This window comes from Macaca mulatta, chromosome 5, assembly GCF_049350105.2.
Source record: "Macaca mulatta isolate MMU2019108-1 chromosome 5, T2T-MMU8v2.0, whole genome shotgun sequence".
Lineage (NCBI taxonomy): Eukaryota > Metazoa > Chordata > Mammalia > Primates > Cercopithecidae > Macaca > Macaca mulatta.
The window spans coordinates 24,132,644-24,204,732 of NC_133410.1; the positions used below are offsets into that span (position 1 = coordinate 24,132,644).

Sequence of the window (72,089 nt, forward strand, 5' to 3'; positions counted from 1 at the left end):
CCTGGCCTCTTCTGCTGACCACCAGAGCCCCACAGACCATGACCTCTGGCCTGGGCTGCATCTTCTGGCTGCTAGGAGTGGAGGATGCGCAAAGTTCACAGTCTCATTAGTCCTCAGGAATAGAAGGTTCTACTTGGCTACTAGATGATTCCTCACCGCCATCACCAACACAAAAGCCAAGATCAAGGGAAGACCGTCACGGGTCTCTTGAGGACCTGAGCATGGAAGCGGGCACCAATGACCTGCAGAACACTGAGTTCTTCATCGGCCTTGGCAGAGTGCTTGTCCCATATGCTATGTGCTTTGCACCTAGCATCCTATTTCGTTTTCCCCTTAACCCTGTGCTGTCGAGACCATTGTTATTATCCCCATTTCACAGATGAGGAAACTGAGGTGTAGAGAGGTAGACTTGCCCAAGGACCTCACCTACAGGGAAGCCTCACTGACCCTGCGGGGAGGTAAAAAAGGACATCTAGAAAACGTGTGATCTCCCCTTGGTGGCAGGGGCCTTGTTAGCAATAGCAAGAGCATTGCAGACATGAATTCTGGATCTAGATATTTTGGTTGTCACCTGGCATGACACAGTGTTAGAGGGGGACTGACCTGGGGGAGGACCGAATCCAAAATTCTCATTTTTTCCTCCTCCACAGAGGAGGAAACTGAGGCCAGAGTAGGGAAGCACCTTGCCCTGGCTTCATGTCAGCAGTTCCAGTGTGCAGCCTGCTCTCATTTAGTCTGGGCATTTCTTGTCCTTGATAAGTTGCTATTTTTAAAAAAGGCTTTTCTTTAGTTTAAAAAAAAAAAAGTATTTCTGTCCTGTTGGCATGGTTGGATTTTCCCTCAACTTCTCACTAGCAATAAGTGCAAAAAAGGCTGAGGTTGTTATACAGTGACAAGCCCCCCATCAGTATATTTCAGGAGGACAAACAACTTGAAGGGACTCAGCATCATCTTATCATGACACCTCCCACTCCCAAGAGCGATCTACGTAAGTATCATGCTAAACACTTCACAGTTATTCCATGGCATCCCCCAGTCCCTGACGGAGGAACTCCTCCTTCCTTTTCCCATCTTGTAGCTGAGGACACTGAGGTTTATGCAGGGAACCTATCCAAGATTACACACTTGATAAACAGCAGAACCAGCTCTAAAGGAGGGTTGGCAAACCACAGCCCACAAGTGAGATCCAACCAGCCGCCTATTTTTGCGTGGCCCGTGAGCTGAGAATAGTTCTTACACTTTTAGGGGATTGGGGGGGAAAAAAAGCAACCAAAGAAGAATATTTCACGACTCATGAAAATTATATGAATTTCAAATGTCAGTGTCCATAAATAAAGTTTTATTGGGACACTGCTATGGCCATTCATTTACAGATTGTGGCTGCTTTCGAGTAGTTGCAACGGAAATGGTATGGCCAGCAAAGCCTAAAATATTTACTGCCTGGCCCTTTACAGAGAAAGTTTGCCGACCACTCCTGCTCTAAAGCAAAGGCTCCTACCCCATGTTTTAATGTTCCAAGAAAGCGCCAAGGCTGGCATCAGAGCTGTGAGCGTCAGGGTTTCCAGACCTTACCCTCGGAATGACGCCAGACAAGACAAGCCATGGAAGTCACCAAACTTCTCTGGGGCTTAAGTGCAAAATAAGGATAATCATCACGCCCTGCCTGGCTCCTAAAACTGTCAGAAGATGAAAACAAAATAATGTACATGAAAGCATTTTGTAATCCAGAAAGCACTCTACAGAAATGGGAAGGATCACTGCATTATTTGATTGAGAGAAAGAGGGCTGGTATGAAGGAAAGAAGCCAACTGGAGGAGGTGGGGGCGGGTTTGCCTTGCTTTTGCAGGATTCATTAATAAAACAGACCAAGCCTGTTGGGAATGGCCTTTGTCATAAACCCTGTGCCCTTGCTCCCCGATGGAGCATATTCTTTGACCCTGAAGCATGGATTCATCTCTTAAACATTTACATTTGGAGCCAGTGTCACTGTCCCAGAGAAATGGCTTGCAGGGCATTCACAGGTTTGGGCTTCTTCCCAAGGTGTGGGCTTCCCCCACAAGGCAATTTTAAGGTACTAAGAAGACTTCCCTGTCCCCAGATTCACTCTGCTCTTTTCTGCTCACTGATTTGCAAAATTTCACAGAGATTCATTTCTCTGATTATTCCAAATCTGTTAAAACAAATATTTCTGGACTAGGCTATCATTAAACCCTGTTGGTTATTTCTAGAGTGTGAACAAATCGGTTGATCATTTGTTCAAGAAATATTTGCTAAGGTCCCACAAAATGTAGGAGACCAATGGGCATTCGAGGGACAGACGGGGAAGCTAGGAGGGTGAAACCGAATCAGGTGTTGTCACCCCTGTGTCCAACCAGCTCCATTTTTCGAGGTGTTTAAGAAAGAGAAGAGAGAAAGAAAAGAAGGTGTAGCAAGAGTTCCCACAGGCATGGTTAGGGCTGGAATCCTACGATGGAGAAGGGTGAGAGGCAGCAGAGCCCCAGAGCTAAGTTTTGTGGAGGCACATTTTGACTGTGTGTGAAGGGATATTTGGAGCTGCTGCCTGGTAACTCCGGGGTGGAGTCCACTGCTGCCATGAACCCCCTCCCATTTACAGCGGAGCCTGCTGTTTTTGACTGTCAGCACAAAAGCCAATCTGAACTCGACAGCAGCCCAGCTCTCCTATCGCTCCCCACCCCCAGCCGCAGCCCCCCTGCTGGCACCATGGATGCCTGACACTCAGCTGATCTTTTAAAAGTGAGAAACAAACAAAACTGTGTGCAGAATTGGATGTTTATTTCCACCATCTGCGTGGCAATACAAGTTCAAGTTATAATGGCATCCGCTCTCCATCAGTATTAGGCAACCATTTAAACATCTACAGCCATTTACTGATTATAAACACACACTAAAAAAAAGGCGGCAAGTGGCATGTGGCCCCGCACCTGCTGCCTCTGTGTGCGTCAGTCAATTTCACGCCTAGGAAGCTCTGTGCTCCATGGGGATGGATCTATAAAGCAGTTTGGTTGGTTGTGGGTTTTACTTTTTTTTTCCCTGGGAACAGCATAAACCAAGTTGGCCCTAAAATACACTTATTGCAAATAGATAGTAATAAATGGAAAACAGACAATGATCATAAATGCAAACCCAAAAAATGCTGAATTTCCTAATGTTAAAAGGTCCATTTGCTTTTCATTAGAAGATAAAAACTGATGAGTGTTTTTACTGGCCTTCAAGAAAAGTCAGCAGGGATTACTGTTCAAAAGCTCCTGCCGGCCACCACCCTCACCTCTCCCACTCCAGGAAGGTCTGAGTCACCAGGCAAGGACAGAACAGCACATCAACTGGATGTGGTGAGAGAGGCACTGGAAACTGAAGAAACCGATGAATTTTCTAAGGAAACAAAAGAAAAGTTGATCCGAAAATGGGGAAAACGTTTTCTGGATCAACTTTTTGTCTTGCAAAAGGTTTCTCTACCTCCTTTAGACCTGCCCTTGGCCGTCATCGGCCTGTGGTTGGCTGCAGCCTGAAACCTGCCTCAGTGCTGTCGTGAAGGGGCTATGCGGCTTTGGGTTGTCTTTCTTAGAATGTTTTATTACCTGGGAAAGCTAAAATGGGGAATTTCATTAGACCAATGGATTCCTAGGGACTCTGGATCTTACATTTCCAGGTTAACGTCTCCAAAGTGAGGTCTGGCTTGGTTTCTAACTAAAAGTATCTTCTGCCACTGTGGTGTAAAGGACCCCCTTATTGCTCATGACCAAGTTTTTTGGAGGGAGGGTGGGAATAGAACTCTCTCAGCTTCGGATCTGGTCAGAAGCTCCAAGTTCTCCCAGAAAGCTCCTTCGTCTCTCTCATGTGATCCATGAAGCGCATCAGATGGACTCTTCCACCAGGAGCACCACAGTCAGCTCCTCTGCTCCACCCCGGGGGTGCCTCTCTGCCCCCGTTTGCTCTGAACGCTGGTTTTGAGATGGCGCTCTGCCTTCTCGGCTCATTGAGCCTAGCTGGTGGGAGCCCAGCATAGCTTGCTTTGTCTTCAGTCCATTTTAGAATAAAAGTTAGCTCTATATAGCTACAACGATTACCACCCCACCACCAGCATATTACAGACCTAATCCTATTTGGGGTTCTAACTTAAAGCCTCACGTTGGGAAAGTTGGCATTAAAAGTGAATTATTACACACCAGTGTGGACTCAAGTCCATTTCTCATGCTAACCAGCGAAACTTGAAGCATGTCAAACTGTAATTTCTCCAGCATCCTGAAAGATCTTTGGGAGCCTGCGTGCAGGTATAAACATCTCCTGTAAATCCAGTATTAACCCAGGGGAAAGCTGTTTAAAAACAAACAAACACTGTCTCAAGTACTTTCAATCTCCCCTCTCTGCACTTCTCTAATTGCCACTGGTTCCTAATGCTTCCTGATTCCCTCCTCTTACCCTTTTTCCACTAAAATCTACCCTTAGGTGATCTTATTTGGATCCTGACTAAAGGGTAAAAGAAAGGTCGTTACAGAAATGAAACTGACAGCGTATTTTATGACATCAAGACATTATTGTTAAATTTTTCAGGTGTGATAATGGTATTGTGACTTAAAAAACAAAAATTAGTCCTTTCCTTTGGTGACATGTATTGAAATGTGAGCTACACCCAGAAATGATGAGACTTGCTTGAAGCGATAGAGGGGAGGACTGGCTGGTGCTGTAGGTGAAACAAAATTGGACTTGGTATGTGCCCAAGCTGATTAATGGCTACTAGGCATCATCACATTTTTTGGCATATGCTTGAAAGTTTCTATAATAAAAAGTGTTTGTTTGTTTTTTAACAAAAAGCCCACTCTTAAGGAAACATCTGATAAATACATCCAAAGTAAGATGTCACCAACTAATAAGGATAAATAGCAGTTATCTATTTCCAGAGGCATCTGCATTTAACAGGAGAAAAAGCCTTAAGACAAAGAAATGAATCCAACAGTGCAAGTCAGGCAGGAGCAAAGAGGAGGGAACCTCCAAAAACGCCACTGAAGCCAAGCGCTCTGAAGAGAGTTCCAGCCTCAATTTTCTTTCTTTATCAGAACAGGATTTAATAAAGATCAGGCCAACAAACACAACTACATTTTCCAAAGACTGTTTCTGGTGCTATTTTATTGAAGATCTTTCCCAGTTTTTTTTTTTTTTTTTAACAACCATTTAATAATTTTAAGTAAGATTCATTTAATAACAGCTACTATCAGACCACTTGCTATATATGAGACTTTTTGCTAAGTACTTTATATACGATAGATTCTTCCATTTGATCTTTATTTCAATCCTGTGAGATATTATCCCCATTTTACTGATGAGTCAAAAGTAACTTATGCAAGATCACTCGGCCACTAAGTGGCAGAGCCAGGGTTGAAGTCTGGCCTCTCACTTTGTGATCACTGTAGTGCCCAGGAGAAACCTCTTCCTGAAGGGTGGTCACTGAACAACGGATTCACCTTCTCACGGCATATGACCACTTACCAAAGGTGTGCTAAATCATTAAGTCATGAACCATTCCTCAAAATAGTAGTGTTTAAAATCATAAAATAGCTAAAAAAAAAAAAAAAAAAAAAAAAGCCAGATGAAAACAATGGCATAATCTGTGATAGCCAACACAGAAAAGATTCATGAGGCTAATGATCCTTACTGAGGATTGGTGTCACTGGAATAGTACCAAGTGGGTGCAATCGGGTTTAGCAGACACGTTTAGAGCAAGGGAGAGAAGAATGAGTAGAAAGATGTGCAGAAGAGTGTAGGTCATTCTGTTGGCCACGGGTATCGAAGGCTGGATTCTCTGGGAGGTACATACTGAGGCGAAGTTAGGACCGCAAAAGGTTTGTTGGGGAGTAACACCTGAAAAAGAAAAGAGGGGAACCAGGCCAGGGCAGGGGGAGCACTCGGACTGTGAAGCAGACCCAACCAAGTGTCTGCCAGTCCAGCAGGGAGTTCCAGAGCTGCACTCGGTGGAAATGGCTCGGTCTTTGTATCTGGGCCTTGCTCAGAAACTGGCTGAAGGCCATGACTTTGGCTCAAACACAGGCTTGAGCTAACCTTGAAGGTGCTGATAGCAGGGAGGCTGTCAGCTAAGCACACTCCTTGCAACTGGGTAGGAGTCTTTCTGTGCAAGATCTGAACAGAACCTCTTTGTGTCTACCACCCAAGTAAAATTTGTAGAGCTCTATTCTAGGAGAGATGGAAAACCACTGAGTAGTTTCAATCAGACACGATGAGATTTCATACATAGTTACATGAATATTTAATAATACCTATTGAATCATTCATGCAATAAATATTTGAGGGTCTGTCACGTTCCAGGTGCTGTTTAGGTGCTTGGGATACATGAGTGAACAAAACAAAGATTCTGCTTCAGTGGCGTTTATGCTATAGCCAGAGAGGGAGACAAACAGTACAACATAGTAAGTACGGAGATGACACGCTATGTCGGACCTCTGCTCCTCAGTGTGCTCATGGGCCAGCAGTGTGGGCAGGCCCTAGGGATTTGCTAGAGATGCTGCCCCACCCTAGACCTAGTGAATTTGAATCTGCATTTTAACAACTCCAGATGATTCTTACGGGCCCCACTCTCAATTTTAAGACCATTTTTACACAATGGTAAGTGGGAGTAGGGGGAGGGGGAGACAGCTACAGTATTAAAAAGGGTAGTCGAAGTAGAGCTCATTGAAAAGGGAGAACTCTGGTAAACAGTATGAAGGAATTGAGTTAGCCAAGCATCTGGGTTAAGAGACGTTTCAGGCAGAGGAACTAGCTTGAGCCAAGGCCCCAAGGCAAAGCATGCCTGGAGTGTCTGAGGAACAGCAAGATGGCCAGTTTGGTTGGAATGGAGTGGGCAAGGATGAAGAGTCGGTTCAGAAAGATAAAGGGGGACTGGTTACTATGGCCAGTGCTGTGGGGCCTTACGGGACACAGCAAGGCCTTGGGCTTATTCTCTGAGTGACATGGGAGCTACTGCAGGAGTTTGAACAGACAAGTGACAGGACCTATGTTTCCAGAGGATCACTCTGGCTGTGAGAACAGATGGTAAAGGGACATGGGAAGAACCAGGGGAACCAACGGTACTGTCATAATCCAGACTGGGAGTTCAGAACTGGTTGGTTACAGAGTAGGTGGGAAATGGCTTGATTCTGGGTAAATCAGTAAATAGATATAACATGATCTCTTGATGGATTTGGCGTAGGATGTGAGAGAGAAAAGTGGAGGATAACTCCAAGGTTTCTGGCCTAATCAACTGAAGAGAAATGTGATCTGAGGTGAGGAAGGCTGTGGGTGAACAGATTTTTAGGGGAGAAGATCAAGGAATAACCTGTGGCATGTGGAGGTTGAGATGTCCATCAGACACGCAAAAGATGTTGACTAGGCAGTTGCATACAAGTGCGGGGTTCAGGAAAGAAGTCTGCTAAAGATATCCATTTGGGAGCCATGATCAGCCATTCTACTATAAAGTCACGTAAGAATAGGGCTATATATACTGAACATTTGCCGTGCCTGTAGATCTGCCTATTATACCATACATTTTGGTCAGATAATATAATCATTATGGAAGGATTGTGATGTGAACTTCTTCGGTATATCTTTCCTGGGTTGTGATCTGAAATTTCAGGTAATTAGTCAATGCACTTTAAATACGGGTTTAAAAAACTTCTCAAAAATGCAAAACAAAAGGAAATCTATAAAAGCCAAAATAGAAAAACCCTGAAAATAAAAAATAACGGTCATCTAAAATCAACTGAATACTTTTAACTTAATTTCCACTGGCAAATGGACAAAATTCATTGATGATTCCCTTCGAAAAAAGTTCTACTGAATAAACTACACAATAATGAATACATTTAAATTTAAATATAGTACAACTTAGGACAGTATAGCTTTTTATGGAGCATAATAGCAGTTATTAACAGTAAGTACTTTATGCATAGATACTGAGTTAATCACGTTGCCATATATTATCTCATTTAATCTTCACTCCTATAAGGTTGTATCTATTTTATATTTGATGAGACTGAGACTCAAAGAGGCTGAATATGTGACCTCACATGGTTAATAAGTGCTAGTGCAGAGATCAAATTCCAAATCAAAGGCCACTATCTGCAAAATTCAAATAGCACAATTTAGATGTGAAATCTAAAGGAGAAAGTGATATTAATCTACTTTCAAATAAAGGACAGTATTTCTTTTAGAAAAGATTAAATGCTTCTAAGTACTTTCTACAGTCAATAGATCCTTTGCAAAATGGTTGCAGGAATATCGTCTCTTTTTTTTTTTTTTTAATTTAACCCCCAGCCATGACTCATGCTTCTCATTAAGGTATGACTTTTCTTGCTGATTTCTAGACAAGCTGATACTGATGACTGAATCAAAAACGGGCAAGTAATTTAGTGTCAGTTATTTGTACTTTCAGATTTTATCTATCGTAATGATTAGGTAAAATAATGTACTGTCAGTGACTTATTAAAAATTTATTTCATGTAACAAATTATATAATTTATTTTTATCTTTAAACAGTCTACACCGAAAACATTTTTGGAAACATCTTTTCCTTTTGGTAAAACAGGTTAGCAGGCTGACATCAGCTTCATATTCTCATGGCTAAAATCCCCCACAATTATACAGTTAAGCATAGCTTTTCTTTGTATTTCTCAAGTTGACACCACTTGATAAAAAACAAAACAATATAAACATTTCTAGATTTTGCCTAAGGCCTTAGCTTTAACTGCAGAGTAGTGAGTAGGAAATTACAAACATATATTCATTAGCCTTAAACTTACCATCTTACATGTGCACATACCAAAAAGGCAAAAGGAAAGTAAAAAGTAAGGCACAAAAGGATGCAGTGAGTGTTAGGTCTGTCTCCCAAGATTGGCCATAAGAGACATTAACCAACATAATATGACAGACAAGGAAAAAACTGACTAATAGAACCTTATTTTTAAAAGCTGTTAATAGCATATTCAATTATTATCAAACTATTCAGGTTATGAGGCTTCTAAAATGACCAAATTTCTGTGTATGCAAAACTGGACTTTTTTTCAGTTACAAAATAAGGTTGGCCTCAAAAATGTAAAACATAACAAAATCATTGAAGGGTTTGGCAGAAGTTAGTACATCTCAGAAAGTGGGAAAAGGAAACCCAACTCTTACATGCACCAAATGTGTATGTATTCCAAAAACTTTCTCCGAGTATGACTCAGACTCACAAGAGTTTTCCTGTTGTTGTTTTCAGCTGTTGGTTATTTTCCTCTGTGAAATATAACTCTCAGGATGAACTACTAATTCAACATTAAAGTAACATCAGCAGTAAACACAAATTATCTTTGTTTAAATTTTACTAAAATCTATGGAAGCCATAGACGTAGTCTAAAAATACAAGCACATTCTGTAGCCCAGTCCTCAATAACAGTTCTTATTATGAGGTGGTTAAAGACACAGAACCACAGTGAAGTGGTGATCATAATAATAGAAAAATTTAATTCATATTTAAATTTACCATTCTGTATATCAAGTGCCTATTGGCTGAACAGAACTGTATTCAATAATTCATATCTGTAACTTTATTCAACTAATACAAAAAGCTAAATAGAAAGATTTACAGTTGAACACCAGGTTCCTAAGGCTGGCGTCACATATCATTCCCTGATAGAGCGAGAATTCATCAACAGAGGACCTAAGAACCAAACTGCGAGTTTGATTTAAAATTCCTTTCCCTGCCATGTATAAGTAACACATTGTGTAGTGACCAAAAGAATATTCTGTTACACAATTTTCTTTTCTAAGCAGGCTGCCACAGCCCAATGACTTTACAAACCTAACTCCAATATTTTACCTGATAGTTTTAATAAGGATTGTTGGGTCGCAAAGATAGAAGAGGTTATCTTCAGCAATGACTGGTAATGTATCATCCACTGCCCTCGTCACAGAACAAAGATAACAAAGGCCAATTATGAGGCTTACCAATCAGTACTAGCAAATTATAATAAACACATCCTTTTTAATACTTATGTGTGGAAATAGGAGTGAGTGAAAATGACACTAGGATGGGGACAAAGGAAAGCCTGAATAGACAGAACTCTTCAAAAACTTGTGAATTTTATGCCCTCAGAGTCAAATTTTAAGCCAGGAGGAATAGAGCTAGAATTCCAAAACCACTGAGAAAGAAAGGGTTAATAATAAAAACCACAGCTGATTTTCTGCATCAGGAATGAAATGTTGTAACATATCTATCATTCACATGTGAGTTCATGTAATTTATCTTCAATTAGAATTATTATCTATTCAGCAGCTGAAGCCCAAGAACTGCTGATACACTGCAGATGAGAAAACATTTGCTACTCTCCCAGCTCCGGCCTTTCTTAAGCTAAGTGATGATCACAATAATATAGATCACTTGTTCTATAAAACAATTTTGGCTTACATGTACAGCAAGCCGTGCTGCCAGAATTTACATTTGCGACAACATTTCATCCCTTTTTTTGGATCTAGAGGTTGCAACTCTTCAGTTTTACGGGTCCTGCAATTTAGTCCTAAATTCTCATTAAAAATTTACACTTTTTAATCCAGCATTTATTCCCTTGAAATGAGTTACTATAGCTATGTAAATTTTTTTTAATGTTTGAACCCCAAAGATAAAATAAATACATTTTAAAATAACCTTTATGATATTCATAGTTAAATACTTCATCTCAAAATAGTCACTGACTTCCAAGGTGATCAAGCCAGTGACCACAGGAGTCTACCTTACACATTAAAGGAAGTGGTGTCTGTCTGAGCTCATGTTTACAGTCCGGAACAATGTACAATGTCACCAAAATACCAGAAAATCTCTTTCTCATACATAGGTTACAATGGCAAATCAATAAGAAAAATGCAGCCCAGAAGGCAACACAGCATTCTCTACCATAGTGTTTTTAAAAGTATGTTCAATGGGCTGTTAACAAATATTTCACTTTAAAAAAATGAGTTTCTCGTTGGATAAGGATATATTGAAACTGGTTATTTAGTGAAGGAATTCTTAGAGCCTTCTATATGCCAACAGGCAGGTTTGCAAAGGCGGCTCCCAGAATTATTTGTAAACACTTTCTCCCCATGAGCATCTTCTAGGAACAGAAGCCACAGAGCTGGTTTTGAGAAACATAGCTTTGGCATGGTGGCATGTTTAGAAGCTTCAGTAAATCTTCAGGCTATGACATATCAGTCTATTTCTTAAATTAACAACAAAATTATTGTTAAAGCCAGTATGTCTGGAATTTCAGACTCAGAAAAATGAGCACATGGGCAAGGAGGGGGGAACACACCTGTTTATTATACTATGTGATTTTTACCTTCCTAGCAAACATATGTTCAAAAATACTCATGTTAGCTAATTTTGATGATGTCTGTGCACAACATCTGAACAAACTAACCAATATATGCAGGCTGCTTAAAGCAAAAACAGTAAGTGGAATAATGTTGTCCCTTACCCAAAAGGAAAAATGCACCAGTGCCATATAAAACAATTTATAATGACATGCTTGGAACCTGTGACCCTGGTTATCACTTAAGATTCTCCATATAGTATAGTTTGATGACATTTATAAAGCTATCTTCTTTGAAGTACTACTGAAAGTTGCTATGGTAACCTTCTCTTTACTCAAGGAGTTTATCTACTTTAGAGGTGTATTTCTCAACCTCAGCACTAATGACATTTTGGGCTGGGTAATTCTTTGTTGTGGAGAGTTGTCCGGTGCATTGTAGAATGTTGAGCAGCACCCTGGCCTCTATCCTCTAGATATTAACAGCATCCCACCAGTTGTGACAACCAAAAATGGCTGCAGATGCTGTTCAGATAAGCGAATCAACCCCAGCTGAGAGCCATTGCTTTTGGGTCAAAATGGAAGTTTATACCTTGACTCTGCTTCCCTGGGGAATGTCCATTTTACAGGCACACTGTGACTTACACATCTCAACAAACAACTAGTAACTAGTGGCATAAGGAATCTTTCTCAATTCTGTGTGATCAGAAAAGGTAAAGAATGGTTAGGAGGAAGCACTCTACATTTCAAAGAGAATTGAAGGTAATTTTACTGTCGTTACACTAGTAAAAATTATCTGAGTCATGATGCTTAATTAACAGATATTTTAACAATTAGAAAAATGCTAGCTGTATATTATAACCTGTTAAGGATCACAAGGATTGATGCAGTCTAAGAATGGGAAACTTAACAATCATCAATGGTTAGTTCAGACCACAGTCTACTCCTTGACTGAATATTCTCCATGAAATTCTCAATTCAAAAATCTCAAGTCTTATCTTTAAACTGCTTGCTTGTACTACAGCCTTTATCATTTCTTTCAAATACACCTTTGCACGTGTATTTGCAAAGATCAAGAAGAAACCCTTCGCATGTCATGAAGAAGCATCCTGGTATGTGTCAAGAAGGACATTATCTGGTTTTAAAGCCATTTCTTCAATATCCACATCTTCAGTTTTGTCATAATTGTCATCACTCTCTTTACTTTGTTCTTTTCTTACTGCCTTTAAACACTTGTCAAGTCTCTTTATGAACAGGTCCACATCCTGCATCTTCATTCCGATGGCTGATGCAGCATTTAGGTAAGCACAAGGGTAATTATTTGTATGTGACATAAAGCCTCTGAAAGTATAGCCACTCACAGTTTGCACAGACCCAAGAGGCACAACCCTGAAAGAAGAAAGATTTACCAATTTAATATGTCTGGTAATGGTAACACAATGTCACCCATAAACAAAAGATATGTGTTACAAAGTCTTACATCCACTTATTAAGAAGTTTAAAACAGGAATAAATCATGGCCTACGAAAATAGACTGTATCAACTTTAAAATGAAATTCTATAACACACTGCTTTTTTACATAGAAAAGTCCTGCCTACCGTTTACTTATCTGATTATCGTTTACTTATCTCCTATTAAAGACCTATAAGCTCTAGGAATCTCTTTTTATTTTACTTTTGCCAGTATATTTTTCTCTTTACCTGAAGCTCTAGGAATCTTAAACACCTCTACATCTTCTTTAAAGAAGTAAAAAGAAAATGATTTGGTTTTGTGTCAAATCTGGAATATGACTTCATATATACACCCTTCACTGAAATATTGAAATTTGCAAGTCAAACCACTGTAATTGTCGTGTTACCTCAAATAATCAACAAACTAAAAGTCTAACTATCTGATCAGTGCTATGCAATGGATAGTTTTAAAGCCAAGATACAGAAGAAGTTATGTAACTGTTTATAGTGGGGTGGTGGTCAGCAAACAGTAATATTCAGCAAAGGCACCTGCATTTTTAAAGCTTGATTTCACTGGCATGTTAGATATAAGCAGATTTCTAATACTCTAATCATTTAGCTATGTTTTAAAGAAGTCAATGAGGCTCAACTTAAACATAAAGACAAATAGTGGCAATACTAAAAGCAATGTCAAGAAATCCATTTTAGAAGTGTCAAAACTATATTGTATATAGGTAAGAGTTCATCAAGGTAAAAAGTAAATTAATCTAAGATTTTACTTTTAAAAAGTTGTACTGTGATATAAAATCTCTATCCTCTGGTAGCTACAGAAAAATTCTTTAATAGAAGCATGTAAAGTATTTACAGCAAGATATTTTCAAGTCATTTTTCTCTGACCTCATCAAATCTAAAATGAAAAACGAGATTCATTTTTCAGGCCATGTATACAGAAGAGGAAAAAGTACAATTTTCTCTTACATAGGCAAGGATTGCACACTCTTTTTTTTTTTTTTAGTTTAGGAAGAAGGCTTTTCCTTAACAACACTTTCACTTCAATTTAGTGATGAAGATGGTTTATTTCTAATACCATAATGTGACACGCCGAAGATCATCTAACAAAGGAAATAAAGACAAAATATCTATATAGAGAGGTAATAAAACTTTGTTTCTGTACATCTATGAAAACAAACAAGATTCATGTCTTTTTGTGACTATTTCAGGCATAAGCAGTCAACAGGTGGGCATACAGTAGCCTTACAGATTCTCTAACTCATCATTCTTTACTCCATGATAAATTCGCAGGTATAGTTCAGCATATACTTGGGGGACTATTGTTGAGGAAAGGTATTTTATTGGAGTTAACTTTGAAAAGCCAAAGAAACCCACATCTATTTTAAACATACTTACCTGGCTCCAGAAACCTGTCTGGTAAAAAGCATCGAGCCGAGCTGAGTGACAGCTTCGTCATGGTGTTCATCTAGTGTTTTAAGTGTCATAGCTGAAAAAGAAAAAAGTACCCTAATAAGCGCTGGTTTACTGGCATAAAAATAATTCAAATAATAACAATAATAATGATGAAGACATTACTTTTGATTCATTGTCAAGTGGCACAATTTCACTGTAACGTACTTAATAAATCATAGGGATTTCTTTATATATCAGACAAAAATATTTTAATGTAAATTAACATCTCAGAATACGAAACAGAATTTCCATATCATCCTTCAGGAGAGTAAATTTTTCCAACTAAAGAGATGGAACAATAACACGATCAGTATGGCTGTTTATTCAAATTCAACCAAGTTTTAAAAACTTGTAAAGTTTTTAAAAAATGTGGGATATATTTCAGTACATATACAAAACTAAGTAAGATCAAATTCTGCATATAGAAATGGAATTGATCGTTCTAAGGCTGTGTGGGTAAACTGGATTGCATACATAGCACCACTCGTAGCTACCATTTACTAAGGACTCACCATACTACATGCTTCACAAACAATCTCAACCAATCATTAAACAGTTTTGCATGTGAGGGAAAAGGAGGTCAGAGGCTAGGACATGGAAGATTCGGAATTCAAGCTACACAATATCACCTTCTATAACATCTACATAGATCATAAATCAGCAAAGGACTAATTGGGGTGGTTTTTATTATATATTGGTGTTCAAATGGTATTCCACAGAAGCCCATTCCTAAAAAAGGCTTCGGCTACAAATGATTCACTTTCCTTTCTTCAGATATCTGTGAAATATGAAACATTATATTACATATATTCACAATTTAAAAGGGGGTAATTATGAAGCTTAAAAGGTAATTAAGTTCATAAAAGTCAATATTCACATTATTGTTTTTAGTAACCCCTATATTACATGACAAAAACATAGTCCTTATATACACAAATGAAAATACCATAAATACAAATTTCTTTAACATCCATAGGCTAAAGAAAACAAGCAATAATGACATTAAAAACAACATAAGATTTAATTTCTGGTATGCTGGGGTTCTGTTAACTGGAGAAAGTTTTGTTTATTTGTTTGGTTTAAATAATAGAGACAAGGTCTCACTATGTCGCCCAGGCTGGTTCTGAGCTCCTGAGCTTAAGTGATCTCCCGCCTCAGCCTCCCAAAGTGCTAAGATTACAGGCACGGGCCACCACACCCGACCTGGAGAAAGCTTTAATTATTTATAAATAGAGTTCTGGTTAGAAACAGGACTTCAAGTATTATTTTCTGCATTTTCATTATAATACTTAATATTGACTCTGATTCTCTCAGTGTATAGGCTTTATCTTAGAAATATATTAAAATATTTCAAAAGCCTAACTAAACTTTTTCAATTTACAAATTAAAATACTGTGATGAATTTAGAAATATCATTATAACTAGAAAGAGTTTTCTCTCTTTCTAGAAGTACCAGCTTCCTCCTAGAGATGGATCATAAGTATTTGTTTTTCTTTAGGAAAAAAGAAATTACCTAAAGATATGGGATTGTGAGGTGTATGCAACAGTCTTTCATTGTAGGCTTCTGACAACTTCTTTATTTGGTTGGACAAATATGAAAACATTTCCTGCAACAATAAAATGTCACATTTAAAACAAATCAAATATCTACTGCCAGATTTAATAAGACAAAAATCTGATTGGTATGAAGTCTACATTGTAAATGAACCCACCCATGTGCCTTAACACCAATTCTCTCCTTTGCCACAACACAGTGAAATTCAAAGCTGCCACAACTATCAGAAGCCACAGGATTTTAGTAAAGGCAAAGAACCAGCACGCTTTCTCCCTTCACTAGTATGTATCTATCACAAATCCATCTTCTTCTCAGAACTTCCAGATCTACCACTCTGGAACTCGTAGCTATCAACCTCTTCCCTGGACACAGCAATAGATCCTAAATGATTTGTCTGCCTGTTCTCCACCGTTCTATAATCAGTTCTACACTCAGAGACTAGAGAGGTCTTTCAAAAGCATACCAGTTCATGCCTCTCCCCTGATGACTTCCTCCAGTAACTATTAGAAAACCACACTCTTCATTTCTAAGGCCCCACATAATGTGACCCAGCCAATATACTCAACCTAGTGACTATCATTTCCCCTAGTCACTACACACCAGTCACATTAGCCTCCTTTCCAATCATTCTAGTGTTCAAATCTTTGTGCTTGCTTTCCCTGAATTTCCTAGATCATTCCCCAAGTGGTCCCTCTTGTCAAATGCTAAAGACACCCGCCTTTGTTAACTTCCCTAATAAAGCAGCTTTCCAACTCTGCCAATCTTCTTCCCAATCCCAATCTCCTTCCAACATATTACCTATTTTGGTTCCTTCACTATACGTGCCACAATCTGAAATTATCTCATGTATTTGCTTAAATCAGTATTGCCTATTACTATATATTACAGGGGAAAAACTCCTTGACCACAAGGACTTTGTCTTCTTCACCACCGTTGCCCCAACACCAAGAAAAATGTGCCAGACTTTAGTACACAAGTTATTTAGGAAAAGGTAGTTTATAAATGTATTTCCTTTAAATCACACAACATTAAAGTGAACAATTCCCTTACTTCAATTAAAAGAATACAGCAACTCCTACAGTCCAAGCTTGAGCCCAGGAGGTCAACACCAGCCTGGGTAACAAAACAAAAACAAAAACAAAAAAAAGGCAACTAAAACTAAAAATTGTCCCACTCTGAAAAATAAAATATATTCAATAGTAGAAAATATAATAAAAATATATTTTACAAGTATCAAATGTCACATGTATATAAGTGGCAGTTTAACAGTTACAAGTAAATATTAAGTTGGCAACTACTTGACCTAAAATTTTACTTTCTTCTCCTCACAAGACCTTTAAAAAGTGTTGAAATCAGTATCTGCCCAACTACAACTGCAGCTAAACCCATTTGCACTGAGCTCCTCTAATCACAGACAAAACATATAAACTCTAAGAATACACCAAACAGCCAGGGGCTAACAGAGTGCCCAAGCAGAGACAGCAAGAAATGACACTTCTCCAACCTCAAAGGCCAAGATACCCTGATCCCACACTGAGTCCCAGAGGAATTTTTTCATGTCTGAAGCACACAGATGATTAACTCCATCTTTTGTTAGGTAAAGATTAAGAGGAAAACTCCTATCAGGTTTATGAATTATTAATGAGACTACTTAAGACCACAAACAGTTTCACTTCTGTCAACCCAGTACATATATTTTATATTCTCACCTAAAATTTTTGAATAATCATTTTTAAATTTTAGGATACTTTGTAATATTAATTCTCAGAATGTTGGAATTACAAAAATCTTAGATCACTAAAATAAATTCATTCCTTTTATATTCAAAAAGTTAACATCTACAGTGGCCATACTTAATGAAGCTATTAATAAATGTTACTGTTACATGAGATAAGCCTTTCTCTTTTGTTATTTAAAGTATAGAGAAATATTTAAGGAGACAAATGGCATTATTTCCAGAAACAAACAAAAAAGCATCTTTCCTTAGACATATAAAAATATCCTGGGCTGAATGTGGTGGCTCACGCCTGTAATCCCAGCATTTTTGGGAGGCTGAGGCCGGTGGAGCACTTGAGGTTAGGAGTTCAAGACCAGCCTGGCCAACATGGTGAAACCCCTTATCTACTGAAAATATAAAATTAGCCAGGCATGGTGGTGTCAGCCTGTAATCCCAGCTACTCAGGAGGCTGAGGCATGAGATTCACTTGAGCCCGGGAGGCGGAGGTTGCAGTGAGCCAAGATTGCGCCAGCTTCCCAATGTTGGTCAGGCTGGTCTCGAACTCCTGACCTCAGGTGATCCACCTGCCTTAGCCTCCCAAAGTGCTAGGATTACATCCGGCCCTCGTCCCTCCTTCTTAACCCAATATTCCCATACTACAAAAGGTGAAACAAGAAGATAATCAAATGGAACCAATCAACAGTTTTTCCAGCAATCAGAACAATTCATAATTTTTTAGTAACACACCAGGGTTAATAAAGAGGAGAATTCCTGGGTTTCATCCATACATTTTCGTCTCCTATAAAGTAATTAGGTTACTAATTTAAATGCTATTTTTTTAAAGCAGTCACATATTTTCATTTAGATATTAAATGCTGATTTTTCTTCACTTATATTATTCACCAAAGTCTTAAATGGCCTCCGTCTTTCCAATTTACTCTGAAATTCATCAAACTCCCAAAGGCACAAACAAACCTCATAGGCAGGAAATGCCTTTTACAGAGCCCTACCCCCTACAAACCACCTAACAACAACATAACCCACACCCATCCTTCATTTATCCTCAAGCATATATTCATGAAGCAAAATTTTTTCCAGTTTACATATTTCAGTGGTGAAAACAATTTAAAATATTATTCTATCTACTTTGGCAGCCACATTAAATACCAATGTGGTCACATCTGTGAATAAGCTGAACCCGATGAGTACTTAATTTATACTCAGGTTAGCTATTTCTGAAAAAAGAGAAAATGTTTCCTAAGCAACACCCCTAGAGGGGGTGCTTTTAAACTTACTGATGCATACATGGCTATTAAAAAGTGAATTTGCCCAATGTTCAACTTCTAATACTTTAACAAATTAGTTTTTACCAGTTCTATCAATCACTTGCTAATGCCACTAGAATTCCGATTGAACCGTAGGTAATATTAGGATACTATTTTTAGACTATGAAGATAACACTAAAGTAATTAAATCTTATATCACTAGTATGGGAGTAATTAGATATAAAAAAATTTGAAGCAAGTTCACATCCATCAACAAATATTTATAATATATTTACTCTGTGTAAAGGGTTATAAGTAAACCAATAAGCAAATGTTTTAAATATCTTAAAGCACAGTATGCTAAATTCTATAATATTCTACATGTTAAGCTCCTAAATGCTCTCCTATTAATATTACTACATTTTAAAAATATCATTTAGGAGACTATTCCACTATTCTACACTAATACTTAGCTAAGCAGTTTTTTACCTGATATATTAAAGCTACTACAGAACCTGTACTATTTTTTGCTACAGTTAAATCTATAACTGACATTTATTATAAAATACTTCTGTAAAGAAAGAAATTTATAAGCAACCCAAGCAAATGTATATAGAAAGATCTTACTTAAAAGAAATGAAATATTATTGATTTTCCGTGTTCTCTGTACTGTATTTAACTTAATTTTAAGAGACTTTTCACTAGAGATAAACTGAACTGTATACCTGAATGCTAATGTCAGCTATATTTCTAGAATAAAAATACAAAACTTTACACCATAGTTCAAGATGTTAATGGAAGAGAAGCTGAATGACATTAAGCATTATCTTTCATATGGCCTTTTGCAAATTGATTTGCAGTCATGAAATTCGACATTTAGCCTGTCTCTCCCAGAATCCAAAGATGTGCATAATTCACTAAATTTTAAGTGAAACGGTCTTATGTAATCATGTCTTTGAAAACATACTGTTTCAAGTTATAGGATAAAATAAAGATGGAACCTCACATATTATTACAATATGTTTCACAAGGCAGGTAACAAACCAAAAGAAACATACCCACTAGTCTACTATTTCAAAGATAACATGAATGAATGGATGGATGGATGACTGACAGTAGGTAAATACTGAAGCAGACAGATGTCCATATTGGAGGAAAACAGTACTAAATACGACATGCTGCTGTCCCTGACTGTGGTCAGCTAAAAGGATCCAGGCACACTTGGCAAATCTTGCTTCAGAGGCTACGCCCATTTGCATTCAAGTTGTTAAGGCCCCATATGTAGGCCTGAAATCAGATGCTTCTGCAGAGATTGAACCACTCCACTTACAGGGCTGCAGATCTAGTAGTGTTTCCAAACTTAGCTCTGCTATAAGGACACTGAAGTGTATAACGTTCTTTTAAAACTTAGTTTGTCCCCCCGTTTTTAGCTCACAAATTCTAGCCACCGAGCAGCCATAGTGCTGTTATTCTTCTTCCACTTATCCAATTTAGCAGATATTTGCAACAATAAACGATTACCTGCCTTCCCTGTTCAGCAAAGCACTCTTCTAAAAGGAAAGCTAAACGGAATAATGATCTTCTCCAGAAGCGAAACAAAAGTGAGGATAAACTTCTAAGACCATAGACTTTCTTTCTGCATAGACAAACTAAAAGATACAGCCTTACGTTTTAACCCCTTTTTTAAAAGGGGTTAAATTCATGGTTATTTCTCCCCTCAATGAAGCAAATGTGTTGATCAGGAAGGGGATAAGGGCAAAGAGGCTCAATTCACACACAGAGCTCCACTCTCTCTGATCCTTTCACCCTTCAAAAAAGAAAGCTTAAGAAGGAATGGCTTCAAGCTGAGTTCTTGTCTGCCACTACTGTGAAAAAGAAAAAGCTTTTTCGGAAGAGATAAAGCTAGATGAAATAACCTCTAAAAATATCATTGTGGTGAATAAGGACATAGAATGAAAAAAATCCTAAGTTTTCTACTAACATTCCTTTTTTTAGTACACAATAACACCAATAATATAAAAAGGAACTCTCAGTGATGGTATATAAATAGCTCTGGCTGGAGCAAAATAGCTTTGCCTCAGCTTCTCCAGAGCTGAACCAATAAACTATCATGATTAAATTTTCACAGTTCAAAAGCAAGTCCATTTAAACAAAAGAGGCCCTTATTTCTGCAACAAATCCAATAAAAAAACAATATTTATGCTACACATATGCAATTATGGTTTATGGAAGACATCCACATTTTTCAACAGAAAAACCTGCCTACTGAATGAAGTTATTAAAAAAGCAAACTTTAACTTACAGTGACAGAGTTCTCAAATGGGCATCTTAATACTTTGAAAATTACTCCTAGAGATATTCTCTCTTATAAATTATATACATAGAATTTTAAATAAAACCAATTAGTACATTACAGAGCCTTTGGGGTTTTACATACCTCCACTAGATAGAGTGGGAGGGTCACAAGATCACCATCTTTATGGCTCAAATGCCTAGCACAGAGCAAGTGATCACTCCCTCAACAATGGATGAGTGACTAGAAGTAGTGAGAAGAGAGTACTAAGACGGAAAGCGCGAGAGACTTTAGCATCACACAGACCTGGCTTTCAATGGCAATTCTGGTACTTATATGTGGTACTTGGGCGAATACTTAGCTCCCCTGGGTCTCAATTTTATCTGCAAAATGGGGATAATTCCTACCTCACACACTTGCTCTGGGTATTACAGGAAATAATAAATACAATGAATCTAGCACAGTTCCTCGCATACAGCAGAGACATTCATAAAAACGTTAGCTCCCCACCCACCTATTTTTCCCCTAGTCTAAAAGAGTTTTCAGGATAAAAAAAACTACAGTTAGCTAGCAGGACTCCTACAGACACATGATAATACACTGTAGCTATAATCCTGTTCTTGTCCTGTTCCTGTTTATTCTACTCTACTCTATATATCTAGATAAAAGGAAAAGAACAAAGTTCTGAATGTTACAAAGAGAATTACCTCCTGACATCTGAGATGAAGGCATCCAATTCATGAATACTACTCCAACATAAAATTTCTCCATAAAGTGTTTACCCAGTGATAATAAAGAACAAAATCCCAATGAAAGTGAGCTGCCTGCTGGATTCATTCACTAGCTGAGCTACAATTCCTGCAGATCATCCTCAAAGGAGGTGGATTTTCACTCACGCTAAGCAAAATGTACACAGGCATGGGCCTTTGGAATCAATCATCTACAAGTTGTCAAAAATCTTAAAGTCAAAAACCTAAATGTCACAAGACAGAACAATGAAGACATAACAGAAATTTCAAAAAGATGACAAAATCCCTAAAATCAACAATTCCAAAATCTTAAGGTTAGAAAAGTGCTTCTGCTAAGCAGGAAGTACAATGCCTGTTATATACAACAGGTAATCACCATTCCTTTTCACAAGTTTTCGACTATATCCATATAGTTGAATATTTAGAGAAATGTTTCTATAAGAACATAGAAATATACAGTAGATTATTCCTTTAAAAAAAAAAAAAAAAAAGGCTGGGTGCAGTAGCTTACGCCTGTATCCCAGCACTCTGGGAGGCTGAGGCAAGAGGATTGCTTGAGCTCAGGAGTTCGAGACCAAACTGGGCAACATGGCAAAATCTTGTGTCTCTACAAAAAGTAAAAAAAAAAAAAAAAAATTTAGATGGGCAAGGTGGTGTGCACCTGTGGAAACCAGTTACTCAGGAGGCTGAGGTGGGAAGATCATCTGACCCCAGGGAGGACAAGGTTGCAGTGAGCCATGATCATGCCAATACACTCCAGCCTGGGTGACAGAATGAGACCCCATCTCAAAAAAAAAAAGAACATATAATTCACAATGGAAATCGGTATCAAAATATTATTTGCAACTGGACACAGAGGTACATACCTATAGTCTTAGCTACTTGGGAGGCTGAGGTGGGAGGACTGCTTGAGCTCAGGAGTTCAAGTCCAGCCTGGGCAGCATAGGAACACCCCATATCTTTAAAAATATGTGTGTGTGTGTGTGTGTGTGTGTGTGTGTAAAATTAATTTTCCAGAAAGATACTTATTCTATATAAAATATGAGATTATACAACATTTGATCCAGGTGTTCTTAAATATCCTGTGTTCATACATTCAACAAACATATGATGAGCATCTACTATATATCGAGTAAGGGATGCTAAGAATAGAGGGATGGATGGCAAATTCCAAGGGGGGCATTAGTCTACCAAAGTACTCATAATTAAGGACCAAGTTTCATTTCAGACACATAATAGTAATTTTTTAGAAGAATACACTCAAACTCTTAGTTTAATTTGCTAATTAAATAAGTTTAACTACAAAATTACTCAAGACTTATATTAGTTTATTGTAGTAAATATTGCATATTATTATTTTTATTTATGGTTTCGAATTCAAGAACAAAAGCAAGAAATACTAAATAACATGCTTATTTGGAATTATAATGACAGCATATAGAAATCTTAAAAGTTTCAACCTTATGCAAATGCAAAAAAACTGAAATCATAACAGTCTCTCAGACCACAGCACAACTAAATTATAACTCAACGTTAAGAAACTCACTCAAAACCATGCTACTGAAACTGAACAACCTGCCTTGAATGACTCCTGGGTAAATAATGAAATTAAGGCAGAAATAAATAAGTTCTTTGAAACTAGTGAGGAAAAAGAGGTAACATACTGGAATCTCTGGGATACAGCTAAAGCAGTGTTAAGAGGGAAATTTATAGCACTAAATGCTCACATCAAAAAGCCAGAAAGACCCCAAACTGACATTCTAACATCAACTAAAAGAAGTAGAGAACCAAGAGGAAACAAATCCCAAAGCTAGCAGAAGACAAGAAACAACCAAGATCACAGTGGAACTGAAGGAGACAGACACGAAAAACCATTAAAAAAAAAAAAAAATCAACAAATCCAGGAGCTGGTTTTTTAAAAACAATTAATAAAAAATAGGTAGATTGTTAGCTAGACTAATAAGAAAAGAAAGAAGAATCAAATAGACACAATAAAAAATGATAAATGGGGTATCACCACTGACCCACAGAAAAACAACCAACCATCAGAGAATACTATAAACACTGCTATGAAAATAAACTAGAAAATGAAGAAGAAATGGATAAATTCCTGCATATATACATCCTCCCAAGACTGACCAGGAAGAAGCTGAGTCCCTGAATAGTCCAACAAGTTCTGAAATTGAGGTGGTAATTAATAGCCTACCAACCAAAGAAAGCCCAGGGCCAGAAGGATTTACAGCTGAATTCCACCAGAGGTACAAAGAGAAGCTGCTACCATTTCTTCTGAAACTATTCCAAACAATTGAAAAGGAGGGACTCCTTAACTCATTTTATGAGGCCAGCATCATCCTGATATCAAAACCTGGCAGAAATTAAAAAAAAAAAAAAAAAAAACAATCTTCATGCCAGTATCCCTGATGAACATCAATGCAAAAATCCTCAATAAATTCCTGGCAAACCGGGAGCACATCCAGCAGCATATCAAAACGCTTATCCACCACAACTCAGTAGGCTTCATCCCCAGGATGCAAGGCTGGTTCAACATACGCAAATCAATAAATGTAATTCATCAAATAGAACTAAAGACAAAAACCACATGATTAACTCAATAGATGCAGAAAATACCTTTGATAAAATTCAACATCTCTTCATGTTAAAAACCCTCAATAAATTAGGTATTGAAGGAACATATCTCAAAATAATAACAACCATTTATGACAAACCCACAGCCAATATCATACTGAACGGGCAAAAGCTGCAAGCATTCCCCTTGAAAACCAGCTCAAGACAAGGATGCCCTCTCTCACCACTCCTATTCAACATAGCATTGGAATATCTGGTCAGGGCAATCAGGCAAGGGAAAGAAATAAATAGTATTTAAATAGGAAGAGAGGAAGTCAACCTGTCTCTGTTTGCAGATGACATGATACTATATCTAGAAAACCCCATTGTCTCAGCCCAAAAGTTTCGTAAGCTGATAAGCAACTTTAGCAAAGTCTCAGGATACAAAATCAATGTGCAAAAATCACAAGCATTTCTATACAACAACAAACAAACAGAGAGCCAAATCATGAATGAACTCCCATTCACAATTACTGCAAAGAAAATAAAATACCTAGGAATACAGCTAACTAGGGAAGTGAAGGAGCTCTTCAAGGGAAACTACAAACCACTGCTCAAGGAAATTAGAGAGGACACAAACAAATGTAAAAACATTCCATACTACGGATAGGAAGAACCATTATCATGAAAACGGCCACACTGTCCAAAGTATTTATAGAGTCAACGTTATTTCCATCAAACTACCATTGGCATTCTTCACAGAATTAGAAAAAAACTATTTAAAAATTCATATGGAACCAAAAAAGAGTCCAAATAGCCAAGACAATCCTAAGCAAAAAGAACAAAGCTGGATATATCATGCTACCCAACTTCAAACTATACTACAAGGCTACAGTAACCAAAACAGCATGGTACTGGTACAAAAACAGACACATAGGCCAATGAAACAGAATAGATAACTCAGAAATAAGACCACGCATCTAAAACCATCTGATCTTTGGCAAACCTGACAAAAACAAGCAATGGGGAAAGGATTCCCTATTTAATAAATGGTGCTGGGAAAACTGGCTAGCCATATGCAGAAACTTGAAACTGAAACCCTTCCTTTCACCTTACACAAAAATTAACTCAAGATGGATTAAAGACTTAAATGTAAACCCCCAAATTATAAAAACCATAGAAGAAAATCTAGGCAATACCATACAGGACATTGGCACAGGCAAAAATTTCAAGACGAAAATGTCAAAAGCAATTGCAACAAAAGCAAACATTGACAAATGTGATTTAATTAAACTAAACAGCTACTGCACAGCAAAAGAAACTATCATCAGAGTGAACTAACAACCCACAGAATGGGAAAAAAATTTTGCAACTTTCCATCTGACAAAGGTCTGATATCCAGAGTCTACAATGAACTTAAACAAATTTACAAGAAAAAAAATCGAACGACCCCATTAAAAAGTGGGTAAAGGACATGAACAGACACTCCTCAAAAGAAGGCATCCATACAACCAACAAACATATGAAAAAAAACTCACCATCACTGATCATGAGAGAAATGCAAATCAAAACCACAAGATACCATCTCATGCCAGACAGAAGGGTGATTATTAAAAAGTCAAGAAACAACAGATGCTGGGAAGGTTGCAGAGAAATAGGAACACTTTTACACTGTTGGTGGAAATGTAAATTAGTTCAACCATTGTGGAAAACAGCGTGGGTATTCCTCAAAGATCTAGAACCAGAAACGCCATTCGATCCAGCAATCCCATTACTGGATATATATCCAAAGGAATATAAATTATTCTATTATAAAGATATATGCACACATATGTTCAATGCAGCACTATTCACAATAGCAAAGACATGGAATCAATCCAAATGCTCATCAATGATAGACTGGATAAAGAAAATGTGGCATATCTACACCATGGAATACTATGCAGCCTTAAAAAGAAATGACATCATGTCCTTTGCAGGGACATGGATGCAGCTGGAAGACTATCCTTAGAAAGCTAAAGCAGGAACAGAAAACCAAATTCTGTGTGGTCTCACCCTAAGTGGGAGCTGAACAATGAGAACACACGAACACAAGGAGTGGAACACTACACACTGGGGCCTGTCAGACGGATGCAGGGAGAGGGAGAGCATCAGAAAAAATAGCTAATGCATGCTGGGCTTAATACTTACGTGACAGGGGCACCAAACCACCATGGCACACGTTTACCTATGTAACAAACCTGCACGTCCTGTACATGTACCCCAGAACCTAAAATAATTTTTTTTTAAATCTTAAAAGTTACCATCTATATAATAAAGTATACTTTTAAAATGACTTATAACTCTGTATAATGGTCTTAGAGTTATAATATATTCCATTTATTTAGTTTAAAAATAAACTTAGGCCTGTAATCCCAACACTTTGGGAGGCCAAGGCAGGAGAATGGCTTGAGTCCAGGAGTTCGTGACCAGCCTAGGCAACATAGCAAGACCCTATCTCTACTTAAAAATTAAATAAATAAATAAATAAATAAATAAATTTATGATTTTAGCCAAATCTGAGGAGTGCTCAATATAAAACAAAAAGCAGCTAAGAAAAAAGAAAAAAAAAATCTAAGAAAAAAAGACTATAAAAGATCAGAAATAAATACAGATAACTAATGCTATATTTCCAAGTTTTGATATTTGGGATATTTATGCATTCCATCTCAAATGCCATGAAATATTATCCACCTATGTATAAGTGTTAAAATGCTATGACACTGTATGTTTCCTCTCCAAGTTTCTGTTATATATACAAGTGACCTATGTGCCCCAAAACAAGGGGTATCAAACATGAATCTGCACCAAAATTCACTAGGAAAATTTTGTTAAAAATACAGTTGTCTAAGCCCTCCTTCTGACCTAATGAATCTGAATCTATCCTAAAGGAAAGCTAATTTTATAAAGTGACTCAAAACATAAACTCTCAAATAACTGCACAGTACTTGGCTTTCTAGACTCAGTTTAAAACACCCTTTCATAGTTCTATAGTTGTATTAGCCATCAGTACTACCATAGGACCACACCACGAATGTCAATGTATAAATGCACTGTCTTTTTTCCAGGGAGATTTTACCTGATCCTTCCAGAGCTGGGGTAGGTGTCCCAGTTGGGTTTGGTAATAGATGCTCTCATACACTCTGCTTTCCTTTCACAATTCTCATCAGATTTGTAACTATTTAATATCTAGATTTCCTCCCCAAACTATAATTTCCATGGAGGTAAAGACTAAGTCAATCTTGTTTGTGGATTTAGCTTTAGGGCCTACACATAAATATTTGTTTGAATGAATAAACGAACGAGCAGGGGCCAATACTGTTTTTAAAAAAGGAATCAGATTATAAAGGATCAGATTATGGTAGGCTAAGGAGTTTGAACTTTGTCTTGTAGGCAACCAGAACCAAAGCAAAAGAACTTGAAGAAAGTTGTGTCTTTTTTTTTTTTTTTTTTTTTTTTGAGATAGAGTCTCCCTCTGTTGTCAGGCTGGAGCGCAGTGGCGCGATCTCGGCTCAATGCAACCTAACCTCGGCTCAATGCAACCTCCGCCTCCCAGGTTCAAGTGATTCTCATGACTCAGCCTCCTGAGAAGCTGGGACTACAGATGTATGCCACCACACCCAGCTAATTTTTGTATTTTTAGTAAAGACGGGGTTTCACCATGTTGGCCAGGATGGTTTTGATCTCTTGACCTTGTGATCTGCCCGCCTCAGCCTCCGAAAGTTGTGTCTTTAGAATATTAACCTGGCATTGCTCTACAATGTGACAGAGTAGACCAAGGTGGGGGAACAGTTGAAATGTGAGTAAATTATTGTAACCATCAGGTGTGATGTGTTAAGGACTTAAATTAGGGAGGGGTAGCAGTGGAAATGGAAAGAAATGAATGTTGGAAACACTGTGAAGGACTTAATGATATAAGGGCTTAAGGTATAAAAGGAATCAAAAGTATCAGCATTAGAAAGTTTATAACAGAGAAGGGAATTTACTGCTTCATCTCAGAGCCCAGTCCACAAGCAGGCATGGCTGGAGAGAGTCTCAAATGACTTAATTCTGTTTTCCTTCTTAGAGTCCCTAGTGTTGAGAAGTCTCTCTTGGCATGGCTAGAAATATGGCAGCTGACAATTGTAAGATTATATCCTTACAGCTTACTATCTGCAAAGCAAGAGGTCCCGTCTCTAAAAGATCAATCAAATCTACTGGAAGGATACTATCTCCACATGCCTGTGAACCAGACTAGCCAGATCATCTGCCCAACCTATGAAAGAAGAAGAAGGGACACTGATTGACAGACTCAACAGGACCACCTGGAGTCAGGGAGGAGCAGTTCTCCAATGACAGCGATTCTGCACAAGCAAACAACATATTATCCTCTCTAAAATATAACTGAGTTTTTTGGCCAGAGTAGCTAGATTTATTCACTGTTTTCGTCTCCTTTAGATATCAGTAGACCCATATCTTGAGCTTTACGGACATATAAACAGCTCCATAGCCACCAGGCTAGATTATCATCTATATTTAAAAAGGCAAGTAGAATTTATAAGTTAAGACAGAGAACAGGAGACCCAATTGCCTAGATTTCAGTCCATATTCCACAATTCACCTCATACAAATCTCCATTTCCTATGAAAATGAGAATAACAACACCTTGTAAGAATATTTTGAGGATTAAATGTATACATAAAAAGGTACTTAGAAGAGTGCCTTCCACATAGTGCTCAGTATTACGTGTAATTATTTCATATGTATATAAATGTATAAGGACGTATATGGTATTTGTATAAACACAAACCTTGCATGGAAAGACTATGTTAAGAACGAATTTTACATGAAACCTTTCTAACCAATGGTCAAATCTTAATGCTCACCCTACTTGACCTATCAGTGCCATTAGCTATGCTAATCGCTCCCTCCTCAATACACAGTTTGAAAATATTTGAAAAAAAAAAAATTACATCTGTGCTGAATATGCAGTTTTTCTCGTCATTATTTCCCAAACAATACAGTATAAAAACTACTTATATAACATTTACATTGTATTCAATATTACAAGCAATCTAGAGTTGATTTAAGGAATACAGGAGGATGTGCATAATTTATATGAAAATACTATGTCATTTTATATATGGGACTTCAGCATCTACAGATTTTGGTATCTGAGTGATACCAAGGGATGACTTAGGATACCATTCTTAGTCTTCCTCGTAACTGAATGTTCCTTCTAAGTCTCCTTTGCTGGTTGCTTTTCTCAGACCTCTTAATGCTGTAGTGCCCAGAGCTCAGTCCTTATACCTCTTTTCTGTTTAGACTTACTCTCTTGCAATCTCATCTAGTCTCTTGGCCAATTAACTCCCAGATTTTTATTTCCAGCCCAGTTCTCTCTCAATCCTAGACTTGTATATCCTACTCTCCACTTTGCAACTCTATCTTAAGATCAATTCAAATTCAATTTTGTCCAAAACTGAACTCCTAGTCTTCCCCCAAAACCTATAGCTTCCCCATCATAGCTAATGGCTGTTCCATCCTTCCAACTGCTCAGGTCAAAAATCTCAGAGTTACTCTTTACTTTTCTCTACCATCCATCAGGAACTCCTATTCGCTCAATCTTCAACACAAACCTAGACTCTAACCACTTCTTACTACCTCCATTGCCACCATCTAGCTCCCAGCCAATATCACTTCTTAACCACTATAAAAGGCTCCTAACAGGTATCCATCCAGCTTCTGCCCTTGCCCCCCAATCTATTATCAAAACAGCAATCAATGTGAGCATTCAAAGCATGTGTCAGATCATTCTACTCAATTCAAACCTCCAATGGTTTCCTATTTCAGTCACGGACCTTACTGTGACCTAAAAGGCCCCACATGATCAGCCCCACCCTCATTACCACCCTGACCTCAACTCCCACAGTTCTCCTCCTTGCTCTTTTTGCTGCAGCCACAATGGCCTCCTTGCTGCTTCTCAGATACACAAGGTCCACATCTGGCCTAGAGTCCTGATACTGGCTTTCTGCCTGAAACGCACTTCACCATCATATGTGTATATTCCCCTCAAACTTCAAGTTCACTGAATGTCAGGGTATTGGGCTAGGCATGGAGGCTCACGTCTGTAATCCCAGCACTCTGTGAGGCCAAGGCAGGTGGATCACGTGAGGTCAGGAGTTCAAGACCAGCCTGGCCAACATGGCAAAACCCTGTCTCTACTAAAAATATAAAAATTAGCCGGGCGTGGTGGCACATGCCTGTAATCCCAGCTACTCAGGAGTCTGAGGTGGGAGGATCTTTTGAACACAGGAGGCAGAGGTTGCAGTGAGCCAAGATCACGCCACTGTACTCCAGCCTGGTGAAGAGAGTGAGACTCTGTCTTAAAAAAAAAAAAAAAAAAAAAGTCACCTTCTCAACGAGGCCTGCCCTAACCACTATATTTAAAAATCAGTTCCCACCACCACCTCATCATCCCAAATTCTCCTTAATCTTGCTTTTTTTCCATAGCATTTATCACCTTCAAGCAAACTTTGTAATTTCTGTATTATGTTGCCTGTTTATTGCTGGTTTCCCCCATAGGCAATGTGTGCTCCCCAAGAGCAAGTATCTTTATCTACTGTATTGACTGCTGTATCTATCTATAGCTATATGCCTGACACATTACGTGTGGTCAATAAATACACAGTAAGTTAAATATTTACTCAATGAATCTTATCCCACATTCAACTTTACCTTTGCATTTCCATACTTTAGACTCCTCTATTTAAAATTGGCTTATTCAGATGCAGGGAGGAAAGCCAAGACAGCTTGATGAGGGTAAAAACGGGTATGAGGTAACATGAAACTGAAGAGACCATTGTGTTAAAAAGAGAAACTCAAATTTCCAAAATGTCCAATTTATATTACCAATATGCCTTATAGTGGATTACTAAATTACAGGCCAGTTCTCATGATTACTATGTCCAAAGTCCAGAAAGTAACTCTTTTAAGAAATATTCCAGAGTCTTTTAAAACTAAAAGTGGCCTGAGATGTCAATTGTGTCTTTCACAAATGAAATGGGGAAATAAAATCTTTAAAACTTTTCCAGGACGAAATGACTAGTTATAGGAGAGCTAAGAACCACTGGCATCTGAAACAACTAAACTCACATATAAGCAGATGACAGATTTTCCTCATCTATAGAGAGTTGTCATCTGACATATGGATCTGGTTCCTTGAAAGATCTGCCACAGTCTTCTCTTGGCTACAACAATCTACGACCATGAATGATTACAATTTGGAGTTCATAAAACCAGAGTTTTATTCTTATTGTATAAAAATTCATTGTCAGACTTCCTGAAGTATAATTCATTCACATATAGTAAAATTCGGAGTGTCTCTTTTTTTGGTGCCCACTTCTATGAATTTTGACAAATGTATACAGTCAGGAAACCACTACCACTATCATGACATAAAACGTTTCATCACCCTAAAAAGTTCCCTCCCCAATCCCTAGCCTTTAGCAACCATTAATCTTTCTTCTTTCCTTATATATTTTACCTTTTCCAGGATAGCATATAAATGAAACTGTACAATACGTAGCCTTTTGAGTCTGGCTTCTTTCACTTAGCATAATGCATTTGAAAGTCATTATCTTATTGCATATTTCGGTACATTAGCCGTTCTAAAAGGTATGTAGTAGTATTTCATTGTGGTTTTAAATTTGCATTTCCCTAATTACTAATAACATTGAGCATCTTTTCCTGTATCACATAGATCTTAAGAAATGTCCTCACAATTAAGCAATTACTTTCCCATGGAATGAATTAGTAGGGGAAGGAGGACCGGGGTAAAACAGAGCACAAGATTTTTAAACTTGTTATGTATTCATCCTAAGGCTGTGAGAAGATCTATGAGATAATACATATGAAAATGCTTTAGAATATATAAAGTACTATTATAAATATAAGGGACTACAATTGTTATTAAGTGCTAGAAAGTTATCAGATTTAAAAACTGCACCAGAGGATTCACTCTCTCCCAGATAGAAGATGAATAAAACACTGCCTGCCCTAGCTATACGATCTCTGTCTTTTGGAGGTGTCCTGAATTAAGCTAGTTGTGTTGGAGATAAAGTTCTGTTTTCAAGCATAAATGTAACTTCTTTTCACAACCAATATAACCAATGAGTTCAGCATTCGATAGTGACAAGAAATAGGCCGGGAGCGGTGCCTCATGCCTGTAATCCCAGCACTCTGGGAGGCTGATGCGGGTGGATCACGAGGTCAGGAGTTGGAGACCAGCCTGGCCAATTTTAATCTCTACTAAAAATACAAAAAATTACACGCCTGTAATCCCAGCTACTCAGGAGACTGAGGCAGGAGAATTGATTGAACCCAGGAGGCGGAAATTGCAGTGAGCCAAGATTGTGCCATTGCACTCCAGCCCAAGACTCCTCTCAAAAAAAAAAAAAAAGACAAAGATAAATTTACTATTTTAGTATAAAAAGATAGAGCTAACTTCTGACCTGTGACTGACATCTCACCCCTAAACAATTTTCACGTTTCCAAAAACTAAAAAGATGAATTGTCCATTTGTCTTTTAAGAGCTTCTACCTTTAAGTGATAAATGAACTGAATTTTACTGAATAGGAGTCCCTAATGCAGGAGTTTCTAAAAAGTAAATAAATAAAAGTAAAATCACCTAACCAAGATTCCTCGTAATATCTGGATAGACAGGCTGACAAAAACTAATAGGAAACTGAATAACAGATCTGAATAAATCGATCTGAATAAATAGTGTCGGACCATACTAGATGTCTCCCTCCCAATGCAAGAAACCAATAAGCAGAAACACCAAAGATTTGGAGCACGGTTCTAGTCGAGAATGTTATTCGATATATAAAGGGAAAGCTTACCTTTCTTTCTTTTAGTAGCTTTTTATAGCCATTTGATCCAAGTGACAATAAAGTAATAAGCACATCTAAAGAAGGTGAAGCTGAAGCTCTTCCTGAAATAAGAAGGATAAGTTACATTAAGAAGATGGGGGGGGCAGCTGTAGAAATTAAGATTTATTACAGTAGCCTATGTACAAATGGATTTTTGTTAGTTACTTTTTCTGAAAAGCAACTTATTTATTTACCTGGATACATCTTGCTGATTTCCTGAATGAAGGAATCATTAAAGCCAGCAATTATAGCGCCACCTACTGGAACCATAAAATTTTTGTCCAAGCTCTGAACAAAAGCATCTATTCTACCAACTCGAGCCCCCTAGAATCAATATTACATATTAGTTGCTGGGAAAACAGACAATTGCTATTAACAAATACATACCACAACGAAAAATTATAACTATTTGAGTTAATTAATATATTAGCCTGATTTAACCATTTCACGATATATACATGCATCAAAACATCAAATTGTACACCATAAAAATACACAATTTTTGTCAACTCTCTTAGAATAAAAATAAACACCATTAAAACAATGCACAGAAAAACCGATTGAAAATGTTTATTTTTATTTTCTTTGTAATAGTGCCAAGAAAACGTTTTTAAGTATTAAAACAAAATTTTTAATGGTGCTGCTTATATGTGGAACTTTAAGCTTACAACGTGCTTTCACACATAAATCATTTAATCTTCATAACAACTCTGTGAGGTAAGCATGGTTTCAGTATCAGCTCAGGTGGGAACTTTAATGAAACAAAATTTTACACCTTAAAATTTGATAAGAAAGAATGGATTTGGCCGGGCGTAGTGGCTCACGCCTGTTATCCCAGCACTTTGGGAGGCCAAGGCGGGCAGATCATGAGGTCAGGAGATCGACACCATCCTGGCTAACACGGTGAAACCCCATCTCTACTAAAAAAACAAAAAATTAGCCAGACGTGGTGGCATGCGCCTGTAGTCCCAGCTACTCGGGAGGCTGAGGCAAGGGAATGGCATGAACCCAGGAGGCAGAGCTTGCACTGAGCCGAGATCTCACCACTGCACTCCAGCCTGGGCGACAGAGCGAGACTCCATCTCAAAAAAAAAAGAGAATGGATTCATCCCATGCGTCTCATCTGTGCTCCTTTTTGACAACAAATGTCTACAATGGGTTCTGTAACTATTAAGTGGTTTTAAACACCCTCTGTAAGTTCGAGGGTGGCCACCATAACCTAAGGGACTATAGCCATCTGAGTTGCCAAACAGTTAATTATACGTGTGCCTCTCTTTAATGCTTGCACAATCTACTACCTGTATGACCATTTTAAGCACTCAGATAACAAAAAAGAAATGCAAAGTTTTACTTTTAACATCACTTAATGGAAATTTTATTTGTATACTCTTGGCAAGTTTAGAAGCAATGTTTCTACATAACTCCTGCTCCCTAATATTGTAAACTTAGATGACTTCATTCCATTGCAAATGAACTTCCAGTGAAAATCTAATATTCTGGTGAAAAATTGAATACTTACCTACTAGAAATGTAAAAGTAAGTTCGGTCCTCGTCCAACACAGTCTATGACCTTCTGTCTAATGTGCTTCAATTTTCTCCTCTTAAAAATACAGATACTATCTAAATTACAACTAAGATAGCCTTTTTCTTTATCTGTAGCCACAGATTTTCAATCTGTATTCACAATCTGCATTCCTATTAATATTATAACCATATTTGACCTTCATTTTCACATCTTGCTATCTGAGGGAGAATAGAAGGAGCAGATAGCTGGCCTAATCTAAGAGTCCAGATCCAGGCAACAGGTGGAAGCAGCTGAAGCAGGGAAGAGGAGCGGCTGCTCTGGAGGCCATTATACAACTGTTCAAATCTTAACCTTCCTTTTCCTCTTCTAATTTCCTAATAAACCATGATCAGAGAAAATCTCACCATATCACAGGAAAACAGAGAGACGCATATAAGACTAACAGAATAAAAAAAAAAAAAAAACTGGAAAACATGGGAAGTAGCAGCACATAAAAATAAGTGGAACAGTGACAGTTGCCTTTGTATGAATATTATAGTACTGTCCAAGGCCTCCTGAGAGAAACAGGAACCTAAATTGGAAGCAGAAATACTAGAGGAATCAGTGCATCAGACTTTGTTAGAACCCTTCCATCACTAAAACACAGAAAGCATTTAAAAAGCAGCACATTCTATGGCAAGAAAACAAACAGGCCAGACCCAATCTCAGAAATGGTACAGAGCCCCCTTTTTTCAGCTACATCTAAGTCACCAGTACATGCTCTAAAATCCACTCTCTAAAATACATCTGAATAAAAGCATTTATTATCACCTTCACAACTACCACCCTGGCCAAAGCCACAAACAAATCTCATATGGGTTGCTGCAACAGCCTTCCACTCTTGTCTCCCTAGTCTATTTCCCACATAGCATGTCACTCTTTCCTGCTTGAAATCCTTCCATGGCCAATGATCATACCAAGAATAAAATCCCAAACCCTTAACACACCTCAAAGCTCTACAACCACTGTTCACCTTGTTCATTATGGTTCAGCCATACTGGCCTCCTTGCTATTTCTCACACATTCCAAGCACACTCCTCCCTCAGAGTCTTGGCTATTAGCTTCTGTCTAGAATCTCTCTAGAGAGCTGCAAAGCCTCCTCCTTCATGTCATTCAGAGCTCCATTCCTAGATCACTCCATCTAATGACATCTGTCCTCCCCAAATACCAGAGCATTTATCCAAGACTTGTCATACTCAAGGTTTACTCTCTGCTTTCCCACAAAAAATAGAATGCTCCATGAGGGTTAAAGACTTTGTTGCATTCACTATTTCATCTCTAGTTCCTACCCTGGTGCCTGGTACACAAGTAGGAACCCAGAAAGTATTTGTTGAATGAAGAGGCAATTAGGTTTGTGAATAAACAGTAGTAACACCTACTTCTCCCAAATTCTTAATAGGCAAAGTTGCCGCTTCCCACACTTTTGGAGCTTTACAATCTATTCTGACTCAAAATAATTAGTCTTATACACATATTTTTGGGACTCTACTATATCCCTCTCCATTAATCTATCCTAACATCCATAATCCATGAATCTCTTAAATTCATTTTAGTAAATATAAACAGAAATATAGGTTATTCAAAACTAATTTCCCTAGGGGGGCTACATGAGCATACAGAATACTCTACAGGCTCAGCATTAAGGCATTCTAGGGTCTCACCTTAAAAATAAAAAAGTTAAAAACATAATGTTAAAACAATAAAAATTTAAAAACATTTATAGTTTTCCTTCATTGATTGATTATTGCAATATTATTTTCTCAAGAAGAGACTTAGAGTATTAGTACTTTAGTATTTTTTTTTTTTTTTTTTTTTTTTGAGATGGAGTCTCGCTCTGTCACCCAGGCTGGAGTGCAGTGACCGGATCTCAGCTCACTGCAAGCTCCGCCTCCCGGGTTTGCGCCATTCTCCTGCCTCAGCCTCCCGAGTAGCTGGGACTACAGGCGCCCGCCACCTCGCCCGGCTAGTTTTTTGTATTTTTTTAGTAGAGACGGGGTTTCACCGTGTTAGCCAGGATGGTCTCGATCTCCTGACCTCGTGATCCGCCCGTCTCGGCCTCCCAAAGTGCTGGGATTACAGGCTTGAGCCACCACGCCCGGCCTAGTATTTTGTTTTTTAACAGAAAAATGGGACTTTGGAGTCACACTGAACTAGATGGGCTATTTTGTAGCTATAGGACCTTGGGTAAGTCACTTAATCTCACTTATTTTATTTCTCCATGTGCAGAATGGGAATAAGAAGTACACTTAAATTGTCAGGATTCAGTTAATAACTTTAAAAGCCTAGTAGGATGGCTGACACATGGAAAGTGTGTAGTAAATGGTATATATCAACAATAAGGACTATTGAGATGAATTAAAGCTAACTTTAATTTTTTAGAATGTCATGAAACAGCAACCTGCACTCAACAAGACTCAAGTATTCATTTGATTTAAATCAATAGTGCCACAACATCTTTTGGTGAAGGCCAATTTGGGAAAAATAGAATCTTTATATATTTGCTTTTTGGTTTTAAAGAAATATCCATTTTAGTAAGTTCTAATGCTCAATAGCACAGTACAGTGACTATAGTTAACAACAATGTATTGTATATTTCAAAATACCTAGAAGAGAGGATGTGAAATGTTCCCAACACAAAAGGATGTAATAAATGCCAGGTAATGGATAGTCTAAATACTCTGACTTAATCATCCCACAATCTGTACATGTATCAAAATATCATATGCACTCCATAAATATATCTAAATATTATGTATCAAAGAAATTTTTTTAAAGAGATGTCAACTTTAGAAGGTAATACATTATCTGCAACAGTATCTGCATTTAAAAGTTTATTCACCCATCTTATAGTTTTATTTTTTGGTTAAAATTTTAGTAAAACCACCTCCCAAATGCAGAGAGGTAATGACAAAGCAGAGTATTAGGGATGTGCAACTCCAAGGGCACCTTTCTTATTGTATTCTGGAGCTCTTTTTTTTTTCAGGCGGAGTCTCGCTCTGTCACACAGGCTGGGTACAGTGGCGCTATCTCGGCTCACTGCAAGCTCCGCCTCCTGGGTTCATCCCATTCGCCTGCCTCAGCCTCCCAAATAGCTGGGACTACAAGTACAAACCACCACATCACCCAATGTTTTTTTTAATTTTAGTTTTGTAGAGATGGAGTCTCGCTTTGTTGCCCAGGGAGGTCTCAAACTTCTGGCTTCAAGTGATCCACAAGCTTCAACCTTCCAAAGTGCTGGAATTACAGAGATGAGCCACCACACCCAGCCTCTTTTAGTTTTAACCTCTTCAAGTGCACCACCAAATTTTCTAGTATTTAAAAATATGTTGTATCATTAAAATGATCATTACGAAAACTTTATAGGCATCTGAAGGGTACAGAAATATAACACTAAAAAAATTAAATGTACACAATGAATATAACTATGTAAAAACAATATGCATACAAAAAGAGAAAAAGTAAATACATAAATTGTTAAGGATATTTGTTAGGGTAATAGCGTTATGAATGATCTTCTACTCCTTCCTCATTTTCCTAAACTTTTAGTAATGCTGATTGTATTTGACTTTTAAAAGAAGAGAAGCTGCTAAAAATTACAGAGAAGAGGAGCAAGGGGGAAAGGGAAAGGAGGAATAAAAATCAATCACTGAAATAAAATGTTTTTCAAGATTTCCAGTGTAGAAAATAGTACACCCTTCCTCTATGACCATACAAATTAGATATAACCTAGTCCAGAATAAGTGAAGAAGCCTTAAAAAGTTAAAGAATAACGAAAAGAAATACCAAGGAAGTGGCAAACAGTCTTTCTCTAAAGGTTTTAAGAAATCCCGACACACCATGCCTACAACCCACTCCACCTCTGGACTTGCTACATAAATTAATCCATTTCCTTATTGGTTTAAGCCAACTTGAGTTGGGTTTCTGTTACTTGCTGCCAATGACATCCTAACTGATACAAAGGTGAGTAAAGAAATTAAGCAAATCTGCGATTACTATTTCATATAAACCACATTTATGTAAAAGATGATACTAGTATATGAAAAATAATATAGAAGACAAAAAAATGTAGTAGATAGTATCTGTTGTGCTTCAGAGCATTTATCATATTGGAGCAGGCCACAGGCAATCTGCAAATAACTTATGCCCACATAACACAAATCACATGTATGTCAAAACTGAATGCATATATTAACATCATTATGCACACAAACTATGTAGTCCATATCATACATGCATAAATACAATAATTCATTTATTCACTGACTTTGTTCAGTAACCAGTTATTGATTGTCCATTATGTACCAGATACTGTCTTAAGTATTGAGGGCACAGCAGTGAACAAAATAAAGTTCTACCCCAACAGAACCTTAATTATAATTACTGTCAATAACAAACATTATATCAAACGGTGATAAGTGTTCTGGAGAAAAACAGCAAGGAGCCATTAATTATAAGAAACATCATTATTTTATATATCACTACATTAAAAAAAAATTGCCTATTAACATTGTAAGACACCACTGATTATAAGACATCACAATTTCAGATGTCAAAATATAGAACACTGCATCTTAAAATCAATGAACATGGTAAAAAAGCAAAAAGAGGGATAGAAAATGCTAGCAAGGGCTGGGCACAGTGGCTCACACCTGTATTCCCAGTACTTTGGGGGGCAGAGGTGGGAGGCTGGCTTGAGCCCAGGAGTTTGAGACCAGCCTGGGCTGCATGACAAAATCCCGTTTCTAGAAAAAAATACAACAAGTTGGCTGAGCGTGATAGCGCACACCTGTGGTCCCAGCTACCCGGGAGGCTAATGTAGGAGGATGACTTGAGCATGGGAGGTTGAGGCTGCAGTGAACTGTGGCTGCACCACTGCACTCTAACCTGGACAAGAGAGTGAACCCCTATCTCAAAAAAATAAAAAAGTAGAAAACGCTAGTGAGGAAGGGGGAGATGTTAGATAGGATTTGACATGTTTGCCAAAACTGAGTATGTATATTAACATAATTATGCACGCAAACTATATAGCCTGTATCATACATGCATAAATAAATACAATATTTCATTTATTCATTCACTTTGTCCAGTAACCAGTTATTGATTGTCAATAATGACAAAAATTGATAGAGTTTCTGAGGAAGTCTCACTGATGAAAAGAAAACTACGCGACTCTCTAGAAGAGCAATCCAGTGAGTGGGATGAGCAAGAGCAAAGGCCTGGAAGTGCAGGCATGTGACAAAATGGAAAAAAAGTAAGGCAGCAAGGGTGGTTGGAGCACAGCAAGCAAAAGGAAAGCAGAAAATGAAATCAGCAAATCAGCAAAGGCCTGAATACACAAAGCCTGTAGGCCATAGTTCTTACAAGTGACATGGGAAACAAAGACATATTTTCAAAAGTAGAACCTCAAACAAATGACCAGGATCTAGCTGATGCTTAAAAAAAAAAAAAAAAAAAAACCTGCCAATTCCACAGGTATATACTAGAATGTTTATAAATGAAGTCACTTCTAGTCTAAGATAATAAGGTACAATAATTCCTTAAATATAGAATAAATCACATATTTTTTAAAATGATATAATCCAGTATATTAGAAAAATGAGAATCCTGGTAATGAAACAGTCTCAGAAAGTTAAAAGCTAAACTACTAAAGTATTTCCATGTTGATTCTAGCCTACCAAAGCTTTCAGTCCAATTACCACCATAGTACCAAAGAATAATTACTTTTATTGAGATTATCAGATGCAAGTTCCTAACACAACCTGAAGCAGATGGTCATAAATAACTGTTTTTACGATATCAGATTGTAAGAAAAAGTAATAATCCTATAATATGTTAAACTGAATTTTTCCTTGACATATATATTTTAAACTCTCTTACCTGCTGAATGAGGTGCATACACTTTGAAGACTGCACTCCATAAGCATTATTGACTATATGTGGAATGCCATAATTAGCACAAATCACAGCCAGTTCTTCTAATCTATAAACGTAAATATTCAATAGAAAGACATACTCACACTGTGCTTTATAAATGCTAGTGCAGAAACTTTTTAAAAAATTTACTAGTTATCCTTAATGTACATCAAGGGAAAAAAACGACAAATACTGAAATTTCTATTGCAGTATTTTGACATGTAATACAGCAGCTTGGAAATACAGAGCAAGCGCTTTTGAATAAACCTTAAAAGACTTTTAAATTAATGTTATCAATAAATGAAAAAAATACAAAAATTTATGTAGATGGTAAATCATTTTAAAATTAAAAATTCCCTAAATAGAAAGCCAGAAGATTTATGTATAATGACCCCTCACAAGGTGGTATGCTCTTTTTTTCACTTTTGTTTGCTTACCATACTGAAGCTAGTATCTGCAAAATAATTAGCATATCTGGAATCTTAAGAAATCTTACATTAAACATCTCATAAAATAAAAAATGCATACTCAAATAGACTTTAATGTATTAAAAAATACAGAACATTAAAATGTGTCATTACCAAAATAACTAACATTTTCCAACAACTTGGATACTGAGGAATCTTTTAAATAGCTCCTGGTTTTAAATCCACCCTTATCTACTCTTACTTTTTCATTTTACACCTCTCATATTAATCTGAGAGTCTAACTTTATGCAAAGTAAGGTAACAAATTTCAGTGGCAGCATAATAAATAGATGTTCTTTCACAAAGCCAAATACTTCTTGTGACTGAGCTCATCTTTAATAGAAATGTCTTCATGCTATGAAACTAAAACTAAATCCTATGTTTTAGTAAAACTATTAAAGTTTTCTTTCTAAAGTATAAAGAATTTGAAAGCATTTTTATACAAGTAAAGTCCTTTTTGACAGGATATATTTCAAATATACAGTTTGAATTACCGATTTATGCATAATACATGTACTATTTCTAGTAGATGTCATTAATATATTTTTAACTGTAAGCAGGAATACCATTATGTTCATCTGTTACAAGTTTTCTTTTTTTTATCCAGTTTGCCTCAGACCAAAAACAAGTTATCAATTTGCTTGCTTGAAGTCTCATGAATTAAAAACTCATTTTATCATTCATTTTCACAAACCCTACAAATTGATATAGAAATTCTTTTTGTTACTTCAAACTAATCAGATGATGTTTTTAACAAAATAGACCTTCCGGGATACACACAAGTATTTTCTTCATAAAATAAAAGGTACTTTCATATGTGTGTGTTCTAATGAAAATATTCCTTAATAAAAAACTTTGAAAATAAAGCTCCATAACATTAAGCTCTATTTTTAAAAGAAAAAAAAAAAAAAACTTGAGAGTACTTTTAAATAATCTGAATTACCTAAATCTGTTAATGGTTAGGGTGTGTTTAAAAAACAAACGTATTAAATGAAAGGAGAAGCAGAAAAAATATTTTTCATATATATCAAATTGTTTTCTAACTTAGAAGCCAATTTAATGTGTTTATCACTTAGAAGAAATAATACCCTTCTTTTTTGCAACATTTCCCTTAAATGAATTTCCTCTACTTTTTGTCTAATTAACTAACAAAAACAAAATGTATACTGTACCCAAAAAATTAAGACTATAAAGGAATGAAGCTTGATGTAAAAAAAATCAAAATGTAGTTTTAAAATTTAATAAAGTCAGAAATTCAAACATTACTGTGCACCACCCTCTTCCTAAACTTCACTCTTATTCAGAAATATTCATTACACAACAGTGACAAACAAGAATTTTTCTGACTGATAAAAAGCTTTATTAAATTTTTTCTAAAGGAGATAATACGGGTAAAACACTTAACACTGTGCCAGGCATACTGTAAACATCCGAAAGACATTAGTCAAAATGAAACAAAAGCAAAGTATCCACAAGGATAAATAATCCAACTAATACAAACATCCATTAGCTGTTTTTCAAAATGTGATTTCTAACACATTAAAAAATATATATATATCAAAACCACCAATAAAGAATGATGTTTATTTAATATTTCAATATAAATTTGAAATCTGGTAAGTAATGAATAAACCACAGCAGCATATGCAAAGTAATCTTAAAATAGAGTTCACAGGCTCATGAATGTAGTAAGGTAAATTTTTAAGAGCATAGTTAAAAAATTGTCTCTTACAATTTGCCTGTAAGATAACAAAAGCCAACATGGCATTCATTACTGCCAAATAATGTACTTCCATGAATTAAAACCAAGGTATAACTCGATGCTACAAGAAAAGCCCAAAGTCAATATTGTTCCTATGAATTATTACCTCTTCCATTCAAAATGTTAAAATGAAACAAAAAAAAAAAAATTGTAGTCAAAAACAGAAATCTATATTACTAGACCTGAGCCTATTACATTTTCAGAAGAAAAATGTGTGGCTATCCTTTAGAAGAGTAAACCTTTGCTTTTTCTTTCCTTTTTGCTTTTATTTTCTTAAATATTTGTATTATTCTCAAAATGCAGACAATGACAACCACTAAGCACACATAAGTATACATCTGAGTTAATCTTCCAACTACAGCAATTTGAAAATAAACAATCCTAAATTTTTAATTTATTAATACGGATAGCAATGAAAAGAAGTAAATTCAACATTTAGCTTAGAAGAGAAACTTCTATTAAATAATAAGAAAAAACATGCTAAGAGATCAGAAACAGGACAAAGAGCAAGAAAACAGAGACAGTCTGTATCTACTCAATCGATAAAGGGAGCTCCCCACCCTGTACTAGTTGTTTTCCCTTGTTCTATTTCAAATGGTTGTTTTCTCAAGCCATTACGCTATTTCTTCACAAGGTCAATCTATTCTCTTAGAACAGATCATTCACTTATTTATTACGAAGTGTTATTTAAGCATATTTGAGAATTAGTATATCATATTTTATTTAAAAGACTGATAACTTAAGGACAATATTCACAAATAATTTACCTATCAGGCACCCTTGGAGCAAAACATGATGTAGTAGAATGAATACACAGAATGTAATCAGGCCCAAGTTCCTGGACTTTAGCCTCCACTGCTTTCAGGTCTGTACGCAGCTCGTCACCTTCCAAAACATTTTCTATCACCACAGGCTCAAAACCTAACCAAACCAATCAGAAAAAAAAATGTTAGTGTGAACTAAAACAAGGGAAGATCCTGAAACTCTAGGAAGCATGCTATTCTACCCAAGAACTCTTAATATTTATTTTGGTAGATTAACCTTCCTCTGGTAATAAATACACAGCTCAGTATTGGTATTAGTCAAAGGCAGGTCAAAATAATGTGAAGGACGACTACACAATTTTAGGACCATAAGTCTATTTAACACTAGGATATGACAAGAATGAAATCTAGAAAGTAAGGAAAACAAATGTTGGATATCTAGAGAAGTAATAACATGGACACTGATGACAAAAAGGATCACTTTAATCCAGTTCAATTTCAATCCACAGAAAAGTAAGTCCACTCATTCTCTGGCAATATTTCTGTTTTATTTTAAAGTTCACTTTATTTCAGAGATGGACATTAATAATAATACAATTCACTTGCTGAAACAAATCACAATCATCTACTCAATGTTTTACCTCTAAAGAAAAACGTAATAAATTTCAGCAGCCTAAGGATCACTGATCCATCGCATAGCCTACAAAAGCCTCCTATGAAAACAAAATGTATACAGTAAATTTTGCATAATTTAAAGATAAAAAGTGTTTTCACATTTTTCTATTAAAACAGCACACTTAACTAGTATATAAACAAAGGCCCGGCAACAAATAATAATTATGGAACCATATATATTTAGGTATCCATAAACTTACAAGTTGTATAAAGCAATACAAACATTAAATTTTGTCACATTTATTTTACCACAATTTTTTCTTTTAAAAAAGCAATAGGGAACAGAGTTAATTTTTCATTTATCTTTATATAAGAAATTTGAATTTTCTAATTGTGATGTTTAAAACATTATACACAACACTTTTCTTCTCTTACCTGCAGTGATCATGGATTTAAAGCAGGACTTCTGGTCTATTCGTGGCCATATAATATACTTTGCCTTTGGTCTTTTGTGTCGTAATGTTAAGAAACACAGAGTTAGACTCATACCAGTTGCCATAGGAACTACAAAGCAGTTGGCTACTGTATGGACACCTACAAATAAGCAGCAAAACAGAAATCTGTTATCCCGCTAAGCACCCAGCATCCTTCTTGAGGAAATAATATATTTCATCTAAAAAATAATAAGAGTCGTAGCCCTAGTGCTTCTGTTTCTGTACTCACTCTTGGGAAGCTCAATGCCAAATTCAACTTCTGAGCTTATGGCTCTGATTTTCTATCTTGTTCTAAAGACTTTTTATTTTTAGAAAAAGTCTTTTCAAAAGCCACTCATACTCTTTCTGGAAAGGGGCAATAATAAAGGAAATAGTCAATGGGGTGGGTGTGTGTGTGTCCAGTCAGCCAAAAGTATTATGATTAAGACCGTACATACCAGCCAGCTTTATAATGTCCAGGACCAAAGAATTGGTAATTTTGTTCAAAAGGCTAGAGCCTGCAGCTTTTGGTTGCACAGCAGAAATATCACCCGATCGTCCAATGCCATGAATGAACCTAAGCAAAAAATGGGCCAAAAACTGGACAAATACATTCAGCATTCTAAGTAATACAATGTACAAATATGCAAATATAATAACCCAAAAAACACAGGAGCAATATTTGGCTGTTACAGATATACGTCACAAACTATTAATGATGTGGAACTCTCCTACTTAAACTGAAACAACTTCATCAATTATGCTGTGATAGCTAGTTTTCAATGACGGCCCCCATCAATTATTTTTCTCCCTGTGCCCACATCCTACTCCCACACCAAGACATGGAGTCTACTTCCTCTCCACTTGCATCTGGGCTGAACTTAGTGACTTGCTTGGCCAGGAAGAATCTAGCAGAAGTGACTGTGTGAAATTTTCATGCTAGGCAAACCTTCAGATGACTAAACTCTCAGCTAGTATCTCACTGCAACTACATGAGAGACCCAAAGCAATACTCACCCTGCTAAGCCCAGTTAATCCAAAAAACTATGAGAGGTAATAATAAGTAATTGTTTTTAGCCACTTAATTTTAGGGTGGTTTGTTCTGTAGCAATAGAAAACTGAAATATATGAAACAATAAATTATCTTTTTTTTTTCTTTTTGAGACGGAGTCTTGCTCTGTCGCCCAGGCTGGAGTGCATTGGCCCGACCTCAGCTCACTGCAAGCTCTGCCTCCCAGGTTCCCGCCACTCTCCTGCCTCAGCCTCCAGAGTAGCTGGGAATACAGGCGCCCGCCACCACGCTGGACTAATTTTTTTGTATTTTTAGTAGAGACGGGTCTCACCTTGTTAGCTAGGATGCTCTGGATCTCCTGACCTCGTGATGCGCCCGCCTTGGCCTCCCAAAATTCTGGGATTACAGGCGTGAGCCAAAGCGCCCAGCCAAATTATCTTTTTTCTTTCCTTTTCCCCTAATCACACAGTGGGCTAAGTTCCAATGATGGTTCAAATATTGCCTTAATTTTAAAAGAACTATGTGCTCCTAGAAAATCAGTGTGCAAATCTTACTCATTTTAAATTAGACGATATTATACATTGTTTAAAGATATTTCTCAATACTCTTTAAAATAAAAAACCCTTTTGTAACCTGAGTAATTTCTAATTGACAGTCAAATATATCAGAAATTCTGTATAGGCAGATTATTGAAGAATACTAATGTTGTACTTCCTCACCACTGAAATCTCATTTACAAAACATTTCTTACATATATTATCAACCATGTTATCAGCAAACTGTTAACTGAAATTTTCATCCAAGTTAGGCATTATCATCAGTTTTGACTGCAGTGATTTTTACTGAAATACAAATTCTACTATGCCCAGGAAATTTTCATTATAATGTAAAAGCATGGAAGAGAGGAGTTTTATTTAAAAGAGTTTACACTTCACAGAAAGGTTGGTGGACAGAGCAATGAGTGATCATATTTGGAACTACCAATTAAATCATTATCAGAATTGATGAAAAGCTTTCTCCAATAATGCAAAAGAAAAAAATCACTCAATAATCTAATACACCTTTCCCTGTATCTATTGCAACAGAGAGGTATTTATAAAATGGGATTCAGTTTAAAACAAAGTTTAAAGTTCTAACTGCAAACCATTCTCAAAAAACAGAACAAAACAAAATACTGCCAATGTTAGAAAACAAACATGGAAAACTATAAACAACCTTAACGAATTTTTAAACTCTTACAACCAGATATGTTTATTAGGGTTACCATTCCTCAGAAAATGTATAGCCTGTGTTAGTCACCCAGAACCTGACGGGGTAACCCCCACATATTTTTACTCTATTGTCTTTGAAAAGCACCTGCTGAGATAAAATTGTTTCCATCTCCCTGTTGCATTTGGTTTACATATCCATTTGAGCAGGGAAAAAGTGGTTTACAGACATTTGATAATCTAACAATGAAAACTGCTGCCATTATTTTGAACCAAAAATAAATAAACGATGTCTCCCATACTACTTAGAAAAAGATACCTGTAATGACGACGAGCAACTAATGCAGATGCCACTCTCCCTTCCCTTTCTCCCACACCACAATTGCCTAAGAAATTGTTGCTGTCCATGATTGCAAGTTCATGTAAAAAGAGTTCAAGTGTACTTTCATCCCAGCCATTCTCTGGACACTTGCCCTTAAAAAAAAAAAAAAAAAAAAAAAAAACAAAACTTATGATTATATTTAATAAAACTATCGTTCTCTAGAACACTACAGGAATACATTTTCACTTTTTAATGTGTATTTTGCCATGCTCCTTGTTTTCTAAAATTCAGGCATAAATTGAGCACTATATAGAGACAGCAAGGAGACAAAAAGTTTATACATTTGATTACAACTATTTATAGATTTCGAGAAGTGATGATAAATGTATACAATGAGATCTACTCAGATACTTAAATTTCCGTAAGCTAAACTAATTGAACACCAATACACCACATCCCCAATGAAGATGCTTCAAACCAGGGCTTTACGATTGGGGCGGGGGGACGTGGAGAAGGGCGGTAGTTGTCAAACTTCAATGAAATATTGGCCAGGCTCGGTAGCTCACGCCTGTAAGCACTTTGGAAGGCCGAGAAGGGCGGATCACTTGAAGTCAGGACTTTGAGACCAGCCTGGCCAAAATGGCGAAACTCCGTCTCTACTAAAAATGCAAACATTAGCCAGGCGTGGTGGCGGGCGCCTGTAGTCCCAGCTACTCGGGAGGCTGAGACAGGAGAATGGCGTGAACCCGGGAGGCGGAGGTTGCAGTGAGCCGAGATCGCGCCACTGCACTCCAGCCTGGGCGAAAGAGCGAGACTCAAAAAACAAAACACAACAAAACTTTTAATGAAATTAAAATTCAGGAACGCTGGCAGGAGGCAGACCTGTGAGGTTCGGCAGAAACCTCGTGGTTCGAGTTAGCATACAGTGGTCTACAAACACCACATATGCTCTGAGTCATTGAGCGTGGTGAAAGATGGAGATGCGAACTTTGCCCTTTCCGCGAATAAAAAAGTACACTGGGACTTTCCCTCACTTCCGCATCCCGAAGTTAGAAAGAGGGACTCAAAACCCCGACCCCAACGCCCCCTCCTAAGAACACCCTTTGGCTTTCACTGGCTTTGGCAAGGCTGAGACGGCACAGACCGCAGTCGGTCAGCTAGGGCAAGCCAAGCTAAGACAGACTTGGGACTAGTCTCAAGCAGCAAAGAGCTGCCGGTGGGGCAGCACCAGCGGGAACGGCGGGCGGAGCCAGAGCCCCGGGGTCGCGGCGGCTGGGGAGGGGACCGACAGCTCGGTACCTTCTCCAGAAGCAGCCGTATGAGGTGCTCATGCGAGCGGCGGGCCTCACAGCCCTGCCGCACGTAAGCCGGTGACACCAGCCGCTCGCCCGCCGCGAAGCTCTCGCGGTTCATGACAGCGGTGGCGACAGTGGCGAATAAGCGGGAGCACCAGCTCCACACGCCAGACTCACGATGGAACCAGAATGCAACTCGCCTCCTGCACTGTACGGCAACGCCTTGGGACAAAAAAAAAAAAAAAAGAACACTTATCGATTCTGCACATGCGCAGACCGTCTCGGCGCTCCAGGAGGAAGTTGGCGTGTTTGAGCATGCGCGAGGGAGTCCGCGCTTTTAGGTGACTTCAGGCAAAGGAGGTACTGAAATGAGCCCCGCCCTGCTGCAGCTGATTGGTCTGGTTAAACCCTGGTGTTCCTAATAGGAACTTCAGGAAAGGATTTTGCACTTGTGCAGACCGGGCGAGCAGAGTGAAAACTAGGTACGTGGGGTTTTCTAAGTTCTGTGTTCCAGTCCTGTTGGATGGTTGAGATCTGTGCAGGGTCTGTGCTTCCGCCTTATTCAAACTGTTTGTCAGATGCCAGAACCTTCAATCTTTACTTTGATACATTTCCACACTTATTACTGCCACACAACCCCATAGGAAATAGCAGTGCCCTACTCCTTTTCCCCTTTGTACTACTGAATGTTTAGCCATAGCACTTACCACTCACCACGTGACATGCCAGACGTTTGTTTATACTCACACACACACACACACACACACGCACCCATGAATGTAAACTCTCTAACCTAACGGCAGGGCCTCGGTTTTTGCTGCGGTGCCCCCCTCCCCCGGGCACCTAAAACAGTGCCCAGCATAAAGTAGGGCCTAAAAAAAGAAATTGATATTGAATTAATGAATTAGTTTGACCATTCGGAAACTATCCCCAAGAACATTTTGTAAAATTGATTAAGGGAGGAAAAAAATCCAACTAGGCTTACAGCTGCTGTTATTAAGCCAGTTTGCAGTATGGCCGACTTAATTGTATCTGGTTGCTACTTACTACCCCCAGGAGAATGTGGCGCCTATCACAAGACATTTCATTCTTTTTCTGCTCTATAGATAAAATCTAAGACACTGTGAGAAGAGAAGCTTTCGTTTGCATTGCTTCTTTAGGTCCTGCATACCAACAAAACTAAGGATGCCAGCTTGTCTGGAAGGCCCAATAAAAAACTGATTCATGGAGGAATGCAATTGTCACATCCTGATGATTTCATCTCCCTTACCCCAACAAATCGATAACCCCAAATTTTCCAGCCCCTCACCCTCCACAAATCCCCTTAAACACCTTAGCCTAGAACCCCTCGATGAAACGAATTGAAGCTTGAGAACTCTTCCTGTTTCCTGGCTTGTAACTTGTGATTATTAAAACTCTTTCTCTGCTGCAAGCCTGCTGTCGGAGTATTGGTCTGTTCCTGCACGACTGACATAGGAACCTGGCAGTCCTGTAACAATTCAACAACCTAGAGGTTCACTGCTGGAGATCCCTGCCTTCAGTTTCTTTACAATCTTCATCTTATGTGAGCCTACAGTAACTCCTGACATTGCTTTCACCTGGTGGTATGCCCACTTGCACTGATTCACACCCACCTGCAAGAGCTGCTTGTTAAATGTTCAGGAATTTTGTGAGCCAGTTTTTAAATACAGCCACTCAAATATTGTATTAAAAGCCAAAGTAAAAATACTCAAAATTCATCACTTCCTAATTATTTTACATTTTACTATTATCTATGCTCTTCAGGTTATTTACATGCATTTTATCTATATGGTAGAAATTCAATATAATGTTATACTACTGCACATCTTCCAACTCCCCTTTTGATGATGTCACGTTGGCCAAGGTGGAAGCATTTACGCCATGGAAATCAGTAAACACTGCAAATCAGGCCCTTACCCTCCAACCCACTCCCCTAGAAGTCAGTCGTTCAACATACACGAGCTCATCACTGTTTCTACTGCATGTTCCCAGGGCATCCAGCTATTAATATATATCAGTGTATTTATGGTATTTGTTGAATTGCATTTCAATTGTTAATTTTCTGTCTCAACTAGACTGTGAGCCCCTGGTTGACAAGGGCTATATTGATATCTGTGTTCAAAGCACAGCACTAAATACATAATAGGTGTTTGATAAATATTTGTTGAATGACATAGACTATTTAACTACTTAAAACTAAACAGACAGGTAAACCACAAAACAACAAGAATTTAGCTTTCTTTCTAAAATGAGTATTATCTTTCAAACTTTTGGAAACTTGAGTTCTTATTCTCAAAATGCAACTATTTTTGCAACTTTGTCTTTGGAAAAGCCTTCAAAGCTGCTTTGTCAATCACATGCAAAATGTGCAAAAATCCCAAAATTAATCCCATTACTGAATGGACACACGAGGTTTTTGAGCCAGCTTGTTCTCTCACCTTATTCACCATCTTCAGGAAAATGTTTGTCTGTTTCCAAAAGTTAATCATTGTCAAGATATGCATTCATTAAAGGTATTCAAAAGATACCAGCTTTGGAAGCAATTTCAAGAGAAGTATTCTAAAATTACTTTCATCCATTCACTCATCCAACAAGTATTTATCCATATCCCCATTTTACAGATGAGGAAAGCAAAGCTCAGGAAGTTTGAGTAATGTATTTAAGGTTATACAACTAGTGACACTAGCAGAATTTAAATCTGTGTGTTCTCGACCTATTTTAAATGATGCTTCATCTTGTAAAGACCATGTTATTCTGATGTTGCCTATCTATTAAAAATAGTATGTAATTACTATTTTAAAATAGTAAATAGTTTGTAACTACTATTTAAAATAGTATGTAATCACTATTTTTAATAATAGTATATAATTACTATTTTAAAATAGTAAATAGTTTGTAACTACTATTTCAAATAGTATGTAATTACTATTTTTAATAATAGTATGTAATTACTATTTTTAATAGGGCAACATCAAAATAACCTCATGGTCTTTACAAGATGAAGCATCATTTAAAATAGGTCCAGAACACACAGGTTTAAATTCTGCTAGTGTCACTAATTGTATAACCTTAAATACATTACTCAAACTTCCTGAGCTTTGCTTTCCTCATCTGTAAAACAGGGATATGGAAGAGACAGTTACGATGATTAAATGAGAGGTAATTGCTCAATGACATCTTCCTCTTGATAGACTGACTATACAAATGGACAATGGCCAGATCATATATGATAACAGAACTCTCACCCACAACCTCTGTAGCAACTAACCTTCCAAACCACCACCTCTGCAGCAATCAGGCAAGAATGGTTAAGACTTGGACAATGACTGCCAGCTTCTCTTTTATTACTCGTTTCTAACTTAAGACCAACCAAAGAAAGCCAAATATCCTCCTTAAACAAATTACATAAGATGCCCTGTTTCTACTTAGCCAACCTCTAGCTTCTCCTTGCCAACAACCTCCAATCGGCACACCTGAATTCTTCCCTGTACCTGAATCTTTCACTATAAAGCTTTCCCACTCTCCTGCCTGCCTTTGCGACTGACACATGCAAATGATGGTGACTGACTCCTTTCTCTAGCAAGCTCTGAATTTCCAGTTTTCCCGGAGACTTCACTGAAACATGGTCTGTGCTGTCCCTGGCGGTGGACCTCAGCCTTAGGCCACTTGTGATGCCCACAGGGGCTCCTTGTGCCTTGTTGCCTATGGCTTGGCAAGTCCATGCCAACTTGGTAAGTCAGTGCTGGCCTGGAACTCCTCCCTGTTTGCCTTGAGTTCCTAAGCTATTCATTTGAAGTCTGGTACTCAGATTTTGTTACTGGTTCCTATTTGCATCCTTAGTGGAATCAGGCAATTCCTTTTCATCCTTGGCGCTGTCCTTTGTACTTCTATTTTGTATTGTGCTATCTAAAAGTGTTGTTTTCCATAAGAAGGAGAATCATATGGTAGAACATGGCCATGGGCCCTACAACCCTATTGTTTAAGCCAGTTTCACAGACCGATGAGTTTGCAGTTCTCACCAGACTACATCCGTTTGGACAAATTTTGTTGTGGGTCACCAATAAAACTGGAGGAAGTTCTCCCTTCATCTTGATTTTTTGTTCTGAGGGCTTGCTTTTGATCCAAAGAAAGAGGTCATTCTGATATTCTGCCTGCCAGGGGGCACAGATTATCCGGTCTGTGTTCAAAAGGGGCAAAAATCAGACCGGGGGCTGAGACAGGATAAGCACGAGCATAACTTTCAACACCATAGCCAGCATGCATGGGGTGCTCCAAATCTAAATCCTCTCTACCAGGAAAAACTGCTGCTGCTTATACATACTCTCATTACAATCCTAATGCCTGTGCCTATCTCTCTAAGTGGGATAACTTTGTCAATGCGGAGTTGGGCCTTCAATGGCCACTCTGGGAAACACTTGACTTGACAAAATTTTTTATTTGATGGGCAACTTAGAAAAGAAAGGAAATTAAGATTTCTTAGGTCTGATGGGCAACAGGTTTTGAGTGGTACACAGAGGCCTCCAAAGGAAATTCTGATTCAAGAATTATTCCACTAAAAGATGCTTTGGCTAAAGCAAACAAGCAATTTGACAACTTAAGCAACAACAAACTAGACTCATTTCCTAGTAAATCTTCCCCTTTGGGTTGGCTCCCTATATCCAGATGTCCCTTTTATCCCTTAGCCTTCTGATATCTCTCTTTCGTCACTTCCATCAACAAACCCCTTCTCTTCCTCTTGTCCAGGCCTCCTGCCTTTTCCCAACAACTCTCCTAAAACTCGAAAATGTTAATTGCTTCTAAAGATCCATTTCCCCTCAAAAGCCAGGTATGCAGGCAACTGCAGAATTTAAACTTTGCACCCAAGATGAATTAAGAGCAATAATCAAGGATTTCCCTACTTCCAAACAAGATCAGCAACTTTTTTTTTTTTTTTTTTTTTTTTTTTGAGACAGAGTCTCGCTCTGTCGCCCAGGCTGGAGTGCAGTGGCCGGATCTCAGCTCACTGCAAGCTCTGCCTCCCGAGTTTACGCCATTCTCCTGCCTTAGCCTCCCGAGTAGCTGGGACTACAGGAGCCCGCCACCTCGCCCGGCTAGTTTTTTGTATTTTTTAGTAGAGACGGGGTTTCACCGTGTTAGCCAGGATGGTCTCGATCTCCTGACCTCGTGATCCGCCCGTCTCGGCCTCCCAGAGTGCTGGGATAAGACCAGCAACTATTTATAAAAGAATTTAGGATTCATTTGAATGCATATGATTCAGGGTTACCTAACCTAAATATATCAATGTATACATATATGGGCCAGATCCTCAGGTGTTAAATCTTGGATTTAAAGAAAAGCTGATTGGACTGACATGAGAAGGGATCTACAAGGATCGCTCTTTCCCCAATAAACTTAGAGTATGAAAAAAAACAAAAAACAGAAAACAAAACAATGCCCTGAAAAGTAGAACAAAGCCTCCTAAAAGCAATATCCCAAACGTTTTCTATAAAAATCTTTTGTATCATAATTCAGTAATGCAAACAGAGACAAGATGAAACTATAGGAGATTTTCAGGATAGACTATAACATACCTCCTGACAATATTCAGGAGTTAACAACAGTGCCAGTGTAACAGCAGCCCTTTCGTCTTATTTTGTCAATGGAGTTAAATCCAAAACTAGAAGGCTAATTCAAAAGTAGAAATTAGAATGGAAAATAGCTCTTTACCTGAACTAAACACCTCTTAGAACATTTTGAAAGGGCTTTAGAATAAAAACGACACAAGGCCCAAAATAAACTATGGTCTTACAGATCAAACAGGTAAGTGGCCCTCTTCTCATCAGCCATTTTGACAAGGACACTTACAGATATTGTAAACCAGAAAAAAATATTGTCCTATCTTGTAAAAGAAAAACCAAGACAAAAAAAAATCCCTCAATTCCAATCAATGAGAGTGCTCTCAGAAGAAGAAAAATGCTCCCAGTATCCTGCTTTGCTCTTAAACACTCAAGTGAATTAACTGTATAGATGATGGTATAGTCTGAATGTGTTCCCCAGAATCTATATGTTAGAAACTTAATCCCCAAGGCAAATGTGTTGGGGGATGGGGACTAATGGGAGATATTTAGGTCATGAGGGTTCTACTTCAGGAATGAATGAATGCAACTATAAAAAGAACTCACAGAGTAAGTTCATTCTTTTTTCTCTTCTGCCATGTGAGGACACATTTGCCCCCACTTGCCCTTCCACCTTCTGCCATGTGAGTACCATAGGAAGAAGGCCCCCAACAAACTACCAGATACCAGCGCCTTGATCTTGGACTTCCCAGCCTCCAGAACCATGAGAAATACATTTCTGTTCTATATAAATTACCCAGTATTCTGTCACAGTAGCATAAATGAACGAAGACAGATGGTCAATCTCATCAATTTCTGGTAGGTACGTGCGCTGCTCTTTCTGCATTAAACTTCACCACCTTTGCTGAGCTTCCTCCTCAGAGTAAACATACACACAAGTGGTAGGTCTCTCAAATAACCCACAGATTTTTTCTATCTCCCAGCCCTTAATTGTAACCCCTGGGCCCTTGAGTGAAAATATCCCTTCCTGGTCTGTGAAACTACCCCTGCAAATTTAATAGCCTCCTCTTTGCAAATGGAATCATAATATTAAATGTGCAAGAGAGGAATTGTTTCTTAAAGTTCCAGAAGACTCCTCTATTCATAATCAAGTTGTGCCTACTGTGGATATACCTTTGCCTCCTGCATTATCTTTGATGCATACCCCCGCATGAAGGTCTTGACACTGTACCTGACATTCTGTGGCCTTAAAAGTCTACGGACATAGAAAAAAATAACTGTAGTAGAAACCGAAGAGAAGATAGGTTGTACCAAACTGTTACCCAATCATCCCCAATATCCCTTGAAGACAGAGCAAAGGAAGATTTCAAAGCTGTATTTGAAGGCCTTATATCTAATGGTCTTTTCATACCCTGCACTAGCGATTGTAACACTCTAGTCTTGCCAGTAAAGAAACCAAATAAGTGAGAATATCCATTTTTCAAGACCTCAGGATAATCAACAAAATTTTTGTTCCTTGCTTCCCAGTAGTACCTAATTCAGATACCATCTTGGCATCAATTCTACCTGAAGCCACTTGTTTCACTGTAGTGTATTTTTGCTCTACCTTTTTATTTATTTATTTATTTATTTATTGGATGTGCCTCTAGACCACTTCTAGGGCAGTCAATACCTTTTAGCTTTCACCTGGAGAAGATAACAATATACCTGAACAATTATGTCCTAGGGTTTTATTGAAGCCCCCTCCTGTTTTTCCCAATTCCTCAAACAATTCTTAAAAGATCTGAATTTCTCTTGTGATTTAGTTCTGATATCATATGTAGATGATCTACTTTATTCATAGAACAAGAAAACTTGTAAAAGGGTTCCATTTACTTGCTCTCAGCATTAACAGAGAAGGAACAAAGTTTCAACAGATACATTTCAACTTTTCCAAAGTACAATCCATTATTTAGAACATGGTGTGTCTAAAGAGGGAAAAACATTCTCTCATTAGGCAAAAGATTATCCAAACTTATTTTAGACCTCTCACTAAATGACAGTTGATAGGACTTCTAGGTTTAACTAGATATTGCATATTTTCTGAGATCGTAATATCCCTTTATGACTTGATTCAGACCTCAGGAAGAGACTTTTTCTTCTGGAAACCCAAACTTGGAATAGGCTTTCTGCAGCCTGAAGAAAGTTCTTCAACAGCTTCTTTCACTGGGTATCTTTAACTACAAAAATCCCTTTGGTCTATTTATGCATAAGCTATATGGATAAGCCCTTGGAGTTTTAACTCAACTTGATGGGAACCATCAAAACTCATGACTTACTATATATAGCCTTACCTTTGATCTGGTTGTAAAGGCTTTCCTCTCATCTGTGTTGAAAGCTGCAATTAAGAAAAAAACAAAAATTACTTATCCATACTTCTGCTGAAATAGTTCTAGTTTCCCCACTTGATCTCATGGTCCCTCATATAGTACTGACATTACTACTGACTGAAAACACACAACACTTTTCAGCCAGCTGATTAACTTCCTAGGATATTGCTACTCTCCCTCTCACATTACCATTCACTACTGCAGCACCCTGAATCCTGCCACTCTTTCTGCCCCTAACCAGAAAGGGAGCCTCACAATAGTCTCACCTTAGCTAGGAAATTTTCTGTATTCATATTTATCAGGGACTCCCACTGAGAACCCTGACCTAATACTATTTGTTAATGGATCATACCTCAAAACTGAAACTGGCCGAGGTGGGAGGATTGCTTGAGCCCAGAAGTTCAAGACCAGCCTGAGCAACAGAGTGAAATCTTGTCTCTACAAAAAGAAAAAATTAGCCATGTAAGGTGGTACATGTTTGTAGTTTCAACTACTCACAAGGCTGAGGCAGGAGGATCTCTTGACTCTAGGAGGTCAAGGCTGCAGTGAGCCATGATCATGCCACTACACTCCAGCCTGAGTGACAGGGCAAGATCCCATCTCAAAAACAAAAACTGATACTGGAGGTTATCAAGCAGGTTATGGTATGACTAATTTCTCTTTAGAATATAGTGTTCTCTACCTGGGTAAAAGTCAGCACAAATGCCAGAACATAATGCATGTATTACACTTTGTCAATTAGTTGAAGACCAAAGTAAACAAATGTACAGAAAGCAAATATGCTTTTGGAATAGTACATGACTTTGAGATTCTTTGAGAAAAAAAAAGTGGGGAGTTTCTCATCTCTATCAAAACTCCCAGAAAAATAGACAACAAGGTAATGTACTTTTCGATGCACTCCTGTTCCTTTGAGTGGTGGTCATTATAATGTAAATGCTCATGCAAAAAGAGAAAATATGAAACTTAAAGGAAATGCTCTAGCAGCTCATTGTGACAAACAAGCAGATTTAACCAGTATATGATCCTATCTCAGCCCTCAGAGGATAAATTTCTGGAGGTATCCAAAGAGACAATTATAAAATATCAATGTTGGCAGGTGCAGTGACTCATGCCTATAATCCTAGCACTTTGGGAGTGGGTGGATCACCTGAGGTCAGGAGTTCCAGACCAGCCTGGCGAAACCCTGTCTCTACTGAAAATACAAAAATTAGCCAGGTGTGGTGGCAGGCACCTGTAATCCCAGCTACTCAGGAGACTGGGGCAGGAGAATCACTTGAACCAGGGAGGCGGAGGTTGCAGTGAGCTGAGATCACGCCGCTGCACTCCAGCCTGGGCGAAAGAGTAAAACTCCATCTCAAAATAAAATAAAATAAAATATCAATGTTTAGGCCAAATCTTTGAAAAGGAAGAATGAAAAATATCTGTTTGCGTCATTGCTGGAATTCCCAAGACAGTGGTTTGGTGACATCAGATGACTTCAAATGGAAGTTAGCTTAATTTCGCCATGAAAACTGCTCATCATGGCACAGACAAATTGCCTACTCCCTTATATGGACATTAGTTGGGAAACTTGAAAAAGACAGCTGAGGTTATTTTGGAGTCATGTGTCACCTGTCAACACATAATCCTGAATAATCTGTAAAGGTGAGACATGGCCAAGAACCAAGGCCTCAACACCCTTTTGCACACCTTCAAATGGATTTTTAAAATGTTTTTATTGTATGTCTATTTTCAGAGTAGACTGCAGCATTTTTCTGCCAAAAAGCTACGGTCCTTACAGTCTCTAAAAAAGCTGCATGGTTTTATGTTTCCAACCTGGGGCATGACAACTTTTATATCAAATGACTAAAGCAAACACTTTATGGGAACTATTATAAAATAACTACGCCTTACTCCAAACTACACTATCCTTGCCACCCACAATCTTCTGGACAGGTTAAAAAAAACCAATCGCATTCTTAAATTTAAATTAGCAGAACTTTCAGAAATCTTCGAGCTCCCTTCACCAAAGCTACTCCCGCTTTCACTAGCCTTTATGGTTACATGGTTCATTATTCCCTTGGGAATATATTCCCCTGAGAACTGGTAACTAGAAGACCCATGCATTGAGATATTTCACTGTAGATAATAGACTCTGTCCTACTGCACACAAAAATGACAAAATATTTCAAGGAACTCATGTACCATACCCAGTTCTATCACCAAGATCATTATGCCAGTATCCCCACAACATCTTCCTAAACAGCCTCTTCATGATCTTCAACAGGAAATTTTATGTATTTGGAAGTGATAACAGAAAGAAACTGTTCTTGAACCTCATCGAAAGTAGCCTTATCTAGCAGAGTTAATAGCAAACACAACAATTAAACTCCAGGAAGTCAATCCCTGGGTTCACATTTCACAACTAAAGAAGCAATTTAGAATTCTATACAATCGAAATGTTAATCTAAAAAGATGCTTCAACCTGAGGCCCTTTGCATTCTATCCAGAGTCTTAAATTCTTCTGTACAGGCACCCTCTTACCAGATTATCACCATAATGGTAAAACACAAAAAAGTCCAAAAGATCTCACAATAAGATTGATTGTGGAGGCGACTAAACAATCCCCAAGATCTGGAGATCTGGATCACTAGCCTTCCTTCAACTGGTCACACTCTTCCAAGTAAGACAGTGGCCAAAACGGAGACTGAGGGACTGAATATACAGGTGAACAATAGCCAGGAGATATGACAATAAAACTCCGACCCATAACCTCTGCAGCAACCAGCAGGAAGCCAAACCATACTCTGCAGTGATCATCCCCAAACAATTAGGACTTGGCCTGTAACCACCAGCTTTCTTTATTTCGCCTCCACTTCCAACTCAGCACCAACCAAAGAAAGCCAAATGTGCTCCCCAAACCAATTGCATAGGATGCCCCATTTCTAGTTAACCTGCCTCCAGCTTCTTGGTGCCGACAGCCTCCATATGGCACATACCTAACCCTTTCCTTTTTTCTATCATAAAGTTTCTCCACTCCCCTTGTCCTCATTATCTTTGAGCTTCTGCCAAATATAAATGAAAATGACTGATCCCCTGCTATAGCAAGTTCTGAATAAATAGCCTCTAGCTGCTCTCATTTGCATGGTCTTCATTTATTTCTGCACCTTCCATAAAATTAAAAGTAACCAAGGGTGGCCACAGTGGCTCACACCTGTAAATTCCAGCACTTTGGGAGGCTGAGGTAGGCAGATCGCTTGAGCTTAGGAGTTCAAGACCAGCCTAGGCAACATGGTGAAAGCCCATCTCTCCCAAAAATACAAAAATTAGCTGGGCATGATGGCCTGTATTTGTGGTCCCAGCTACTTGGGAGGCTGGGGCAGGAGGATCACTTAAACCTGGGAGGCGGAGGTTGCAGTGAGCCAAAATCTTGCCACCACACTCCAGCCTGGGCAAAAGAAAAAAAAGTGACCGAAAGCTAAAATGCATTGTGTATGTAGCTAGAGGATCTCTCTCTAGTACATTGAGAGTGACAAAGGAAAACAAAATCAATCAATATAAATTTATTAACATAATATGCGCCAAACACGGGTTTAAGTACTGAGGCTAAGGTGTTAGGTGCTGAAAGGTACAAGACATACCTTTCCTTCAAGTATTATTATTTATTTGAAAAACAAGGCATAAACATTACAAGATAACTAACACTATAAGCTAACATACATTAAGTAGCCTGCAGGAGTCCCTGTGCCACTGGTCTAAAATGATCAAAAGTGGTTTCATTGAATAAGGGGCACGTAAGCCAAAACTTTGAGGATTAGCTCAGTAGAGACAAGGGGAAATCAGCACTTCAAAGGAGGAAATGACTTCAGTTTGGAATCAGAAATAAAGATGTATTTCACAAAGATATGAGTCTAACTGGTTGGCCTTAAATCATAGGGGGGAAAGCTACAAAGTAAAACTAGAGCCTTATGTCAAAAGGCTTCCCTTGCCAGTCTGAAGAATCTAGATTTTTTCTGTAAGCCCTGAATTTTCACCTGAGCTTATCCTCCCAACCCCCCGTGGATGTCCTCCGGTCACTCAGGCTACTTAGTCTCAACAAATACTCTACTGTACCCTCAAATCTGAATCGAAAGATAGCCAGAAGAAACTATCCAGAATAAAGCATAGCAGTTAAAAATGAAGATGGAAATATAGAAGAGAGTGTAAGAGAATAAAAACATATGGAACACAGATGAAACAATGGAAGCCAGAAGGCAATGAACTAAGAAAAGTGCTGAAATAAATGACTGCCAATTTAGAATTCACTATGCTGGGACATATCTTGCACAAATGGAAAAAAAAAAAGCATGCTTTCAAAGCATGGAAAGGTGTATGATATGGTCTGAATGTTGGTGTCACCCCAAAATTTATATGTTGAACTCTTAACCATCGGTACCTTAGAATGTGACTGTATATAGAGATACAGCCTTTAAAGAGGTAATTACGGTAAAACGAGGTCCTAAGCGTGGGTTCCTAATCCAATATAACTGGTATCTTTATAAGAGGAGATTAGACACAGACACACACAAAGGAAAGACCACGAAGACAGAAAGAGAAGACAGCCATATACAAGCCAAGGAAAGAGGCCTCAGAAGAAGTCAAACCTGCTGATACCTTGATTTCAGACTAATCTCTAGAACTATGAAGAAATGAATTTCTATTGTTTAAGCCATCCAGTCTTGTTAGGCAGCCCTAGCAAATTAATACACAGACAAACTCCAATTGAAAAATGTTATAGGGTGTTACAGCTCTTTCAGAATTTGTCTAGTAGGCTTTCCAGTTTATGCCGAAGAGCCCCTTTAAAAAAAAAATGCTCTAGAAAATACCTGGCTATTTATACCTGACTAGTATGTCTCAAAACTGTCATAGTCATGGAAAACAAGAAAAGACTGAGAAGTTATTACAGACCAAAGGAAACTAATGAGACATAATAACTAAATGTAATGCAGTATCCTGGATTGGATCCTGAAGCAGAAAGAAAATATGAGTGGAGAAATACAAATAAAATCTGAAGTATGTTCAAGAGTGTGTAACTATGTTGAGTTCTTAGTTTTCACAAATGTATTACAGTAAATACGATGTTAACATTAGAAAATAAATGAGTAAAGGATATATAGGAATCCTCTGCTCTGTCTCTGTAAATCAAAAAATATTTCAAAATTAAAAGTTTAGAGACATTTTCAGGCAAAAACAGAATTTTCACCAGCAGAACTCCACTAAAGAAATACTAAAAGGTATTCTTAAGCCAAAAGAAAAATGGTTCCATGTGAAATACCAAAATATCAAAGGCTGGCCACTGTGGCCCATGCCTGTAATCCCAGCACTTTGGGAGGCCAAGGTGGGTGGATCATTTGAGCCCAGGAGTTCAAGACCAGCCTGGGCAAAATGGCAAAAACCCATCTCTACCAAAAATACAAAAATTAGTCAGGCATGGTGGTGCACTTCTGTGGTCCCAGCTACTTGGGAGGTTGAGGTGGGAGGATTGCTTGAGCCCAGGAGGTCGAGGCTGCAGTGAGCCATGATCATGCCATTGCACTCCAGCCTGGATGACAAAGTGAGACCTGTCTCAAAACAAACAAACAAAAAACCCAAAAAGCAAAAAACAACAACAACAACAACAAAAACCCAAAATATCAACAATGCAGGATGGGATGAAGAACAATAAAAATAGTAAGTATGTGGGTGAGGCTGGGTGCAGTGGCTCATACCTGTAATCCCAGCACTTTAGGCGGCCAAGGTGGGCAGATCACTTGAGGTCAGGAGTTCCAGACCAGCCTGACCAACATGGTGAAACTCCATCTCTACTAAAAATAAAAAAATTAGCTGGGTGTGGTGCTGGGCACCTGTGGTCCCAGCTACTTGGAAGGCTGAGGCAGGAGAATTGCTTGAACCTGGGAGGTGGAGGTTGCAGTGAGCTGAGATGGTGCCACTGCACTCCAGTCTGGGTGACAGAGCAAGACTCCATTTCAAAAAATATGCATTAAATAAATAAATAAGTGGGCGAATCTAGATTAATATTACCTATATAAAAAATTACAGTAATGTGTTTTAGGGTTTAAAATATAGAGAAAGGACATTATTGGTATTTAAGTAGAGAGGAGCTAAAGAGAGTAAAGTGTTCTAAAGGCTTTCTAATCATAGAGTGGCTCATGGAGCTTATTAGAAGGCAGCATCTCAGAACTATCACTGAATCAGAATTTCTGTTTTAACAAAATCCTCTGTGATTCATATGCATATTAAGGTTTGGGAAGTATTGTTCCCAAAATGTGTGTATTATCTGAAAAGGGAGTAAAAGAACTAATTGATACTAGATTTTTGCATATCTAGAATTTATTTTGTAATCTCTATGGTAACCACTCAAGGAATGCTAAAAGATTGCATAATTTTCAGACACAAGGGGAGACTGAAAAAGTAAAAAATGATCAGCTGAAAATAAAGCAAGGAAAGAAAGAAAAAGAAACAGAACAGATTGAATACATAGAAACCAAATTAAATATAAGTAAGCAAAATATTCATATTAGAAGACAATGATTATCCGACTAGATTTTTAAAGACAAAAACAATTACATATACAAGATGATGTAAATGTGTATAGCAATTTACAATTTATAGTTTTTCACATATGCTAAGGCTAAGAAACATTAAGACTAGGTTATTAATAACCTGAAGAGCAGCGGGTTGTTCTATTAAGATCTTCTACAAAGTAACATAGAAATCCCAGGATGTTACCAATCTGGCAAATTACTTATATTCTTTAAAATGTCCCGGTGTGGTGGCTCACGCCTGTAATCCCAGCACTTTGGGAGGCTGAGGCAGGTGGATCACCTGAGGTCCGGAGTTCGAGACCAGCCTGGCCAACATAGTGAAACCCCGTCTCTACCAAAAATACAAAAAATTAGCTGGGCGTGGTGGTGGGCGCCTATAATCCCAGCTACTCGGGAGGCTGGGACAGGAGAATCATTTGAACCCTGGGAGGCAGAGGTTGCAGTGAGCCGAGATCAAGCCATTGCACTCCAGCCTGGGGGACAAGGGCAAGACTCCGTCTCAAAAAACAAACAAACAAATAAAAACAAGTCTTCAATAAAACTATGGGAAAAACATTTTTATTACATATTGTTTTAACCAGGAATGTAACTAAAACAAAAGGCTACAGAAATATTGAAAGTTGAAAGTAAAATAATGGAAAAAGATGTAACATGCAAATACTAGCAAAAAGAAAGCTAACACAGCCAGGCGCGGTGGCTTACGCCTGTAATCCCAGCACTTTGGGAGGCCAAGGCGGGTGGATCATGAGGTCAGGAGTTCAAGACGAGCCTGGCCAAGATGGTGAAACCCCGTCTCCACTAAAATACAAAAAAAAAAAAAAAAAAAATTAGCCGGGCGTGGTGGCATGCGCCTGTAATCCCAGCTACTCCGGAGGCTGAGGCAGAGAATTGCTTAAACCTGGAGGGGTGGAGGTTGCAGTGAGCCGAGATTGCGCCACTGCACTCCAGCCTGGGCAACAGAGCAAGACTCTATCTCAAAAAAAAAAAAAAAACTAACATAAATTATTAATTTTAGGCAAAGTAGACTTTAAGATAAATGACATTACTAACCATGAAAAATAATACTACATAATGACAAAAGGTTTAATTTACCATTATCAACTATTGTATGAGAAGATACAATAATTCTAAATTTGTATACACTTAGTAATATAGTTCCAAAATACATAAAGCAAAAAATGAAAAGTCTAAAAGGAAGAATAGACAAATCTGCAATCATAGTGGAATTTTATAAGGCACCTTTTAGAAACTGATAGAATATGTTAACGGACAAAATTAGTAAAGATATAGAAATACCATGTTTAGCAAACTTGACCTAATGTACATTCCTAGAACATTGTACCCAATAACTGCAGAGTGAATATTCTTTTCAAGCTCACCGGGAATATGTACCAGAATTAACTATATGCTGTTTCATAACATAAAACAAGTCACAACAAATTTCAAAGCAGTGAAATCACATAAAGTACATCCTCTGACACAATGCACCTAAGCTAGAAATCAGTAACACAGGCAAGGCTTATTTAGAAATTAAGCAATATTCTAAATAATCCATAGGTCAAAGAAAATGTTACAATAAAAATTATGAAGTATTTTCAACTGAATGATAATGAAAATACCACACATCAAGACTTATGAGAGGCAGCCAAAATCATGCTTGTGGGAAACATAATTTTAAAAGCATGTAACAGAAAAGAAAAAAAAAAAAGCTAAACATTTATGAGTTAAGATTTTCATCTCAAGAGTTGGTAAAATAATGGAAAATATACACTGGGAAGTTTTAAAAAGAATGGAAAATAAACCCAGAGGAAATTAAATAAAACAAATAATAAAGATAAGATCAGAAATTAGGAAATAGAAAATGTCTCAGTCTGTTAGAGGCTGCTGTGACAATATATCATAAACTGAGTGGCTGATGAATAACAGAAATGTATTTCTCACTGTTACTGAGGCTCAGAAGTCCAAGATCAAGTCCCTGGCAGATTCCGTGTCTGATGAAGGCCACTTCCTGGTTCATAAAGGGTCATCTTCTCTCTGTATCCTCACATGGCAGAAAGGGAGAGGAATCTCTCTGGGATCTCTTTTCTAAGGGCACTAATCCCATTCATGAGAGGTCAGTCCCTCTGACCTGCTCACTTCTCAAAGACTCCACCTCCTAATACCATCACTTTGGAGGTTAGGATTTCACATACGAGTTTGGGAGAGACATATTCAGACCATAGCAGAAAACAAGGAGAGAATTAGTAAAGCTGGGTTCTGTGAAGAGACTAAGGGTGAGGTGGGAAGCGGGGTATAATCCCAGGGGCCAGAAAAACTGGAAGAGGAAAATGTGGGGAGAGGTGCATACAGTTGCAAGTGAATAGAGAGGGAGAAGGGGCCAGATTTTCTGGCACTGTCACCTAGGCTGGAGTGCAGTGGTAAGATCTTTGGTTCAATGCAACCTCTGCCTCCCAGGCTCAGGTGATCCTCCCACCTCAACCTCTCCAGTAGCTAGGACTACCAGCATGCACCACCATGCCCGGCTAATTTTTGCATTTTTTTGTAGAGATGGGGTTTCACCATGTTGCCTAGGCTCTTCTTGAACTCCTGGCCTCAAGCGTTCCTCCCACCTCAGCCTCCCAAAGTTCTAGGTTTACAGGCATGAGCCACCATGCCTGGCTGCCAGATTTTCATTAGGGATTTTAAAATGAAACACTTTGCAGCTAGAGGAAACCCCCACTTCCAGCTCCCTATGAAATACTTAGTAAGGCCGGGCGCGGTGGCTCACACCTGTAATACCAGCACTTTGGGAGGCCGAGACGGGCAGATCACGAGGTCAGGAGATCCAGACCATCCTGGCTAACACAGTGAAACCCCGTCTCTACTAAAAATACATTAAAAAAAATGAGCCGGGCGCGGTGGCGGGCGCCTGTAGTCCCAGCTACATGGGAGGCTGAGGCAGGAGAATGGCGTGAACCTGGGAAGCGGAGCTTGCAGTGAGTGGAGATCACGCCACTGCACTCCAGCCTGGGGGACAGAGCAAGACTCCATCTCAAAAAAAAAAGAAATACTTAGTAAGGCAGACTTGTCTTGTGAATCCAGTCTGGGGTTGGATCTATTTGGAGCAGGCCTTAAAGCATTAAATCCTGTTATAAGGGTGGGTGTAGAGTGAAATAAAGGCAGCTCAAAAGTACCTGGTCCCCTGTGATTTACTTTAATATGAGCTAACACTGAGCTCGTGTGCCAGGCACTGCTACGAGGACTTCCCTTGCAGGAGTTCATACAATCCTCCCAGCAATCCCACAAGGTAGGTACTATTATCATCACACTAATTTACAACTAAAGAAGCCAAGCCTCAGAGAAGCCAGGTGAGATTATACCTATAGTCAAGAGAAATAGGATTCGGATGAGGCTGCCTGGCTCCAGAGACTGTGCTTAACCACTCCTCGATACTGTCAGATTCAAGAGGCATTTCATGTTCTAGACTTGAGGCAGGTAAATATGCAGCCTCTATCTACTAGGAGTGGATGGCATTACAAGAATATAGCCACAGGGGAGAAAAGGTAGGTTGCCAAGAGGCATATTATTAAGTCATAAGGCCCATTAACCCCCCTATGGTAGTTAACCCCCACCCCTGCCTTCTTGGTGCTAGGATTCCTCACTGCTGAGCCCCAAACAGCATCTGAAAAAGCAGAGGGCGTCATTAACTCCTCCGCTTCACTACCACTCACATCTCAGCTATCAGCAAATCTCATGTCCCCCACCTCCCCCTCTCCACTCCCCACCACCTAGTCCAGGCTTCTGTCTGCTCCTCTTGGACAAGTGCAATGCCCTCTGCATCCTCTTTGCCATCATCCCCTCATTCCAGTCCACTCCTCACTCAGTCGTGAGAATTCCTTGAGTAGACATCTTCCTCCCTTCTCCAACGGTTCCCATCACACTAAGCATACGATCGTAACTCCTTTCCTTGACCTATAAAGCCCTGCAAGGTCTGGCCCCACTGATCTCGAGGATCAGCCTCCCTCTGGCCAATGGGCTTCCATCCTGAGCGCCTCCTTGCAGACCTGCAATACACCAGCGTTTTCTTTTCCCACCTTCATATATGCTGTGCCTTCTGTCCCAAATGTTCTCTTCATTTTGCATGGCAGCTTTCTCCTTTTCCTTCAGTGTAAACGTCACCTTCTCTGAGAAGCCTTCCCTTTCTACTTCGTCTAAGTAGGAGCCTAGTTTTGAGGAAATGCCCTATATATTCACTTTAATTTTTTGTTTTTGTTTTGTTTTGTTTTGTTTTGTTTTGTTTTGAGACATAGTCTCACCCTGGCACCCAGGCTGGACTGCAGTGGTGCAATCTCAGCTCACTGCAACCTCTGTCTCCTGGGTTTAAGCGATTCTTCTGCCTCGGCCTCCCGAGTAGCTGGGATTATAGGTGCCCTCCACCACGCCAGGCTAATTTTTGTGTACTTAGTAGAGGGGTTTCACCATGTTGGTCAGGCTGGTTTTGAACTCCTACTTCTGGCGATCCTCCCGCTTCGACCTCCCAGAATGCTGGGATTACAAGCGTGAGCCACCGCACCCGGCACCCACTTTAAATTATTTTATGAGTTGATCGCTTGTGTAATGTCTGGATTGGAAGCGTCTGGAAGACAGGAACCCTATTCACCTACTCTTCCGAGCACTTAGCACAGTGCCTGGCACATAGTAAGCATTCACAGATTTGGATGGATAAATGATAATAATGGATCCCAAGGGTTGCTTTTCTTTTGATGGTTACTAAATGAACCCAGATGTGGAGACAGGAGAGAGAGAGAGCAGGGACCAGCAACAAATAGGCAACATCTCGTATTTTGAGAGTATTTTAAATTGAAAAGGAGATGTTTTCCAATGGTGGATGCAAATAGACAAATAATGACCACATTGCTTTACCATTCCACCTGCGTTTGTTTTACAATGTTTAGGGTAGAGGAAATGACAAGTCTCTTAAGAGGCATGGCAGGATCTGACTGTCATCAACCTCATTAATGAGGCCTCTTAAACAACTTGAAGCGAAATAACTTCCCTACCAAAGCCGCTTCAAAGAGCAGTTGGAAGTGGAGAGTGAGGGAGTAATAGAATCAGTAACTAGGTTGCTGAGAGAAGTCTCCTGTGATTAGAAAAAGAAAAAAAAAATGTAGTAATTATATTCTGTGGAGACTAAGAGAACTCAGAAACCATGGTCTTGCCTTCGTCTTCATTTCTAATGGAGAGAGATGAAATAAAATCTGTGGATGTAGCAGAAGGTAATTTAAGGCCTTCCCTGGGATGAGTAAAGCATCCTGTCCCCAGAGGGAGGAGAGGTAGGTAGAGAAAGCTTCCTCCAAGCACTAAAACTGCTGAAATAGTTATAATTTCCGGTAAAAGCAGGAGCAAGAGAAAAGCTGCAGGAGATCCGTTGGGAGTCCGTGAACAGGGCTGGAGCCTGGAGCTTGCTGCCACTTGAAACCGAGTGAGGGAGAGCTTCATGGGCCTTTGACTTGGAGAGATAGCAGCTGTGGGGAGGATCAAGTACTGGTGGGGAGTGCAGTCTCTGGAATCAGACAGATGGAGTTCCAAGCCTGGCTCCCCTTCTTCCTCCAGCATAGGTTTGTGCAAAATATCCCACGCCTCTAGGCTTCAGCTGATTCTTCTATGAAAGGGGTTAATAATAAAGAGGGAAGGCAATGACCACGTGGTAGGGAGGGTCAAATGTGAGGGCTCGTGATCACAACTGGGACAGCTAGTCGTAGCCATGGTGGCGAATAAGCCACTTGATCCTAGATGTGTGGAGAGTGTGGACTGGCTCCCTCCAACTCATTCCAACCGACTATACCAGGGGCTACAAAACGACAAATTATATTATCCAGGCTCCCTCCCAACTAGCATTACAGAAACAAATCAAGTTTGACCATTAGATTATACTCAACTGAGGCCGGGCACGGTGGCTCAAGCCTGTAATCCCAGCACTTTGGGAGGCCGAGACGGGCGGATCACGAGGTTAGGAAATCGAGACCATCCTGGCTAACATGGTGAAACCCCATCTCTACTAAAAAATACAAAAAAGTAGCCGGGCAAGGTGGTGGGCGCCTGTAGTCCCAGCTACTCGGGAGGCTGAGGCAGGAAAATGGCGTAAACCCTGGAGGCGGAGCTTGCAGTGAGCTGAGATCCGGCCACTGCACTCCAGCCTGGGCGACAGAGCGAGACTCCGTCACAAAAAAAAAAAAAAAAAAAAAAAAAAGATTATACTCAACTGAGATTTGGAAGGTGGATCTGGTGGAGGCCAACTTCCTGTTCCATGACAAGCCTTTGTTGTCATTGGCAAACGAGGTAGTAGGAACATGAGGCTTTTCAACCGTTCTGCATCCATTCTCCAGTCATCTGCATGTCTAGAGGAAGCATGAGGAGCAGCGCTGTAACCAAATGCAGATCCGGTTGCTTGTTGCCTGCAGAGTTCAACAAGAGTGAGGTCTAGTGGAAAGAAAGTGACTTTATTAACCAAAACTAGTAATGGGGAAGTGGCTGGATTCCCATCCAAAGCGACCAATTCGAATTTGTGGGGAAAGACAAGGGGCAAGGGATTAAAAAGGGGAAACTTGATATGGAAGGCATGCAAGAATTGTGCTGAATACGGTGTCCGCGTGTCTCATTCCAGCGGCCATCTTGGGTCTCATTCTACCTGGAGCGTGGGCTGACATCATCTCCACAATGGCTGGGTGGTTCACTAGCCACCTTGAGATAATCTCTGGAATTTTGCAGCTGGGTCTCCAGGCTTGGCCTGCCCATCTCAAGATTAGCCCGAGGAACTTCTAAGAAGGCACATAATTAGATACTAGCCTACCGTTATCGAAATGTGGAGGGAGTGTATGCAGTGAGAAAGAGAAGGATGTGGAGTTTATTTTTTTGAAGGCTAAGGGAAAAGGCTTCTACGGTTTGCTTCAAGGTTACATCTTGAAACCCATTTTGAAGCCAGGCTGCTTGTTTAGTGTGGCTTCCTGATACAGGAACACAGTCTCACAGTTGAAATCAGTAGCCCTAGTGGTGGCCTCAGAGGTAGTAGCTCTTCTGGTGGGTCAGTTCTGCTTTTTTCTGGGAGTCATTTCTAGAAACCTAGTCTAAAGCCCATACCCTTAGACCTTCCAGTGATTTTGTAAACAGCCCATTCCCTGAATTAAATCCCTTGGAAGTTAAGACATCTTGAGGCATTTCTTTCTCCTGCCCTCAATCTTGACTCTTACTCCAGATTTTCGCTTTTTTTTCCTTCACAATCCACTGTATACCACATTTTTTTTTATAAGTGAGAATATTTTTTTCTAGAAAAAGCATCATTCACTTCACTTGGTTGTGTTACTTTTCCTGAATTATTTACATCAACGGAAAGACTGACCAATTACCGCATTCCTACATAATTAAACCTGAGGCATTGCCATTCCCTGGTGATAGCTGCACCAACTGCAACTGTAATGCTGGGCAGGGAATAATTAGAGTCAATAGAGCAACTTCACCATCTCAAGCCAATAAAGTGAAACCTGATACTGATGTTTTAATGGAATATTGAAAATGAAGAGTTGAGAGAAAATACTTTCTCCAGCATTGTCCAAGAGAGATAGGGCATTGATGACTCAATGAGTCTTCCTGCCAGTTTGGCAGATACAGCCTTTTAATTGAGAGTGACTCACCATGCCTCAGTGGTGACTGTATTCCTTAAAAATAGCAGCTCCCGTTGCATTGGACTTAAATCCTTTTTGCAAGGAGGCAGGAAATAAACTCACTCTGCAACCTTCTCATCTCAACTTAGTTTCCCTGTTGGTCATTCTGACCATCTGACATCTGTGCTGCTGTGGTTGTTACTTCTCTAAATCCATAGACGGTAATAAATTAGCATTCTAGTCTCTTTTTTTTTTAGCCTCTTGTGAGACTGATTACAATGATTCCGTTCAACAGAGCCTGATTATCTCTAAGAGAACTGAGAAAAATTTGTGACCCTAAAGATCTGAGTCCAAATCTAGTCGTAGACCCAGAAACCCATGAACCCTGAGATCTTCTTCTACCCCTAAAGCCTGATTTGCTGTCCCAACAAGTGGGCAAGCACACACTCTCTGGCCAATTCTTCATTGTCTGCATGTGGGTCATTTGTAACCATTTGTTTTCAATTATAAGACTACTTGAAAAGGCCGGCCTCTTGAGTTCAAGAAATATGAGTTCAAATCTTGGCTATGCAGCTTCCTAGCTGTGTGATCTTGGACAAGTTACTTCACCTTTCTGTGCTTCATTTTCCTCATCTGTAAGGAGTCAGTAAGAAAACCCACCTGACATGGAATTAAAAATATATAAAGTAACTAGCATAAATAAATAATAGTGGCCAGGCGTGGCGGCTCACACTTGTAATCCCACCACTTTGCGAGGCTGAGCCAGGAGAATCACCAGGAGTTCAAGATCAGCCTGGGCAACATAGTGAAAGACCATCTCTACAAAAAATAAAAGATTAGCCAAGCGTGGTGGCACATCCCTGTAGTCCCAGCTACTCTGGAGGCTGAGGTGGGAGGATCACTGTAGCCCAGGAGTTCAAGGCTGCAGTGAGCCATGATCGCGCCGCTGCACTCCAGAGCCTGGGCAAAAGAAGGACCCTGTCTCAAAAAAAAAAAAAAAAAAAAAAAAAAAAGTAGACCAGGGCTCTGTCCAAAGAGAGGAAGAAAAGGGGTTCCAGGATGAGGAAAGTGTAGGAGGAATAGGGTGGCGATAAAAAGAAGCCTGATAGGCCTTTAAGGCCAATTTCAACTCAAATAGTCTGATTGCAAAAGCAGCCACAAATGCTTCCTGCTCCCAGCATCCATGCCCTTAGGCAATCCTGTCTCACTCTGACTCC

At 38.7% G+C, this 72,089-nt stretch overlaps 1 protein-coding gene and 1 non-coding gene across 2 annotated transcripts; one reads left to right on the forward strand and one right to left on the reverse strand.

The window, feature by feature from the left end:
• Positions 1-8,480: 8,480 nt before the first annotated feature.
• On the reverse strand, positions 8,481-48,925 carry SEPSECS (Sep (O-phosphoserine) tRNA:Sec (selenocysteine) tRNA synthase). Its single transcript, XM_001082141.5, has 11 exons — positions 48,732-48,925; positions 47,430-47,584; positions 45,349-45,467; positions 44,853-45,011; positions 43,806-43,959; positions 40,774-40,876; positions 33,527-33,656; positions 33,303-33,394; positions 15,754-15,847; positions 14,184-14,274; positions 8,481-12,713 (listed from the first exon to the last, which is right to left on the reverse strand). Exons 1-11 carry the CDS (start codon positions 48,843-48,845, stop codon positions 12,419-12,421), a joined length of 1,506 nt encoding a protein of 501 aa, XP_001082141.3. The 5' UTR covers positions 48,846-48,925; the 3' UTR covers positions 8,481-12,418.
• Positions 48,926-61,427: 12,502 nt separating this feature from the next.
• On the forward strand, positions 61,428-61,489 carry LOC114678549 (U7 small nuclear RNA). Its single transcript, XR_003729985.2, has one exon. It is a non-coding gene; the product is annotated as a U7 small nuclear RNA (small nuclear RNA).
• The last annotated feature ends 10,600 nt before the right edge of the window (positions 61,490-72,089 follow it).

Coding starts and splice junctions, on each gene's coding strand:
- SEPSECS (XM_001082141.5), bottom strand. CDS start 48,845: ATGAACCGCGAGAGCTTCGCGGCGGGCGAGCGGCTGGTGTCACCGGCT. Junction 33,657..40,773: donor GTATGCACCTCATTCAGCAG/GTAAGAGAGTTT, acceptor TATTGATTCTAG/GGGGCTCGAGTTGGTAGAAT. Junction 14,275..15,753: donor TCACAATCCCATATCTTTAG/GTAATTTCTTTT, acceptor TTTCTTTTTCAG/CTATGACACTTAAAACACTA.